Source organism: Takifugu rubripes, unplaced genomic scaffold, assembly GCF_901000725.2.
Source record: "Takifugu rubripes unplaced genomic scaffold, fTakRub1.2, whole genome shotgun sequence".
Lineage (NCBI taxonomy): Eukaryota > Metazoa > Chordata > Actinopteri > Tetraodontiformes > Tetraodontidae > Takifugu > Takifugu rubripes.
The window spans coordinates 1-61,109 of NW_021821577.1; the positions used below are offsets into that span (position 1 = coordinate 1).

At 42.6% G+C, this 61,109-nt stretch overlaps 4 protein-coding genes, 3 long non-coding RNA genes and 3 other non-coding genes across 11 annotated transcripts; 4 read left to right on the top strand and 6 right to left on the bottom strand.

Annotated features, from left to right (window-relative positions):
* Positions 1–5,510: 5,510 nt before the first annotated feature.
* On the top strand, positions 5,511–18,846 carry LOC115248115 (NACHT, LRR and PYD domains-containing protein 12-like; the record flags this gene model as incomplete). Its single annotated transcript, XM_029831755.1, has 8 exons — positions 5,511–5,529; positions 6,103–6,276; positions 6,401–6,498; positions 6,667–6,823; positions 6,914–7,087; positions 7,184–7,276; positions 17,590–17,670; positions 18,723–18,846. Coding segments are annotated over exons 3-8 (648 nt in total), but the record flags the coding sequence as incomplete, so codon positions are not given.
* Positions 9,862–10,993, bottom strand: LOC115248118 (uncharacterized). Its single transcript, XR_003887126.1, has 3 exons — positions 10,937–10,993; positions 10,301–10,461; positions 9,862–10,187 (listed from the first exon to the last, which is right to left on the bottom strand). It is a non-coding gene; the product is annotated as an uncharacterized lncRNA (long non-coding RNA).
* On the top strand, positions 12,236–14,004 carry LOC115248117 (uncharacterized). Its single transcript, XR_003887125.1, has 4 exons — positions 12,236–13,248; positions 13,340–13,415; positions 13,502–13,783; positions 13,949–14,004. It is a non-coding gene; the product is annotated as an uncharacterized lncRNA (long non-coding RNA).
* A 272-nt stretch (positions 18,847–19,118) lies between the features above and the next one.
* On the top strand, positions 19,119–23,589 carry LOC101067796 (ribonuclease inhibitor-like). The gene is made up of 9 exons (XM_029831756.1): positions 19,119–19,137; positions 19,247–19,370; positions 20,555–20,728; positions 21,237–21,410; positions 21,948–22,121; positions 22,246–22,343; positions 22,513–22,669; positions 22,761–22,934; positions 23,031–23,589. Exons 1-9 carry the CDS (start codon positions 19,119–19,121, stop codon positions 23,185–23,187), a joined length of 1,251 nt encoding a protein of 416 aa, XP_029687616.1. The 3' UTR covers positions 23,188–23,589.
* Positions 23,590–25,614: 2,025 nt separating this feature from the next.
* LOC115248116 (uncharacterized) lies at positions 25,615–27,882 on the bottom strand. The gene is made up of 5 exons (XR_003887124.1): positions 27,288–27,882; positions 26,968–27,036; positions 26,707–26,817; positions 26,071–26,231; positions 25,615–25,957 (listed from the first exon to the last, which is right to left on the bottom strand). It is a non-coding gene; the product is annotated as an uncharacterized lncRNA (long non-coding RNA).
* trnaa-agc (transfer RNA alanine (anticodon AGC)) lies at positions 27,862–27,934 on the bottom strand. Its single transcript has one exon. It is a non-coding gene; the product is annotated as a tRNA-Ala (tRNA).
* Positions 27,935–28,723: 789 nt separating this feature from the next.
* trnaa-agc (transfer RNA alanine (anticodon AGC)) lies at positions 28,724–28,796 on the bottom strand. The gene has a single exon. It is a non-coding gene; the product is annotated as a tRNA-Ala (tRNA).
* Positions 28,797–29,628: 832 nt separating this feature from the next.
* LOC101063299 (BRO1 domain-containing protein BROX) lies at positions 29,629–35,185 on the bottom strand. 2 transcript variants are annotated; one of them, XM_003971360.3, is made up of 13 exons: positions 35,054–35,185; positions 34,508–34,609; positions 34,250–34,356; positions 33,808–33,904; positions 33,604–33,699; positions 33,434–33,506; positions 33,144–33,249; positions 32,933–33,022; positions 32,197–32,282; positions 31,990–32,071; positions 31,550–31,700; positions 31,046–31,205; positions 29,629–30,955 (listed from the first exon to the last, which is right to left on the bottom strand). In XM_003971360.3, exons 2-13 carry the CDS (start codon positions 34,606–34,608, stop codon positions 30,872–30,874), a joined length of 1,233 nt encoding a protein of 410 aa, XP_003971409.1. In that variant the 5' UTR covers position 34,609; positions 35,054–35,185; the 3' UTR covers positions 29,629–30,871. The 2 variants fall into 2 exon arrangements, with proteins under 2 accessions (XP_003971409.1, XP_011610043.1); XM_011611741.2 differs by having other exon boundaries at positions 35,040–35,149.
* Positions 35,186–35,768: 583 nt separating this feature from the next.
* Positions 35,769–37,932, bottom strand: LOC115248114 (alpha-1,6-mannosyl-glycoprotein 2-beta-N-acetylglucosaminyltransferase-like). The gene has a single exon (XM_029831754.1). The coding sequence runs from the start codon at positions 37,913–37,915 to the stop codon at positions 36,668–36,670; it is 1,248 nt and encodes a 415-aa protein (XP_029687614.1). The 5' UTR covers positions 37,916–37,932; the 3' UTR covers positions 35,769–36,667.
* A 17,468-nt stretch (positions 37,933–55,400) lies between these two features.
* Positions 55,401–55,473, top strand: trnaa-agc (transfer RNA alanine (anticodon AGC)). Its single transcript has one exon. It is a non-coding gene; the product is annotated as a tRNA-Ala (tRNA).
* The last annotated feature ends 5,636 nt before the right edge of the window (positions 55,474–61,109 follow it).

Here is a 61,109-nt window from a genome sequence, read left to right on the forward strand (position 1 = left end):
ATACTCCTTATTTAATCACTATCCAAGCGCTTACAGCTCATGCTGAAGTTTAACGACATGAGTGCATTATGTAATGCCATATATGCATTGTGTGAAGAGTTAATAAACCCTTAAATAAACCCTTAAACCCTGAATCACAATTCTTTCAGCATTGCCAACTTGTTAACTAACACAGTATCTAGCACCTTTTCAATTCATTATGGACTTTGATTTTTTGTCAAAAGCAAATAGCAACAAATGTAGCCTTTTCTTATTTTAATTAATATAATGTATCTCTATCTTCTACTATTCTCTCCTCTACCTGTCCTCCCCCATCTCTCTCCAGCTCTCCACAGGTGCTGCCTCAAGCTCCTTGCGTTTTGACGATGCATAGCCGACCAAACTAAAGCAGCCCACCGCAGCTGTCCTGGTGTAGTCAGCAGAGACACAGGCACATGGGGAAAATCGCTGATGACCCCACCCTGTCAGAGTGAAAAAGATAAGATCACAAAACAAGATCAAATAAGTTTAAAGATCATACCAGCAATGATACTTTAGCATTCATCTTAAATCATCAAAGGATCGAAAAACCTTGATTCAAAGCAACATACTACAAGTCATCCACTGTTACATAAGGAGAAAGCCTGTATCGCAACTGCAGACTATAGAAAGTAATATGGAAGACAAGGTAAGATACTGTAAACAATAGACACTTGATTCTCTGGACCTCTGCAGTCACAATTTCTGATGTCAAGTTTAATTGTAATGGTAATTTTTTTTCCATCTGTCACTGACATTAAGCTTCAAAATGGAGTAAAAGGTTTAGAAAGAATCTTCATTCAAAGTTTTGATTGTCACACATGCCCCGTTGAGCAGATAATGGCTCTGAGGAAGGCTGAAGCTACAGTTGGAATGTGAAGGCATCTGTATTATACTTTACATGTCTGATAAAAAGAAACTCAAGCTATAAGTTGATTGATAACATTATTTAGTGAATTCTATAGACATTTTTGACAACCAATAGCAGCTTTCCTCATTGAGGAGTTGGCAACAATGTTCCGGGTCAATCATATGTCTGCAAAGCAGGCAGGTTGTGTTCTGACTCTCAAGGTAGTGTTGTGAAAACCAGCGGGCCCCCAGAACTCTGCATTGCTAGCAGCAGTTTACCAAAAATCAACCATACAAAGGCAGCCAACTGAGAGCTCCCTGCTGAGTTTTAACAGATGATGTCTGAGACAGATCTATGTATTTATTTACAGGCCTGTTTGCACAAATGTGAAATTGTACATAGACCTGCAAATGTGTACAGATGCACAGGTTTTTGAACATATTTGCAGGGTTGGCATCACATGCAAATCTGAATAGAGCTTTAAGGATTTTTTTAAATGCACACACAGATCAGATCACACACACACATACAATGGGATATGCTTTTGAAAAAAATTAAGCTGCAATCATATTTTCATAAATATATAAATATACATATATAATGTTCTGTTAGTAGGTGAGTTTGCCACCCTGTTCACCCTGGATACATTCTCACAGAGGGCCCTATAATCAGCTGGTGACTCATTCAGGGTGTATCCTGCCTTTGGCCCTTTGCAGCTGGGATAGAACCAGTACACTTCTCACCATTAAAAGAATATAGATGTTAAATGCAGTCTTATCATCTTTCTTTTTAGTCTCACCAACAGTTTATCCCCTGCCATCTGAGACAATTGGACATGAGTGAGAGGAATAATCAGGATTCAGGAGTGAAGGTGCTCTGGGATTTTCTAAAGGATCCACTCTGTAAACTGGAGAATATCAGGTCAGTTCAGTAATCTCTACAGTCGGTCTTTCATTCATTTACCCCAATAAGTTTCTGATTTTCATCTGAACTCAGACTCAGATCATTTCTTTTAGTTTTAAACAGAATAAATAAAAAAATGTCCATGAAAAGTTTTCATCAAGATCAAAGAAATGTTCTCATTAGCTTAAAATTGGTCAATTTTTTTTAAAATTTTCCATCCATCCAAACAGGCCTCAGTTCTAATGGTTTACTGAATACTTTTGTTAGCGCTTGTTGGTGGCCATTTGTATACTCAAAAGAGGTGCGAAACCCTTCGGGTCATCAGGTTCTGTGATTGTTGCCCACGTTGAAAGCTGTGAGGAACGCCCCTCGAAGTGCTGAATCGTTTCAGCCACTCTCATCTGCATAAATCCAAAGCTGAATGGGATAATTGGGCGACTGACGACGAACCATGGTGGAAAACTAAAAGCCTAGTCATTGCCTCGCCACCCTGAATTCTAAATAAAATCAAATACTTCATTCACAATCAATCAAATTCTAAAATATGGAAATACACAGCATCTGTGTTGCAGGTTTGTCAAAATGAGAGGTTATAGTTTTCTGAAACCCGTTTCTCTCATGAGTTGCTAGTGGCTTCAATAGACTGGCCAATCAGGGCATTGGTATCATAGAACAGGGCTGTGTTTTTTTGGAACCCTGAGGAGGCCTGTACCAAATAAGTAGCACCAGATGACAGGTACCAGGTACTTTTCCTCAATGGAAATGCACAAAAACGTTTGTAGAGTAACAGGATTGGCCACTGTTTTTTCACAATCCCACACCCAAGAATACCTGATGGTCAGGAGGGTCCACCATTGGTCAGGGTCAGGATGACCACCAATGACCACTTACAGCAGTATTCAGTAAAATCTGTACAGAATATAAATACATGTTACCAGTCAGAACTTCAGAGCTTCAAAGTTCACTTTTAAGATGAATTTCAGACATTTATAAAATTGATGCTTCAAGATGCCTTGTTTATATGTTACTGAGCAATGCTGAACACATTTACCATCATTTTTAGTTTGAATCGCTGCTGCTTATCAAAGGTCAGCTGGTGATTCTCTGGATTCAGTTCTGTCGTCCAACCCTTACCATCTGAGATTTCTGGACCTGAGTGAGAACATCCTGCAGGATTCAGGAGTGAAGCAGCTCAGTCATTTTCTTCAAAATCCACTCTGTAAACTGGAGACTCTCAGGTAAATTTGTGTCAATTTACAAGTAAAACAGATTTTTTTTTTAGTTTTAATAATCTGAGGGGGAAAAAAACAAAATCAGTCATTTTAATGATTTTATTTATTTATTTATTTTTAATTTTTCCAGATGTGAGGTATAATCAGATGTGTTCAGCTTTACATAGCTAAATAGAAACATGCTTTAAATCATACTGAATTGTTTGTTTTATAAATTTGTGGATGATTTCAAGCATGTTTCTATTTAACTACGGTAAGTAAAGCTGAACACAGCTGATTATCCCTCACATCTGGCATTTTGTTCTTATTCAGTTTGAGGCACTGCAGATTATCAAAGCTAAGCTGTGGTTCTCTGGCCAAAGCTCTGAATTCCAACCCCTCCAATCTAAGAGTTCTGGACCTGGGTCAGAATTTTCTGCAGAATTCAGGAGTGAAGAGGCTCCGTTCTTTCTCCTGAATCCACTCTGTAAACTGGAGACTCTCAGGTCAGTTCATGTCAATTACAACTATAACAGACTTCGTTGTTTTTATCTGAGCTCACATAAAATTGGTTATTTTCCTTTTTCAAACAAATAGAAAAAAATTGACTTCAAACAAAATTATTAAATGAACAATTCAGGGTGATTTCAAAGCATGTTTCTATGTAGCTGAGCAAAGAAAACACTGCAGACATGTGATACAAGCCTGCAGAACTAGTTCCTGAAGATGCCTCAAGGCTGTAAAATCCTGATCAGCTGATCAGTCACATGCTCTCCTCTGTAGATTGGGAGGGTATTTAAACCCCCCAGTATACCTGACCATTCCTGATTGCTGCCGCTGCTGCTCTGTGTCTTGTTGCTTGTGCTGATTTTTTGCATTGTTGTGTCTTGAAGTTCAATCCCACCACCTCCACAGCGTCCTCTGTTTTTATGAGCCCCAGCAGGGATCTTCTAAATATTCAATCTAACGTCTTAGTAGATTTTTAACAGGGAATGAATACATTGAGACAGAGCCTAGCACCAAAGCTGCTTCACTGATGATAAATAATTATTAGGATCCACCTGTTTTGCAAATAATTATGCTCCATAGAAAGGTAGATGTAGATACGGTATAATACGGTATACTACAGGTGTAAATCACAATGTGGAGGGTGATGAGCTACTAGTGAAGCTCTTGGACTGCTTTTTTGCTAGTTATTGTTATCATTGTTGTTGTTATTGTCACTAATATTGATAACACCATTTTAAATTTTAAAGATTTAGGAAAGGAGTATAATAAATGAAATTAATTTTAATCCAGACTTGTCTCACTGAACCTCTTAACATGATCAGGTTTCATTTATTCTTTCTTTAGTTTGAGTCGCTGCAGGATATCAGTGAACAGTTGTGACTTTCTGGCCTCGGCTCTGAAGTCCAACCCATCCTATCTGAAAGTTCTGGACCTGAGTCAGAACTTACTGCAGGATTCAGGAGTGAGGCTGCTCTCTGATTTTCTCCTGAATCCACTCTGTAAACTGGAGACTCTCAGGTCAGTAGATACACCTGTGTTACACCTGTTACACCTGTGCGCGTGTGACACTCATGTCGAGCTCTCCAGAAATTTTCCCCATTTCTCTTTCATGAGCTGGTTTTCCCTCCTTTCTTGTTAGTTCTTCAACAACTCTGATTATATGACCATTTGTCTCTTTAGACTGAATGACTGCCGTTTATCAGAGCTTAGCTGTCGTTCTCTGGCCTTGGTTCTGAAGTCCAACACCTCCCAACTCAGAGTTCTGGACCTGAGTTGGAATGAGCTGATAGACTTAGGAGTAAAGCTGCTCTGTTCTGGACTAGAGAGTCCAAACTGTAAATTGGAGACTCTTAGGTAAGTTCATAAATATCTGCAGTCTTTTATTCATTTAAAACGTTCCCAGGTCTTGTCTGATCTCAAACAGGAATAAGATCTTTTCATTGTTCTTTAAACAAATAGAAAAGAAACACCTGTAATCATGTGGCTCAGAAAACAGACTGAGAAACAGTCTGATGTCAGCAGAATGGTCTCATTTTAACATTGTAATTTACAGTTAAAAAAAATAATTTTCCAACTTGTATTTTATGTTCAGTGAAATTTGGGTTCAACATGTTGATCACGACTTAAAAAACAACAACTTGTGAATTCACACATTTGAGATTGTGCTGATAAGACGCCAAACAAGTTAGGTCAAGAGCTTTAAGATAAAGTTCATCTTATACTGGGGGGGGGGGATCACGGCATCAACATAAACCACATAACAGAAAATTTCCCCAAGGGGGGGTTGTACCTAGAACCTTTTGCTGTGCAGTGACGTCGCTAACCACCATGCATGCTAAACGTGTTTCATTTATCATTATTTAGATTGAAAAACTGCTATATATCAAAGATTAGCTGTGGTTCTCTGGCCCCAACTCTGAAGTCCAGCCGCTCCCTTCTGAGAGAACTGGACCTGAGTGGCAACAGCCTGATGGATTCAGGAGTGAAGCTGCTCTGTTCAGCACTAGAGAGTCCAAACTGTAACCTGGAGAGTCTTAGGTCAGTTCATGCGTCCGTACAGTCTGTCTTATATTCAGTTACAAAGACTTAACACATCAGATTTTAATTATTATGTTTTCTTTCTTTATTGATTGATATATTTTGTAGAAAAAGAAAAAATAGAAAAAACAATTTTGATTGTAACAAACACTATATAAATAAAGATTGATTGATTGAAGTTTAAGGGCTCGTTGGAGACCCTGTATGTTTCCACAGTCAGCACATCTGGTGATGGTCCAGTTGTTGGGATGGCCTGGTTAGCTTTTTCTCTGATAGCTAGAGCTTTATCAGTGAAGAAGCTCATGAAGTCTTCACCACTAAGGGAAGAAGGGATACGTGGATCTAAAACACTGTGACTCTTGGTTAATTTGGCCACAGTGCTGAAAAGAAACCTGGGGTTGTTCTTATTTTCCTCAATTAAAGAAGAAAAATAAGCTGTTCTAGCCTTGTGAAGGGCCTTTTTGTAAACTACCGGACAGTTTTTCCAGACAGCTTATGTTGGGATTTGTGATTAAAGAGAAAAGCTGAACTCACCTGATTATAATTAAAATGATTTATTTGTCTTTTATCTAGTTTGAGGTACTGCAGGTTAACGAGCGTCAGCTGTGAGTCGCTGGCATCAGTTTTGAAGTCTAACACCTCCCTTCTGAGAGAACTGAACCTCAGTGAGAACAGTCTTCACGATTCAGGAGTGAAGCTGCTCTGTTCTGGACTTGAGAGTCCAAACTGTCACCTGGAGATTCTCGGGTCAGTTCACGTGTCTTTCATTAATTTCAGAATGAGCTCAAACATGTTTCTATGTAAAAGAGAAAAAGCAAAAACAGAACGCATCCAGTTATAATTAACATGTTTCGTTTGTTCTTGATTTTAGATTGAATGAGTGCTTCTTATCAAATGTCAGCTGTGATTCTCTGGTCGAAGCTCTGAAGTGCAACATCCAGCGCAGGTGGATGGTGAAAACTATTCTAGGTAGGTATTAAATATGGTTTATGCTTTAATCCTGTATCAATGGTTGTTACTCTGTGTTTTTTTCCCATATGGGACACATGGTTGCGTATATCTAAATGCAGTTTGATTGAAATAAGTGGTTATTGTTCATTTCTTCCATTATTAATATGAAAAAATCCAAAACTCTAGGTGGGCAGCGTCATATCGCCCACTATTCCTCAGCTGCCTCTGCCTTCCCCTCCCATCTGAGAGAACTGGACCTGAGTCTGAACATTCTGCAGGATTTGGGAGTGAAGGTGCTCTGTGATTTTCTCCAAAATCCACTCTGTAAACTGGAGACTCTCGGGTTAGTTCAGCTGCACTTGGTCTTTCATTCATTTAAAAAGACTGAACTCATCTGATTTTAACTAACATGTTTTCTTTTTTCTTTTCTTAGTTTGGTTGACTGCAGGTTATCAGAGTTCAGCTGTGATTGGCTGGCCTCAGTCTTAAAGTCCAACCCCTCCAGTCTTAGAGAACTGGATCTGAGTTGGAACGAGCTGAGGGATTCAGGAGTAAAGCTGCTCAGTTCTGGACTGGCTAGTCCAAACTGTAAACTGGAGACTCTCAGGTCAGTTCCTAAATCTCTACAATCTGTCTTTCATTAATTAACAAGTACTGAACATATTTGATAATAACCAACACGTTATATTGATTCGTTTCTTAGTTTGACTGACTGCAGCTTATCACAGAGCAGCTGTGATGCTCTGGCTTCAGCTCTGAAGTCCAACCCCTACCATCTAAGAGAACTGGACCTGATGTGGAACAACCTGCATGAATCAGGAGCAAATTTGTCTCATCTTCTCCAAAGAGAAAGTATTTGATGACAAACGTTTAGTCCTGATTTCGATCAATTCAGGACCAAAACAGAAATTCCTGTTTGACTCTTTATCACTGAAGCTGTGACAGAAACATGTTGGCAAGTCAAGTCTGCTGACTACAAGACCATCGTCGGCAAACAGAGAGGAGGTCAGAAGCATCCTGGGGACATAACAATCTCAGCTACATCAAGCAGCTGATGGCTGACGAGAGCTGAAGGGTGGAGCTCCATCACTCTTTTAATTGATGTCTCTTGATGATACTATAAATCTGCTCAAAGTTGCATCTTGCTTGAAGGGAGTTTTTCTTTTGTCAGTGTTGCTTGTTGGGAGTCAGGCCATGAGTTTCTGTAAACTACCTACAGATCATTTTGAATGCTATAAATAAAGCTCAATTTGAATTGGGAAGGCAGAGGTTGGTGTAGTACCTAATAATTTTACTCAAGTAGGGTTTTTTGAAACTCTAAAATAATAATACAGTGGGACCTCTACTTACGAAATTAATTGGTTCCGGAAGTTGTTTCGTAACCTGAAAATTACGTATATAGAGACATGTTTTCCATGTAAATGCCCTAATCCGTTCCAAGCCCCCAAAAATTCGGACATAATTTTTTTTTATAAATCATAAAAATGCATCAAAACATGTAACAAATACAAGTTACAATTAGATTACTGCACAATAAATGTAGGAATTCAGTGCAAGGTTTCTCCAGGAACAAAATGAACTTTATTACAGGCTAATCTTACATTAGCCGTCATTACTAGCAATGAAGTTAACACTTGTGGTAACACAACCATCTAATGGACAAACATACGAACACCCACAATAAATAAAAGTTAAAGGAAGGCGACGCTGGGATACACACATACCTGTACATATTGACGTCCCTCCTAGCCAATGGGATGACAGGACGATGCTAGGCGATAGCCAATGGCAGAGCAGCTACAAGCATGTTTGCATTCGCTAAACTCCGCGAGCTGCGAGTAGCAGTGGTAGCGTATTTTTGCCTTTCATATCCTGAAATTTCTTTCGTAACAAGAGGAAATATTTTCCCGTTGAGACGTTTCGTAACCTGAAAATTCCGCATGAAGAGACGTTCGTAAGTAGAGTTCCCACTGTATAATAGTAAAAAGTAGTGATCCCATAAATTACTCAAGATTAAAAAGTTAGATTTGCTGAAAAGACTACTTAAAAACTGAGCGACTGGTTGAACCTAATGTCTAAACATACACGGGATCTCCATCGATCAACTGAGGTGGTGGAGGGGGCGGCATGGGGGGAAACATTGGACATACCTGAACAGGCTTGACAGTAGACACATGAAAGATAGGGTGAATGTACATGGATCTGGGGAGCTGGAGTCTTACCGCTGCCGGGCTGATGATCTTCATGATGGAGAAAGGGCCAATGAATCCGGAAGCCAATTTCCTAGATTCTACTCGTAGGGGCAGATCCCTAGTGGAGAGCCAGACCTTCTAAACAACCTGGTAGACCGGAGCTGGGGGTCGGTGTTGAATGGCGGCGACAGAATAATGGTCAGCAGCACAAAGAAGGGATAAACTCACTTGGTGCCATGTGCGACTACAGTGAAGCTAAAAGCAGAAGGACAAGTGATCTCCTTTTCAAGGGCAGGAAATAGCGGGGGTTGGTACTGATGACAGCACTGAAATGGTGAAAAACCAGTGGCAGAGCAGATGAAGGAGTTTTGGGCATTTTCAACCCACAGAAGCTGCTCCGACCAGGAGAAGGGACTGTCAGTCACCATGCAACGCAGGGCTGTCTCCATCTCCTGGTTCACACGCTCCATTTGCCCATTCGTTTGTGGGTGAAACCCAGAAGACAGACTGGCCAGAAATGGCTCGATGGACACAACTTTGTTCAAGATCTGTCAGTGTCTCAGCAACACACTCTCGTGAGATTTGACTTGATAACGGTTGGAAGAAACATTAAGCGACTAAAAGTAAATAATTCCTTTTTTGTTTGTTTGTTTTTTTTGTTTTGTGAATGAACGGACAACTAACACAAATGAGGTTGGGTTCTTTCAACTACTGTAACGTCACCGCGTGAGGAAAATATAGATGCCACATTTAAGGGCGCGACCGCCTAACTTAGCCATGATGCACACCTAACTAATACATGTATGTCTACTGAAGTGGAATATCTATTCTTTATTAAAGTATATCTATGATTACAAATCTCTCTGACTCTGACTACTTAACAGTGCAGTAGCCTAGTATTAATAAAACGACTCTATGTTATTTCTGATACCAGTCATTGCTATAATTGTTAAATGACCATGGTCTCCCTGTTTCCCCTGCTCCTTAGTAAACAGAAAAAGCATTTTCAGGTTGGAATATCAATTTTAACCAGTTAGGAGAGGGAATTAATTTAGGGTAAAGAATAAACAAGTGAATTTGGAAGTGATAATATAGAGAGAAATCAAAATGGTATAAAAAATGAACAGAGACAATTGGACATGTAACAATATAAATTTGGTGTTTGATAGAAAGTATATTTCTTTCTTTACTAAAGAGCTGATTAGATGGAAACTCCTATTACTGAACAACAACTCAATGTTTAATCAAAATATAGAGTTTTACTTTTACAAAAAGTAGAGGTCGATTCCAGCAACTTGTGTTGGAAAATGACCAGAGTAAGTAAGTTATGTAGTGTGTGTGTGTGTGTGTGTGTGTGTGTGTGTTTTGTGTTCAAAAACCATCTTCTCTGCTGTCTGGCCTACAAAAAAAAAGTAATTTAAGCACAATGTGACTCTTTCAATATTTTCAAGAGGGTTCTGATCTAAAAGGTTTGAGCCATTGATGTATGCCCTCTTCTCTGTGTCAGGATTTCCACTGTGGACACAAGACAAAGCAGTGTCCAGAATATTAATCAATCAGACATTTAAGGTGTTTCTCCATCTGAACGGATCAACAACTAAACAGACTGTCACACCAACAACACTCACCATTGATCTCAACAAAGCATTGGCAGCACTGCTGCTCTGAAGTCTGATGGCAGGACTCATGGTGGACCTGCGCTCCTTCATGAAGAGCATGAATGCATTCAGAGGCTTCTTGATGTAAACCTGCTTCTTCTCGGATCCTTTGGTCCATTTTTTGCTCTTTACTGAAAACATAGACAAATGTGTGTGATGATGATTCTCAAATATTCAAGCACATTTCAGACAACAGGCAGATAAGTGCGGTCAAAGACCTGCAGACTCAATGTGACCCAAGTAGGAGCATGGATTATTATGGTCTGTACAGCAGATCCTGAGATTGTAGTCAGTTCAAACAAGTTTACTCGTGACTTTGACACGTTTCCAGAAAGAGAAAAACAGGAAAACACTGGACGGCGCCCGCGGTTCGATCCCGGTTGGGAGGAGACCACGTAATCAAAAAGATTTGATTTGAGGTGAAGTAACCGCTGAGCTAAGCCAGTGCAGAGACCATTAGCAGAAACAGAACTTATGTCGCTGACACAAAGCAGCGCGTTGTGATTAGACATCAGCGTAACGTTTAGTCTGCTCTTGATTGTCAGGAGGAGCAGGAGCAGCGAGGACTGAAGGAGAGCATGATGAAATTTGAAATCCTCTTCAAACCTTTAAATGCATCCAAAGAGACACATGAGTTATTTTCGCTTCCAGCTGCGTTAGGAAACAGAGTCTCTGCTCCAGAACTCCAGGGAGCATCATGGCTGAAGCATCCTTGGACTGAAATTGATGAAACAGCAACACATCAGGTCACCTTTGAATGTTCATCTACAGTCTTTCACTCTTAGGACCAACATCACCACATAGTTATGATCAAACTCCAAAATTTTCTCAGACAAATGTTTCATTCCATCAGCGTTGGTGACTTTCTGTGTGTGCAGAAGCAGCAGGGCCGCCAAAAGGGGGTATGTAGGAAGGACTTCCAGGCTGATAAAGGGACTGTGGAGACACGGGGGATCTGCTGTTACTACTGAATTTGAAAATCACGTCAGAGTACCGGTACCATTGCCTTCTTTATTTTAATGGATACAAAACTACTTTAAAATTTAAACTTCAGCAGCACGTGTGTGTGTGTGAATGATGTCAGAAATCAGTGATGTTACAATAAACTGAGTGTGTCTGCAGCAGCACAGCCATCATTGATTAGTATGTTGATCAATGAGGGAACTGATGACAGCCCACCTGCCCCTGGTTCCAGCCATGTAGGGATAGAAGAAGCTGTCAACACATGGCGAGTTGCACACAGTCATGAAGGAAGCTGCTCCCTGGTGGGTAGAGTTGTCATTTCCCCGTTCTGAACCGTCTGGAGGTCAGTAAATGTGAGAGGAGAAGCAAGCCCGCTGCTGCTAATAATAATTAACTCGATCGGAACACAAATCTGGCTATGGCTGGCTCGGTGTACCAGTGAAATATTTCTTCATACGTATCATTTTTATCACGCAACCTCCTCAAAAAGCAGGAAGATGACGACAACGTCACATTGGTGCAGTTATCAGTATTAACGTTGAACGTTTATCCAACTCTCCGCCTTGGACCGATGTCATAACAAGTCAAGAAGATAGTGTCGCACTTTAATGGTTCGGGGAGACACAGACTTCCGCAATAAAGACTGGAGGATGCGGGCAGCGATCCTCTACCTCTCGCATGCTAAGAATCTTTTTAGTTCAGGCTCTTACATAAGCTTAAATTTATAATCAGTGCATAATGTCAATTTCTTTCTGTCCTCTTGCCGACAACCTACAAAACAAAAACTTCCTGGAGGATGCGGGCATCGATCCCGCTACCTCTCGCATGCTAAGCGAGCGCTCTACCGTTTGCTCATCAGAGCACTGGTAAGGCATCGTTTTACTTGATGTTTGGGCAGGAGCCCCTTCTTCCCATTGACTTTCTCCTATGTCGTGTGCCGGACCCGATTCCCGGTGAGGTGCAGGACTGGGTGGTAGAACACCGAGCCAGGCTTCATGTGGCATTCGAGGGTGCTCGCGAGAAACTAGTGATGGCAGCGAGCAAGCGCAAGGAGAGACACGATCTGTTCGTCCGAGATGCACCTCTGCCAGTGGGACAGTTGGTGTACCTGAGGGACCATGGTGTTAGAGGCCGCCATAAGATCCAAGACCTCTGGAGCTCTGTTGTCCACCAGGTTGTGAGGGCCCCTACTGGCGACGGTGTGGTCTATACTGTGGCGCCTGTGGGTGACCTGGGTGGAACTCGGAATGTCCATAGAGACATGCTAAAGGCGGTCGTTCAGCCCGAAGTTGTGGCCCTCTCCTCACCAACTTCTCCATCTTTGTCTCCACTGGTGGCCTCTGGGGACGACTCTTCCAACAGCGATCTCTGGCTTCTGGTTTCCAAGGCCCCGGTGCCATCCATTGCCATTTGGGACCCCTCAGGCGTCCTCTGCCCCGGCTGCAACAGCACCCCAGGGTGCGTGCAGTCTGACTGCACCCGTAAGTAGCAGCGATCCATCACCAACAGTGCCCCCAGCTGACCAGCCTTGCAGTAGTCAACAATCCCTGCGTCGGACTGCTCGTTCAACTGCTGGCAGTCACTCAAACAGGCATCACCTTCCGTGGTCAGTTAATTCTCAGGAGGAAGTTTCTAATCGGCCGCCAGACTCTGCATCCAATTCCCTAATGGCAGTGTTTAGACCTTGGTGCTAACTTGGCCCTGTCTCTCGTCGGGTCAACGATCCAAAAGGTAGGGGTGGATGTGGCAGGGCGTGGCCTGCCGTCTGCACAGGTGCCATATGGAGGTAATGCCTTAATTGGTGGGCGGGGAGAAAAGGTTTATATAAGGCACTGCCTCCAGCTGGCTTTAGTTGTTTTCCCCCTTCGACAGTACGGCGGGGTTGCAGCTTATCTGGGCAGTTCGACCAACTGAAACTGTTTCACAGAACGAGCATGCTGTCTGGCAGCGCCAAGGTAAAAGCACGGCATGCTAATGCATATTTCCTCTGGTGGTCACGACTTAAAGTGCAACAGTGCTTGAACGTGTCCTTGCTACTTGTTGCAGAAGGTCGGTGCTTCCTCCCGCCATCCTTCTGTCTAGGGCGCTTTGCCGTAAGGGCGCGTGCGCTAGTTTGTACTAGGTAGGTAAGGCGCAGCAATGCGCGTCACTGACTCCCCCACTTATGCAGTTGCTAGATAAATGGTAATGGGGCTGTTCTCGCTGCAGTTGGCTGCCGGCTGGTGTCAGTGGGTCGCGTTGCCCCAGCGGGAACCACTCACGGAGTGCTGGCGCCACCAAATACAGTCGGCACAGACGACCTCACTTACTGGACCCACTGCTGCTTTGGCCCAGTCCTTTAGTTCGGGAATCTCTCCTGTTCGCTCTCGCTCTCTCTCTCTCTCTCTCTCGCTCTCTCCCCTCGCTTCCCTTTGCTCGGAGAAACGGAGACGTTGTGGTGCCGCCGAGGCAACCACGGAGCTATTGCCTTCATTTTAGACTCTTAACAGTGTGTGTAAATTGTATCATCAACTGATATTTACTCTTTTTAGGTTTTGTTTCTTTTTGTTTCTTGTTTGATGTACTTTTTGCTCACAATTTATTTGCCTGTGTGAGGTGCGTGTGTGCTCGCCGCGTCTAATTGGAAATTAAATTGTTCCTTTTCTTTGTGGACAGGTGCTGCGGGCCACGGCGAGGACCCAACCCCTGGTGGAGGGCGTTTTCATCACCCCTCGTGTGTGGTTTTGCTTGCAGTAGCACGGGTGTTTTTAGTTTATCTCCTCTAATTGAGTTTTACCTGCCGGTGGGGCCCCAGCCCTGTCCAACCCTTTTGTTAATTTAATTTTTGTACAGCAGAGTTATTTTTTGTTGAGTATTGGATTGAATAAGATTGTAGCACATAACCCTCAATCCCGTCTCTGCCTCTGGAATAGAAACTTATCTGCGTGTGCCTGTTGACTGGTTAATTCCTGGGGTGAAATTCCCCAGGTGGTGTTGTCGTCAACCGTTACACCTCTCCCTCCGCCACATGTGCCTCTCCTCTCCTCTCTTTACCCAGCCCCCCCATCAGCAGGAGGGTCCCCCTACATGAGCCTGGTCCTGCTCAGGGTTTCTTCCTGTTAAAGGGGAGTTTTTCCTTGCCACTGTTGGGGGTTAGGCCCCGGGATTCTGGAAAGCGCCTTGAAACAATTTTGATTGTATAAGACGCTATATAAATAAAGATTGATTTGATCTCGGTCCATGTGAGTTATTGCTGGTCTCTAAATGGTTCCTCAATGAATCAATGCATTTTGTGTTATTCTTCATCCAATCTGAGTGATTCATCACAATACGTGTCAAAGTCACACAATGCCAAGACAGCTGTGGACCTATTCCAGCTGTTCATTGAGAACCATCAATAGAATATCTTTTCATAAACTGTTACTTTTAAAGATTAACATAATCACACCCAGGGGACCACAGGGGGAGCTGAGAGGTGCTTCTCGACATTGAAAAGGAAAAACAGAAATACCACGACCGAAGAAGGCTAAATGCACTGGCCATTGAAGAGATTCAAGAAGATTCAAGATTTACTTTATTCATCTCCGAAGGGAAATTGAATTGTAATAGCAGCATAGACATGAAGGATTATAACTATAGTATATAGACATATATAGCAGCAGGTGTATTTACAAAGTATAGAAATAGAATAAAAATAAAATACAAAGATTACAATATAGGCATAGAGATAGAAACAAGAATAAATTATAAGCATATTTACATGAATATAGAAATAAGATAAGAACATAAACATTAAGCAATTGTAATTGAATGGGTTTGGAGGGCACCTGAGCTGATGCATAAATCCAGTCCAGAGAGCACAGCTCTGACAGAAGGATGAATTAAACAGTCTAATGGCAGACGGCAGGAACGACTTCCTGTACCGTTCCTTAGAGCAGCAAGGCTGCAGGAGTCTGTTGCTGAAGCTGCTTCTCAGTTTGTCCACTGTGTTATGGAGGGGGTGGGAGGGATTGTCCATGATTGTCCGCACTTAACACCATCTTGTCCCTCACCACCTCGTCCAAGTTCGCAAGATTACAGCCAACAACAGACCCTGCCTTTTTAATGAGTTTGTTAAGTCTATTGGCATCCTTTGCTTTAATGCCTGCACCCCAGCAAACCACAGCAAAGAAGATGGTACTCGCCATGACAGACTGATAAAACATGTGGAGCATCCTGCTGCAAACACTGAAGGACCTGAGTCTCCTGAGGAAATAGAGTCTGCTCATGGCCTTCTTGTAAACAGCATCAGTGTTTGTGGACCACTCCAATTTATTGTCCAACTGGACACCCAGGAACTTTCCACATCTTTCCCACTAATGCCGACTGGGGAGGGTGGGGACTTACTTTTACTGAAATCCACCACCATCTCCATAAAAGTAACTCCCCACCCTCCCCAGTCTTTACAATTTAAAGTTGGCTAAGTCGTAGCCTTAACCGGGCAATAGCAATAGCCCTATGGGCATTAATGAAGTTAGCTGTAATCAACACCGCCCTGATCCATGTAAGCATGTACGGGTGCTTTTACTTAGTGTACTAGCTTGATATACTCCTTATTTAATCACTATCCAAGCGCTTACAGCTCATGCTGAAGTTTAACGACATGAGTGCATTATGTAATGCCATATATGCATTGTGTGAAGAGTTAATAAACCCTTAAATAAACCCTTAAACCCTGAATCACAATTCTTTCAGCATTGCCAACTTGTTAACTAACACAGTATCTAGCACCTTTTCAATTCATTATGGACTTTGATTTTTTGTCAAAAGCAAATAGCAACAAATGTAGCCTTTTCTTATTTTAATTAATATAATGTATCTCTATCTTCTACTATTCTCTCCTCTACCTGTCCTCCCCCATCTCTCTCCAGCTCTCCACAGGTGCTGCCTCAAGCTCCTTGCGTTTTGACGATGCATAGCCGACCAAACTAAAGCAGCCCACCGCAGCTGTCCTGGTGTAGTCAGCAGAGACACAGGCACATGGGGAAAATCGCTGATGACCCCACCCTTTCAGAGTGGAAAAGATAAGATCACAAAACAAGATCAAATAAGTTTAAAGATCATACCAGCAATGATACTTTAGCATTTATCTTAAATCATCAAAGGATCGAAAAACCTTGATTCAAAGCAACATACTACAAGCCATCCACTGTTACATAAGGAGAAAGCCTGTATCGCAACTGCAGACTATAGAAAGTAATATGGAAGACAAGGTAAGATACTGTAAACAATAGACACTTGATTCTCTGGACCTCTGCAGTCACAATTTCTGATGTCAAGTTTAATTGTAATGGTAATTTTTTTTCCATCTGTCACTGACATTAAGCTTCAAAATGGAGTAAAAGGTTTAGAAAGAATCTTCATTCAAAGTTTTGATTGTCAAACATGCCCCGTTGAGCAGATAATGGCTCTGAGGAAGGCTGAAGCTACAGTCGGAATGTGAAGGCATCTGTATTATACTTTACATGTCTGATAAAAAGAAACTCAAGCTATAAGTTGATTGATAACATTATTTAGTGAATTCTATAGACATTTTTGACAACCAATAGCAGCTTTCCTCATTGAGGAGTTGGCAACAATGTTCCGGGTCAATCATATGTCTGCAAAGCAGGCAGGTTGTGTTCTGACTCTCAAGGTAGTGCTGTTGTGAAAACCAGCGGGCCCCCAGAACTCTGCATTGCTAGTGCAGCAGGAATCACTCACAGCAGCAGTTCACCAAAAATCAACCATACAAAGGCAGCCAACTGAGAGCTCCCTGCTGAGTTTTAACAGATGATGACTGAGACAGATCTATGTATTTATTTACAGGCCTGTTTGCACAAATGTGAAATTGTACATAGACCTGCAAATGTGTACAGATGCACAGGTTTTTGAACATATTTGCAGGGTTGGCATCACGTGCAAATCTGAATAGAGCTTTAAGGATTTTTTTAAATGCACACACAGATCAGATCACACACACACATACAATGGGATATGCTTTTGAAAAAAATTAAGCTGCAATCATATTTTCATAAATATATAAATATACATATATAATGTTCTGTTAGTAGGTGAGTTTGCCACCCTGTTCACCCTGGATACATTCTCACAGAGGGCCCTATAATCAGCTGGTGACTCATTCAGGGTGTATCCTGCTTTTGGCCCTTTGCAGCTGGGATAGAACCAGTACACTTCTCACCATTAAAAGAATATAGATGTTAAATGCAGTCTTATCATCTTTCTTTTTAGTCTCACCAACAGTTTATCCCCTGCCATCTGAGACAATTGGACATGAGTGAGAGGAATAATCAGGATTCAGGAGTGAAGGTGCTCTGGGATTTTCTAAAGGATCCACTCTGTAAACTGGAGAATATCAGGTCAGTTCAGTAATCTCTACAGTCGGTCTTTCATTCATTTACCCCAATAAGTTTCTGATTTTCATCTGAACTCAGACTCAGATCATTTCTTTTAGTTTTAAACAGAATAAATAAAAAAATGTCCATGAAAAGTTTTCATCAAGATCAAAGAAATGTTCTCATTAGCTTAAAATTGGTCAATTTTTTTTAAAATTTTCCATCCATCCAACAGGCCTCAGTTCTAATGGTTTACTGAATACTTTTGTTAGCGCTTGTTGGTGGCCATTTGTATAATCAAAAGAGGTGCGAACCCTTCGGGTCATCAGGTTCTGTGATTGTTGCCCACGTTGAAAGCTGTGAGGAACGCCCCCCGAAGTGCTGAATCGTTTCAGCCACTCTCATCTGCATAAATCCAAAGCTGAATGGGATAATTGGCGACTGACGACGAACCATGGTGGAAACTAAAAAGCCTAGTCATTGCCTCGCCACCCTGAATTCTAAATAAAATCAAATACTTCATTTCACAATCAATCAAATTCTAAAATATGGAAATACACACCATCTGTGTTGCAGGTTTGTCAAAATGAGAGGTTATAGTTTTCTGAAACCCGTTTCTCTCATGAGTTGCTAGTGGCTTCAATAGACTGGCCAATCAGGGCATTGGTATCATAGAACAGGGCTGTGTTTTTTTGGAACCCTGAGGAGGCCTGTACCAAATAAGTAGCACCAGATGACAGGTACCAGGTACTTTTTCCACAATGGAAATGCACAAAAACGTTTGTAGAGTAACAGGATTGGCCACCTGTTTTTCACAATCCCACACCCAAGAATACCTGATGGTCAGGAGGGTCCACCAATGGTCAGGGTCAGGATGACCACCAATGACCACTTACAGCAGTATTCAGTAAATCTGTACAGAATATAAATACATGTTACCAGTCAGAACTTCAGAGCCTTCAAAGTTCACTTTTAAGATGAATTTCAGACATTTATGAAATTGATGCTTCAAGATGCCTTGTTTATATGTTACTGAGCAATGCTGAACACATCTTATAATTTACCATCATTTTTAGTTTGAATCGCTGCTGCTTATCAAAGGTCAGCTGTGATTCTCTGGATTCAGTTCTGTCGTCCAACCCTTACCATCTGAGATTTCTGGACCTGAGTGAGAACATCCTGCAGGATTCAGGAGTGAAGCAGCTCAGTCATTTTCTTCAAAATCCACTCTGTAAACTGGAGACTCTCAGGTAAATTCGTGTCAATTTACAAGTAAAACAGATTTTTTTCGTTTTAATAATCTGAGGGGGAAAAAAACAAAATCAGTCATTTTAATGATTTTATTTTATTTTTTTTAAATTTTTCCAGATGTGAGGTATAATCAGATGAGTTCAGCTTTACATAGCTAAATAGAAACATGCTTTAAATCATACTGAATTGTTTGTTTTATAAATTTGTGGATGATTTCAAGCATGTTTCTATTTAACTACGGTAAGTAAAGCTGAACACAGCTGATTATCCCTCACATCTGGCATTTTGTTCTTATTCAGTTTGAGGCACTGCAGATTATCAAAGCTAAGCTGTAGTTCTCTGGCCAAAGCTCTGAATTCCAACCCCTCCAATCTAAGAGTTCTGGACCTGGGTCAGAATTTTCTGCAGAATTCAGGAGTGAAGAGGCTCCGTTCTTTTCTCCTGAATCCACTCTGTAAACTGGAGACTCTCAGGTCAGTTCATGTCAATTTACAACTATAACAGACTTCGTTGTTTTTATCTGAGCTCACATAAAATCGGTTATTTTCCTTTTTGAAACAAATAGAAAAAAATTGACTTCAAACAAAATTATTAAATGAACAATTCAGGGTGATTTCAAGCATGTTTCTATGTAGCTGAGCAAAGAAGACACTGCAGACATGTGATACAAAGCCTGCAGAACTAGTTCCTGAAGATGCCTCAAGGCTGTAAAATCCTGATCAGCTGATCAGTCACATGCTCTCCTCTGTAGATTGGGAGGGTATTTAAACCCCCCAGTATACCTGACCATTCCTGATTGCTGCCGCTGCTGCTCTGTGTCTTGTTGCTTGTGCTGATTTTTTGCGTTGTTGTGTCTTGAAGTTCAATCCCACCACCTCCACAGCGTCCTCTGTTTTTATGAGCCCCAGCAGGGATCTTCTAAATATTCAATCTAACGTCTTAGTAGATTTTTAACAGGGAATGAATACATTGAGACAGAGCCTAGCACCAAAGCTGCTTCACTGATGATAAATAATTATTAGGATCCACCTGTTTTGCAAATAATTATGCTCCATAGAAAGGTAGATGTAGATACGGTATAATACGGTATACTACAGGTGTAAATCACAATGTGGAGGGTGATGAGCTACTAGTGAAGCTCTTGGACTGCTTTTTTGCTAGTTATTGTTATCATTGTTGTTGTTATTGTCACTAATATTGATAACACCATTTTAAATTTTAAAGATTTAGGAAAGGAGTATAATAAATGAAATTAATTTTAATCCAGACTTGTCTCACTGAACCTCTTAACATGATCAGGTTTCATTTATTCTTTCTTTAGTTTGAGTCGCTGCAGGATATCAGTGAACAGTTGTGACTTTCTGGCCTCGGCTCTGAAGTCCAACCCATCCTATCTGAAAGTTCTGGACCTGAGTCAGAACTTACTGCAGGATTCAGGAGTGAGGCTGCTCTCTGATTTTCTCCTGAATCCACTCTGTAAACTGGAGACTCTCAGGTCAGTAGATACACCTGTGTTACACCTGTTACACCTGTGCGCGTGTGACACTCATGTCGAGCTCTCCAGAAATTTCCCCCATTTCTCTTTTATGAGCTGGTTTTCCCTCCTTTCTTGTTAGTTCTTCAACAACTCTGATTATATGACCATTTGTCTCTTTAGACTGAATGACTGCCGTTTATCAGAGCTTAGCTGTCGTTCTCTGGCCTTGGTTCTGAAGTCCAACACCTCCCAACTCAGAGTTCTGGACCTGAGTTGGAATGAGCTGATAGACTTAGGAGTAAAGCTGCTCTGTTCTGGACTAGAGAGTCCAAACTGTAAATTGGAGACTCTTAGGTAAGTTCATAAATATCTGCAGTCTTTTATTCATTTAAAACGTTCCCAGGTCTTGTCTGATCTCAAACAGGAATAAGATCTTTTCATTTTTCTTTAAACAAATAGAAAAGAAACACCTGTAATCATGTGGCTCAGAAAACAGACTGAGAAACAGTCTGATGTCAGCAGAATGGTCTCATTTTAACATTGTAATTTACAGTTAAAGAAAATAATTTTCCAACTTGTATTTTATGTTCAGTGAAATTTGGGTTCAATATGTTGATCACGATTTAAAAAACAACAACTTGTGAATTCACACATTTGAGATTGTGCGGATAAGACGCCAAACAAGTTAGGTCAAGAGCTTTAAGATAAAGTTCATCTTATACTGGGGGGGGCATCACGGCATCAACATAAACCACATAACAGAAAATTCCCCCAAGGGGGGGTTGTACCTAGAACCTTTTGCTGTGCAGTGACGTCGCTAACCACCATGCATGCTAAACGTGTTTCATTTATCATTATTTAGATTGAAAAACTGCTATATATCAAAGATTAGCTGTGGTTCTCTGGCCCCAACTCTGAAGTCCAGCCGCTCCCTTCTGAGAGAACTGGACCTGAGTGGCAACAGCCTGATGGATTCAGGAGTGAAGCTGCTCTGTTCAGCACTGGAGAGTCCAAACTGTAACCTGGAGAGTCTTAGGTCAGTTCATGCGTCCGTACAGTCTGTCTTATATTCAGTTACAAAGACTTAACACATCAGATTTTAATTATTATGTTTTCTTTCTTTATTGATTGATATATTTTTATTTCATACATGTAGAAAAAGAAAAAATTGAAAAAACAATTTTGATTGTAACAAATGCTATATAAATAAAGATTGATTGATTGAAGTTTAAGGGCTCGTTGGAGACCCTGTATGTTCCCACAGTCGGCACATCTGGTGATGGTCCAGTTGTTGGGATGGCCATGAAGTCTTCACCACTAAGGGAAGAAGGGATACGTGGATCTAAACCACTGTGACTCTTGGTTAATTTGGCCACAGTGCTGAAAAGAAACCTGGGGTTGTTCTTATTTTCCTCAATTAAAGAAGAAAAATAAGCTGTTCTAGCCTTGTGAAGGGCCTTTTTGTAAACTACCGGACAGTTTTTCCAGACAGCTTATGTTGGGATTTGTGATTAAAGAGAAAAGCTGAACTCACCTGATTATAATTAACATGATTTATTTGTCCTTTATCTAGTTTGAGGTACTGCAGGTTAACGAGCGTCAGCTGTGAGTCGCTGGCATCAGTTTTGAAGTCTAACACCTCCCTTCTGAGAGAACTGAACCTCAGTGAGAACAGTCTTCACGATTTAGGAGTGAAGCTGCTCTGTTCTGGACTTGAGAGTCCAAACTGTCACCTGGAGATTCTCGGGTCAGTTCACGTGTCTTTCATTAATTTCAGAATGAGCTCAAACATGTTTCTATGTAAAAGAGAAAAAGCAAAAACAGAACGCATCCAGTTAAAATTAACATGTTTTGTTTGTTCTTGATTTTAGATTGAATGAGTGCTTCTTATCAAATGTCAGCTGTGATTCTCTGGTCGAAGCTCTGAAGTGCAACATCCAGCGCAGGTGGATGGTGAAAACTATTCTAGGTAGGTATTAATATGGTTTATGCTTTAATCCTGTATCAATGCTTGTTACTCTCAGTGTTTTTTCCCCATATGGGACACATGGTTGCGTATATCTAAATGCAGTTTGATTGAAATAAGTGGTTATTGTTCATTTCTTTCATTATTAATATGAAAAAATCCAAAACTCTAGGTGGGCAGCGTCATATCGCCCACTATTCCTCAGCTGCCTCTGCCTTCCCCTCCCATCTGAGAGAACTGGACCTGAGTCTGAACATTCTGCAGGATTTGGGAGTGAAGGTGCTCTGTGATTTTCTCCAAAATCCACTCTGTAAACTGGAGACTCTCGGGTTAGTTCAGCTGCACTTGGTCTTTCATTAATTTAAAAAGACTGAACGCATCTGATTTTTAACTAACATGTTTTATTTTTTCTTTTCTTAGTTTGGTTGACTGCAGGTTATCAGAGTTCAGCTGTGATTGGCTGGCCTCAGTCTTAAAGTCCAACCCCTCCAGTCTTAGAGAACTGGATCTGAGTTGGAACGAGCTGAGGGATTCAGGAGTAAAGCTGCTCAGTTCTGGACTGGCTAGTCCAAACTGTAAACTGGAGACTCTCAGGTCAGTTCCTAAATCTCTACAATCTGTCTTTCATTAATTAACAAGTACTGAACATATTTGATAATAACCAACACGTTATATTGATTTGTTTCTTAGTTTGACTGACTGCAGCTTATCACAGAGCAGCTGTGATGCTCTGGCTTCAGCTCTGAAGTCCAACCCCTACCATCTAAGAGAACTGGACCTTATGTGGAACAACCTGCATGAATCAGGAGCAAATTTGTCTCATCTTCTCCAAAGAGAAAGTATTTGATGACAAACGTTTAGTCCTGATTTCGATCAATTCAGGACCAAAACAGAAATTCCTGTTTGACTCTTTATCACTGAAGCTGTGACAGAAAAATGTTGGCAAGTCAAGTCTGCTGACTACAAGACCATCGTCGGCAAACAGAGAGGAGGTCAGAAGCATCCTGGGGACATAACAATCTCAGCTACATCAAGCAGCTGATGGCTGACGAGAGCTGAAGGGTGGAGCTCCATCACTCTTTTAATTGATGTCTCTTGATGATACTATAAATCTGCTCAAAGTTGCATCTTGCTTGAAGGGAGTTTTTCTTTTGTCAGTGTTGCTTGTTGGGAGTCAGGCCATGAGTTTCTGTAAACTACCTACAGATCATTTTGAATGCTATAAATAAAGCTCAATTTGAATTGGGAAGGCAGAGGTTGGTGTAGTACCTAATAATTTTACTCAAGTAGGGTTTTTGAAACTCTAAAATAATAATACAGTGGGACCTCTACTTACGAAATTAATTGGTTCCGGAAGTTGTTTCGTAACCTGAAAATTACGTATATAGAGACATGTTTTCCATGTAAATGCCCTAATCCGTTCCAAGCCCCCAAAAATTCGGACATAATTTTTTTTTATAAATCATAAAAATGCATCAAAACATGTAACAAATACAAGTTACAATTAGATTACTGCACAATAAATGTAGGAATTCAGTGCAAGGTTTCTCCAGGAACAAAATGAACTTTATTACAGGCTAATCTTTACAAATAAAAGTTAAAGGAAGGCAACGCTGGGATACACACATACCTGTACATATTGACGTCCCTCCTAGCCAATGGGATGACAGGACGATGCTAGGCGATAGCCAATGGCAGAGCAGCTACAAGCATGTTTGCATTCGCTAAACTCCGCAAGCTGCGAGTAGCAGTGGTAGCGTATTTTTGCCTTTCATATCCTGAAATTTCAAGAGGAAATATTTTCCCGTTGAGACGTTTCGTAACCTGAAAATTCCGCGTGTAGAGACGTTCGTAAGTAGAGGTCCCACTCTATAATAGTAAAAAGTAGTGATCCCATAAATTACTCAAGATTAAAAAGTTAGATTTGCTGAAAAGACTACTTAAAAACTGAGCGACTGGTTGAACCTAATGTCTAAACATACACGGGATCTCCATCGATCAACTGAGGTGGGGGAGGGGGCGGCATGGGGGGAAACATTGGACATACCTGAACAGGCTTGACAGTAGACACATGAAGGATAGGGTGAATGTACATGGATCTGGGGAGGTGGAGTCTTACCGCTGCCGGGCTGATGATCTTCATGATGGAGAAAGGGCCAATGAATCCGGGAGCCAATTTCCTAGATTCCACTCGTAGGGGCAGATCCCTAGTGGAGAGCCAGACCTTCCAAACAACCTGGTAGACCGGAGCTGGGGGTCGGTGTTGAATGGCGGCGACAGAATAATGGTCAGCAGCACAAAGAAGGGATAAACTCGCTTGGTGCCATGTGCGACTACAGTGAAGGTAAAAGCAGAAGGACAAGTGATCTCCTTTTCAAGGGCAGGAAATAGCGGGGGTCGGTACTGATGACAGCACCGAAATGGTGAAAAACCAGTGGCCGAGCAAATGAAGGAGTTTTGGGCATTTTCAACCCACAGAAGCTGCTCCGACCAGGAGAAGGGATTGTCAGTCACCATGCAACGCAGGGCTGTCTCCATCTCCTGGTTCACATGCTCCATTTGCCCATTCGTTTGTGGGTGAAACCCAGAAGACAGACTGGCCAGAAATGGCTCGATGGACACAACTTTGTTCAAGATCTGTCAGTGTCTCAGCAACACACTCTCGTGAGATTTGACTTGATAACGGTTGGAAGAAACATTAAGCGACTAAAAGTAAATAATTCCTTTTTTGTTTGTTTGTTTTTTTTGTTTTGTGAATGAACGGACAACTAACACAAATGAGGTTGGGTTCTTTCAACTATTGTAACGTCACCGCGTGAGGAAAATATAGATGCCACATTTAAGGGCGCGACCGCCTAACTTAGCCATGATGCACACCTAACTAATACATGTATGTCTACTGAAGTGGAATATCTATTCTTTATTAAAGTATATCTATGATTACAAATCTCTCTGACTCTGACTACTTAACAGTGCAGAAGCCTAGTATTAATAAAACGACTCTATGTTATTTCTGATACCAGTCATTGCTATAATTGTTAAATGACCATGGTCTCCCTGTTTCCCCTGCTCCTTAGTAAACAGAAAAAGCATTTTCAGGTTGGAATATCAATTTTAACCAGTTAGGAGAGGGAATTAATTTAGGGTAAAGAATAAACAAGTGAATTTGGAAGTGATAATATAGAGAGAAATCAAAATGGTATAAAAAACAGAGACAATTGGACATGTAACAATATAAATTTGGTGTTTGATAGAAAGTATATTTCTTTCTTTACTAAAGAGCTGATTAGATGGAAACTCCTATTACTGAACAACAACTCAATGTTTAATCAAAATATAGAGTTTTACTTTTACAAAAAGTAGAGGTCGATTCCAGCAACTTGTGTTGGAAAATGACCAGAGTAAGTAAGTTATGTAGTGTGTGTGTGTGTGTGTGTGTGTGTGTGTGTGTGTGTGTGTGTGTGTTTTGTGTTCAAAAACCATCTTCTCTGCTGTCTGGCCTACAAAAAAAAAAGTAATTTAAGCACAATGTGACTCTTTCAATATTTTCAAGAGGGTTCTGATCTAAAAGGTTTGAGCCATTGATGTATGCCCTCTTCTCTGTGTCAGGATTTCCACTGTGGACACAAGACAAAGCAGTGTCCAGAATATTAATCAATCAGACATTTAAGGTGTTTCTCCATCTGAACGGATCAACAACTAAACAGACTGTCACACCAACAACACTCACCATTGATCTCAACAAAGCATTGGCAGCACTGCTGCTCTGAAGTCTGATGGCAGGACTCATGGTGGACCTGCGCTCCTTCATGAAGAGCATGAATGCATTCAGAGGCTTCTTGATGTAAACCTGCTTCTTCTCGGATCCTTTGGTCCATTTTTTGCTCTTTACTGAAAACATAGACAAATGTGTGTGATGATGATTCTCAAATATTCAAGCACATTTCAGACACCAGGCAGATAAGTGCGGTCAAAGACCTGCAGACTCAATGTGACCCAAGTAGGAGCATGGATTATTATGGTCTGTACAGCAGATCCTGAGATTATAGTCAGTTCAAACAAGTTTACTCGTGACTTTGACACGTTTCCAGAAAGAGAAAAACAGGAAAACACTGGACGGCGCCCACGGTTCGATCCCGGTTGGGAGGAGACCACGTAATCAAACAGATTTGATTTGAGGTGAAGTAACCGTTGAGCCAAGCCAGTGCAGAGACCATTAGCAGAAACAGAATTTATGTCGCTGACTCGAAGCAGCGCGTTGTGATTAGACATCAGCGTAAAGTTTAGTCTGCTCTTGATTGTCAGGAGGAGCAGGAGCAGCGAGGACTGAAGGAGAGCATGATGAAATTTGAAATCCTCTTCAAACCTTTAAATGCATCCAAAGAGACACATGAGTTATTTTCGCTTCCAGCTGCGTTAGGAAACTGAGTCTCTGCTCCAGAACTCCAGGGAGCATCATGGCTGAAGCATCCTTGGACTGAAATTGATGAAACAGCAACAGATCAGGTCACCTTTGAATGTTCATCTACAGTCTTTCACTCTTAGGACCAACATCACCACATAGTTACGATCAAACTCCAACATTTTCTCAGACAAATGTTTCATTCCATCAGCGTTGGTGACTTACTGTGTGTGCAGAAGCAGCAGGGCTGCCAAAAGGGGGTATGTAGGAAGGACTTCCAGGCTGATAAAGGGACTGTGGAGACACGGGGGATCTGCTGTTACTACTGAATTTGAAAATCACGTCAGAGTACCGGTACCTTTGCCTTCTTTATTTTAATGGATACAAAACTACTTTAAAATTTAAACTTCAGCAGCACGTGTGTGTGTATGTGTGTGTGAATGATGTCAGAAATCAGTTATGTTATAATAAACTGAGTGTGTCTGCAGCAGCACAGCCATCATTGATTAGTATGTTGATCAATGAGGGAACTGATGACAGCCCACCTGCCCCTGGTTCCAGCCATGTAGGGATAGAAGAAGCTGTCAACACATGGCGAGTTGCACACAGTCATGAAGGAAGCTGCTCCCTGGTGGGTAGAGTTGTCATTTCCCCGTTCTGAACCGTCTGGAGGTCAGTAAATGTGAGAGGAGAAGCAAGCCCGCTGCTGCTAATAATAATTAACTCGATCGGAACACAAATCTGGCTATGGCTGGCTCGGTGTACCAGTGAAATATTTCTTCATACGTATCATTTTTTTCACGCAACCTCCTCAAAAAGCAGGAAGATGACGACAACGTCACATTGGTGCAGTTATCAGTATTAACGTTGAACGTTTATCCAACTCTCCGCCTTGGACCGATGTCATAACAAGTCAAGAAGATAGTGTCGCACTTTAATGGTTCGGGGAGACACAGACTTCCGCAATAAAGACTGGAGGATGCGGGCAGCGATCCTCTACCTCTCGCATGCTAAGAATCTTTTTAGTTCAGGCTCTTACATAAGCTTAAATTTGTAATCAGTGCATAATGTCAATTTCTTTCTGTCCTCTTGCCGACAACCTACAAAACAAAAACTTCCTGGAGGATGCGGGCATCGATCCCGCTACCTCTCGCATGCTAAGCGAGCGCTCTACCATTTGAGCTAATCCCCCTTGTACGTAGACACGTGCAGGCGTTCACCATTTGCGCTGATGACCAATCACAACGCGCTGCTTCGTGTCAGCAACATAAATTCTGTTTCTGCTGTTGGTCTTTGCACTGGTTTAGCTCAGCGGTTACTTCACCTCAAATCGAATCTGTTTGATTACGTGGTCACCTCCCAACCGGGATCGAACCGCGGGCGCCATCCAGTGTTTTCCCTGCTTTTCCCTTTTTGGAAACGTGTCAAAGACAACAAACCATTTAATCCGACTTTATCTGCATGTTCACCGTAATAAAGTGCAGGTTCGAATCACCTCGCTGTTGTTGCAATTATCTTCTCCCTCCCGTGTACCCGGAGGGAACCCAGGCAGACAGAGGAAATCCACTCTAAAAAGACACCGAGGTGATTCGAAGCTACACTTTATTACGGTGAACAGGCAGATAAAGTCGGATTAAACGGTTTGTTGAATTTGACACGTTTCCAGAAAGAGAAAAGCAGGGAAAACACTGGACGGCGCCCGCGGTTCGATCCCGGTTGGGAGGAGACCACGTAATCAAACAGATTTGATTTGAGGTGAAGTAACCGCTGAGCCAAGCCAGTGCGGGGGCAGTTAGCAGAAACAGAACTTATGTCGACCTCGCTGACACGAAGCGTTGTAATTGAATATCAGTGCCTGGTATGGTAAGATAGAAAGATAGATGTAGATAAGACAGGTCAGGTGTGTACAAGGGGGATCAGCTCAAATGGTAAAACACGTGACCTGTTTTTATCTACATCTATCCTACAAAACACAACTTGCTGGAGGATGCGGGCATCGATCCCGCTACCTCTCGCATGCTAAGCGAGCGCTCTACCATTTGAGCTAATCCCCCTTGTATACACGTGACCTGTTTTGTCTACATGTATGAATGTAGAATATACGTAGACACGTACAGGCGTTCACCGTTTGCGCTGATGACCAATCACAATGCGCTGCTTCGTGTCAGCGACATAAGTTCTGTTTCTGCTACTGGTCTCTGCACTGGCTTAGCTCAGCGGTTACTTCTGTTCTACTCGAATCTGTTGATTACGTGGTCCTCTCCCAACCGGGATCGAACCGCGGGCGCCATCCAGTGTTTTCCCTACTTTTCCCTTTTTGGAAACGTGTCAAAGACAACAAACCATTTAATCCGACTTTATCTGCACGCTCACCGTAATAAAATGCTCAAATGGTAGAGCGCTCGCTTAGCATGCGAGAGGTAGCGGGATCGATACCCGCATCCTTCAGAAAGTTTGTTTTGTAGATTGTCGGCAAGAGGACAGAAAGAAGTGTTAATAAATTGACATTATGAACTGATTGTCAATTTAATCTAATGTAAGATCCTGAATTAAAAAAATTCTGAAAATTGAATATTGCTTGTAGAGTATTTCAACATCAAAAAGTTTCCATCTCGTCTTTTTTTTATTTTAGTTTTGTCTTTCAAATGATGAATCATTTTGGCCCTCTATGAACAGCGTAAACTCTCTACATAAAGCCATTCATGTCATGTCCTGTTGGACCTCTATGCCTCCTCTATGCATCCTCAACCCATCACTTGTACTAATTAAAGTGGACTTTTCTTTTTTAAGTGGCCAAAACTGCACAGCTAAAAAGCCAATGAAATCCTCTATCCTCAGGGCCTTACTCTACCTTGTCAGGTAAAATAACAGGAAGTGCAGCACAAATGAGTGATACAAATGATTTAATAGCATTTAGAATACATAGTGCATGAAAGACACATTTGAAGGAATAGAAAAGCTGTAATGGTGATTAGTTGCATTGAAACGCATGAAGAATAAAGACGAGAGCTTTCTTTAACTTGCCTGTTTCCATATCTAATGACTGCTTCATTCCACTCGCTGGACATAAAGTGCTATGTTGCTGAGCTACAGTGAAGTTTGGCGAGGACGATAGCTAGTCTCTTGCTCATAAAGTGTATAAATATATGCATACGAGTGGTTTACACTTTGGATTGAGTGTTAAAACTATTTTCAAAGTGGGGCAAAATGATAACATTTAAAGTAGCTAGAGCAGCTTATGATTCACTCTTCTGTAGCTGATGACCCTCAAGATTCTGACCACTGGTCCAGGAGAACACTCAGATGTCAGCTATATATACACACACTGTCTCAGGAAACGAGCAGTCAATGTTGTATCCACTGGTCATCAAAAGATTACCACAAACGTGATTGTATATAAATGTAGAACTTGTTAAGTGTCTTTAAACTCTAAAAATCCAAGAGGCATATATGAACTACAATTAGGGAGGAAAGCAACAGACTTACACATTAACAATGATTTAGACTCATTAATGATGAAGGTTTTAGAACAGCAGAAAATAACCCAGCTGTTATTTACAAAAGAGTAGAACATCCATTTGATCTCAATGAAATACTGATTGTAAACAGCCACAAATTACAATGAAACGTACACAGTAACCTGTGTAATCTGAGTCATTTTGTCTTGATCTACATGCCGATTGTGTGCTTTATGATGACACTCACATGTTTCAAATAATTCCTATATTAGAGACGATTGTGAATATATGTCCTTTTTAGACTGTTTGATTGGAAAGTTTTACGCTTTTAAAAGATCTATAATTGGGCCACATTAACAGGTTTTACATTGCAGCCAAAGGCACCATTAAAATAATTAGTTTATCTCTAAGACCAATTTGTAAATGTCTGACAAAAATGGCCTCAAAGGCTTTAAAGGAATCTTTTCCACCAATAAGTTTAAAGAATTTTACATATTCAGATTTACTGAATGAGAAGCTGTGACATGACCAAATACGTGCTTCAGCAGGAATGTACAATGCATTAATATTAGAAATATGACACATTGTTCAGATGGAAACGTACTGCAAAAATATGAAAGCAATCATGACAACAGTTGCTAGAGAATAATAACAGTAAAGGAGGATTCTGTTTAGGAGATGATGCAGCCTGTGTCTTTCTGCGGTTTCAAATCCGGTTCCTTCACTGGTTTCACCTCCTCTTCCTTGGGTTTTGCCTACATAAAACGCAACGAAAGCAGCAATGAAACACAATGCTCTGCGACAAAATCTAAACCTGAGTAACAACGGAGAATGAGCTTCAGGACCTTGTCATTTTTGGCACCCTTGGTCAGGTCAAAGGTGCCATACACTTGTGGCGTGCACTGCTCACTGAGCGGCGGCAACTCGAAAGCAACTGGCTCCACCAAGCCATAACTGGCCTTCAGTTCCAGCAGAGGCGGCTCCACTGGGACTTTGTGGAAATATCTGAGGAAATATATGCAGAGTCAGTTACACCGTGACATTTCAGCGATTTAAGCAGCAGCTAAGGAACCAATAGTTCTCTGTAAAATATGGCATTTATATTAGCGGACACCAGGGGGAGACAAAGAATTGTTTAGCTTTAAGTCAGTGAGCTCTCAAGTCCTCCTCAAATATGCGAGTACAACTGAATATCCACGACTGCTCAACAGTTACTGACATCACCACAAAGAAAAAAAAAAGGAAAAGAGTGTTTGGCTTCGCTCTAAGCGGTTGATCGTTTGCATAAAGAGTTTCCGGAGTATGTGCATGTGAATGTGAATACACTGTACTGTACTGTAGTGACTCACATGAAGCCGTTTTCTCTCTGACACTTGTCCAGGGTGTTTTTAATGAGGCCGCCCAGTTTGAGAAAGAACTGCTGCTCCGATGGTTTCGCTGTTGTGCCCGGGCCTTTAGTCTGACGGTACTCTTTGCACAGCTCTTCTGCCCGGGAGTAACCTAAACAGAGAGTTCCGCACGTTAATGCAGCACAAATTAAAGCAGTAAAAATGAGATTTCTCATTTCCCGGTTATGAGAAACCATCCAGAAATAGCACTGCTGCCGAGGCACTCAGGAAACACCTGTGTCGTGACCTATGTGCTCGCAGCTCACGACACACGTCTCAAGACACCCTGGGTTTTCTACTAGCTCCTGAAAACCCTTTTAGACTCAATAGAGTTCCATCTGGTTTTAGATACTGAAATTGCTGGAGCACAGAATTAAAGCTGTGTAAAATCCAGTACGTACACTTTTCTGCCTCCTGGAGAGATCTTATTGCCTCCCCACACTTGTCGCCTGCCAGCAGGGTTTGCCCATGGTAGCAGTACGCCTGCAAATAGCAGAATTGGGAGAACAAATAACCATGAAATACATGTTTTTAAAAAGATAATCAGTTTCTGCAAGGCATGTTGAGGCAGGTGGGATCATTAGTAAGTGGAACTTCCTTTTACTTACATAAGCCATGTAAAAGTGCTGCTTCAGCTGCAGATATTTCCTCCACTTGCTGCTATACTCAGGGTCCAGTGTGTTCAGTGTGTGATCTGTGGATAGAAATGCCGTTCTGGTCAAAACGAGCTGTGCTATTTGAACACGAGTTCATGGAGATGTGACAACTTCACTCTTAGAAAAAGCTTTCAACAGTAATTCTGACTTTAAAGCATCTTTTTTGGACATAGGGTCAGTCTCATATGGATATATGCTTTTTCAGGCAGGAGCACTAATATTGTTAGGTTTAACGACCTAGTTCCTATTGTGCTATGGTGGCTTGTGTTCTGATTAACTGGTGTGCTTTCAGTTCCTGTAACTTTCTATAAAAATAATGAACACTCAGAAGGCTTGGCCACCTAACGAGAGCGCACTGTGGCCGTGCAGCACCACTGGAGTCAGTGCACTAAAGTCCAAACTTTACATAAGGATGATCAGAAATCCTGTTTGATGTGTTCAGACTGGTTTCCCTCCTTCTAATCTGACCTATCAACATGTTTATAGTTATTTCTGCTGCTATATTCCTTTTCATATTATGGCTTTCTCACCTCAAAACTGCTGCTTTATTGTATCACTATGTAATCTATTTAAAGATCTCAACTGTAGCATGCAGCCACGGCGATGCTTCCCAATTCCTCAAAACACACTTTCACAGTTCTTGCAGATATTTTAACTCAAAACGACGCTAAGAAGCAGCAACACCGACCAGCTTTCTGATAGAAGTTTGCTGTCTCAAATGCCAGAGAAGCGATGAGGTTGGCGTTGTGCTTGAGTTCAATAGCTCGGGCGATTGTCACTGTAAAAGGAGAAAATGATGTGAAGAGCAAAATAGTTCCTAAAATGGGTTTTATCCAAAGTGTGTTACTAAGACTACTGAGAATTTAGAGCAACCACAATGGAGCTGGACCCTACTTCACCTTCTTGGGCTTCTGCCTGTGACTGGATGATGTACGCATCAATCACCCGGGGTTCCAGGTCTCTGCCCTTTTCAGCTGGAGTGATGAGACGAGGGATGTGGACGTCCTGCAAGACCCAAGGAAAAACAATGAAGCTAAAGGAGAAAGGAAGGGGGTGAAGTTTGGAAAAGATTATGCTGCCTTGATCAATAATGTGCAATTTTGAAGTTATCTGGGTTGTTTCTTTAGTCAAGCCTCACGTCTGACTTTCTTCTCAGGAAAAGTCGACTGACCTGTGGACATGATCTCACCTTAAGTGCTTTGAATATCCCAGCAGCAACTTTCAAACTCCGGTGGACATCCTTTGCTTCGACCTCTGTGATGCTGTTGAGCAAGCACAATAAATATAAGTACTAAGTATCTTTTAAATGAGTATATGTATGATTCATTATTATGTGAACAGGGACAAAAACCCTCCTACTTTTCTTTGCCTGCAAGCCTTGAGGCAAACTTGGTGTACCAGAGGCCAACATTGAAGGCCATGGAGACCAATTCAAATACTGCATCCTGCTGAGCACTTGGAGAAGAGATGGGCTTGTACAAATCAGTGTTTAGGTCCAAATATCCAATTAGATATAAAAGAGATCAGCTTTCAGTAGCTAAAACATTCATTCTTTGCTTGTACCTGGGAGTGTTTCCTTGTAAGGTGTCAGTCCACTTAAAATTCTGGATAAACCTCATCTTGTTCTCTTGTGTAGTTCCATCCAAGGATGCAATAAAGCCTGTTGCAACGTCAACCCATATATTGAAAAACAACAAGCTATAGGTTAAGAGAAAAGCCGAAAAGACAATGCATTGTTAGAAGACAAACGAAAAGAAAACAGTTAGCGATTGCTATTTTCGGCTCCTCACAAGCCACACCTTTGGGTCAACATCAATATTGCATTTATATGGTTTATATTTGCATGCATTTCCAACATTTTCATGAGAAAATCTGATAATTTTATATCTGAAATGCCCTCATTGTATTAGTAAGACTTTGCAAGAAATTGCAGTTTATTAAGTTACAATGACAATAAGATAAAAGATTTAACAGATGGGCGCACTTAGGCCTAGTGTGATTATACCTTGTAGGAGGGAAAAGTATGCATCGGTGGCATTTTTCATGATCTCCGGGTTGCAAGTGATGTCGGTGAACATCTCCAAAAGCCTGGCCCGGGTTGTCCTCAGGTCACTGCATGTGTTAAGCAAAGAGCACTTAAACTACCGGTCATTGTAGGAGCAGAGAAAGTGACATATTAGCTCAAGTTACGGTGATGACGGCTGCATTAATTGTAATATGTCACCAAGAGGATGCTGGTAAATGAAGCAAAGATGGGACCTACTTGCATATCTTATTGGCAGCCGGACTTCCTGCCACTCCGTAGAAATTAAAGGACACTGGTGCCGTTGCCTTGAGAGGGTTTCTATGAAACCAATGTGCCATCCTGCGTAAACACACACGACTTTAGAATGAAGCATTTACGAGACATGTCCAGTTGTAGACAGGGAACCGTCCAAACAAATGAATACATAACATATTCCTGCCTTTTTGTGGAATGTAGCGTTAGCCAGCTAGCTTCGTCTCGGCCAGCGTCATTTACTACTAATCATGGTTGTCGTTTTACCATACCCACGAGACGAAATTCAGTACATTTAAGAAGTCAAACCAACATGTACCACTAAATATGGATAAAATTGTATGTTTTAAATGCATGATTAGCTTGTCTATGTGGTACTTTTGACATTAGTCTAACACGTAGCTGTAAACCTGTAGCAGCTAACACTAGCAACACCTAAAATTAATTAAACTCAGTCACTTATGTCACCCGATTGAGTACTTATCAACAGCCATTTAATATAAAGGCGTATACATACTTCAGTATACCTACTTATCAGTTTTGTTGAGGCGTTATACGTGTAGTCCTTAAAATCCGACACCATGTAGCTACTTCCGGAAATAAAACCTACGGAGAAGCTGACCAGTAACATTAAAGGAAGCAGTCACGTGACACCTACCCGGAAACCTTTTTACAAGGCGGATGTAGTAACAGGTATTACAAAGACTAATGAAATAAACTGGATTGGAATATCGATAACCGATTGCATAAGTGCATTAAATGTTGAAATGTCACCAATTTTTCTTATTCTTAACAATTATTAAGGTTAATTGGACTAAATACAAATAAAGAGCCTACATTTTTTGGGTTGACATCAATTGAAATACCCTCAAAAATAAATTCTATTTTTGCAACAAACATAAGACGCCTTGCAAATGAAAGCTTTTTATTTTTCTCCATTTGGCAAACATTGGGTAAACATTAAACAGCTTTTTTTCCAAGTGATTCAGAAAGAAAAAAAAAACTGTAGAACAGAAATCATCACATAGCCAACAGTCACATCATGCAGAAGTTGAGCAAATGTCAGAACATAAACCTTAAATTTCATATTTTTTAAGGAAAATAAGTTTTAATGAGTTGCATGCAACCACTTTCAACCCCAGTTAAACAGTCAAAACAATTTTGTCATTTGGTTTCAAGAAAAAATTCTGTGTCATTCTTTTCAGACCTTTCCTGTTAAAAAAAAACCCCAACAAGAATTCAAAAAGTCATTTAAGTGCACTTTTAATATCTTAATTACAATTACAGGCACAAATTTGTAGCAATTTTACACAACTGAGTAGTGAACATTCTTGACTCTTCACATGTCTGCATAACTTATCAAAGTCAGTTCAGGATAAGCCCCGTTGAGGCTCTGCTCAGTTTCAGACAGAAGTGCAATGCTGCTTTGAAAATGTAGTTATTTTGTGAACTCCAATTTCACTGAATAACAACATTCTTTTTCCTGAAAGCTGATAGTTACATTTTATTTATTATTCAGCCTCTTAAAAAGGCACTTTGGCTGTTGCTCTTAAGTCACAGGGCAACATTTGATCCCGTCTTGTTTGAATGAAGGTGCATATACAGAAGGTTTTATGTTTGCAGAAAGAGGAACCTTAAACTCGATTCCATAAGGTTGCGTTCGGCTTATCACATGGCATCGTACCAGCTTTGGTTGTTGGAATCAAGGGTCAATAATGTTGAAACAGAAGACCGAAAAATAAAATGAAGCTGGAAACCCCCCCTTTTCTTGCTGAAATTATAAAAGTAACCTTTAAAACCATGTGTATGACAACATTGCAAATGGTTGCATGAGTCAGAGCTAACATTCGCTCTTGCACACTCTTATCACTATTTTGGTCGGTCCTAGCTGTTGCTTACATTTTACAAAATACCTTGAATGACATAATTATACATCAAGACTTTGGCAACTGTGCAACTTTGGTCATTAAATATATTTATAAAAGGATTTTGCATGTTTGTACACAGGATGCAGCCATGATTTGGTCCCTTGTGAGGAAGTCAAGTTAAATTACAACCCCTGTCAGTCGTAAAGCCTGGGAAGTTGTGAATAAATGGCACATTTAGATTTAGACACGTTCGACTCTACAATAGAAATGCTACACTTTAAAGAACTTGGGCGTATTTATTGCACAGCATATGGTCTCGAACATCTCCCCATCCTCCGTTCTTCATGTGCTCTTTGTGCTCCACTGCTTCTGCGCCAGTAAGAGTCAAAGGCGGGGGGAAAAGGCTGTGCTTGATCATCTGAAGACCCTCCTCGACCTTCTGGGAAGCCAGTTCTGGCCTGCAGGTTTCCTTCTGGTGAAGGCCACAGTCTCCAGTGTGGACGACTCTGGAGGCCTGTGCAAAAAGCACCTTAAGAGGGTTTGATATGCAGGTTCCTGAGAGGTGTTGCAGAGTCCAGTCCCAGTTATAGTCATCATAAGTGCAGAATTCATCACTGCAGCCCATCAGTTTGTAGTACACCTCCCTGGACATGGCCATGCCCAAGTTGTGTTTGGTGGACATCCACCCAGTGGTCAAGACCTTATTGGAAAGTGAGGTAAATGTTTTGGTGAGACCATTGTGGTTACCCAACGCTAACACGTCACAGTTTGGACAACTCTTCTTCCTGAACTCTATCATTGCTTTATAGAAGTGGTAAAAGTCAGGTAAGACATAGTTGTCCTCCTCCAAGAAGACAACAAATCCACTGTAGCCCTGGGTCACATGCACTCGTTCCCACACGAAGTGCAACTTCCACCACCAGTGGTGTTTGGTCTGTGTGATAAAGGCTTCCCTGTAGTGTCCATAAGAGTCCGGGTGTTCTGCGTTGAGGCAGCCTTTTTTCACAGCATTATCCTTGGAGATGTCGCGGGGGCAGTCTCGGGGATCCTGTCCGGGAAACTCTTTTGGATACAGCTGAGTGCTGAAAGGGAAATAAATCTGCAGCACTTTGCAAAACGTTATCCTTTGCACCATGGCGTTGATTTCCTCTGAAATATAGTCATGGCTAAAGATGAGAAGGAAGCTGTGGACCTCGGCAGCTCTCTCCAGGGATTTGATGAGCAGTTCGAGGTACTCGGGTCTGTTATGGACTTGCACGACCAGCACCAGCTGGGGGTCCCCTGGAAATTTATCCGCATTCCGAACATGTTGCTTGAAGTTGGCGGCGTACACAGAGCGCAGGAGCTGCGGGGGCGAGTCCAGGTTAAACGTCACCGTGTCAGAACGCACGGTAACTTTTACCTGAGCGTCTCGCGTGTCGGTGTCCCGCACCAATAACACGCGCGTGGTCAACAGGAAGGTCGCAGCCGTGAACGAGACTCCCAGCAGCACCAGCAGATTCCGTTTGTTCAGCCGAAATCGCATCTTTTGACAGCAGAAAGCGACGTGGGACACAAACTGCGACGGAGTTCAGTCACCCTCGTCGCGCGGGGCTTCATTGCAACGCGTACGTGTCCTCGTGCGCCGAGAGACGGCGTCAGCCGGGCGTCGCGTGACGTCCTAATCAAACCGCTTCAGCGTCTTTCAACTTACAAACGTCGTCATAAATCCGTTTTCTGTCCACTACCTGTACGAAAGGAAAGCAGAACCGACATAACGAGCGTCTTACGCGCACTTTACATTAACTTGTGAGGTTTAACAAACTTACAGGGCGCCTGGCTCGGCTCGGCTCACCTCGATGTCAACACGCGCGCCACCAGGAAGAGGCTGCCGGGGCACAGATACATCTGCACTTATTGACTGCTGACGTGTACAGCCCAGCCAACGAGGGAGGAGAGACCCAAGTGCCGCTCAGCGAATCATTGTCCCTCCGAAAGGTGTGTAACGCGAGACGGACGGGAAAATCCGGATGGTCGGGTCACCAGTTACCTCCCCGTAAGGAACCAGTGCTGCAATTTAAGGAACAACACACCAACCTGACAACCAGCAGATAAGGCGACTGGTGGACTGTGGACAGGTTGCCTTTGTGACTATGGTGCGATCGAGTTACTTTTTCAGGTTTGACGGGTCGAATATTGATTTTACCTGCAGAAAGAGAGCGAACCTTTGTACTTGCAAACAGATAGTTGTTGTGACCTACTGGGAGAGCCAGTAGATCCTGTTCGGAAGAAGATACGGATACCTGCAAAGCTTTCCCCACATTTTGGATCGTTTTGCAGTCACTGCAGGGCTGAAGCAAATTCTCCTGAAATGTGTGATCCTAAAACATTCGTCAAAATCTGCATACTTGTGTTTAATTTAGGAATGTCTTGAAGGAAATGTCCAGAATGAATGGAATGGAGGACCTTATCCAGCTCTGTCCAGAACATGTAATAAATTTTTATATCTACAGTCATGTTTGTCACATGACTGTCAGGCAGTTTGGAGTGGCGAGAAGCTGGAGAGCAGCACCATTGTTGGTTGTTCTCCTTTTAATGGGTCAGAACTGGGGAAAATCATTTATCCAAGACGACAACTGGCAGGCTGTTGGGTAATGCAGACATAACCATGGCGTTTCATGCTCAGGAAGCATCTCTACAGGCCTTTTGTTGCAGAGGCCCACACCACTTCCTCCAGAGAGAAAAAACAGCCTATCAGCAAAAGTCAAACTTCTGCTGGAAGCGAATGACACAGGAACACGTCAAGATTATCAGCAACGCTGTCAGGGTGCTTGTAAATGAAGTGCGGCTGTATTTATCACCTCTCAACCCAGATAGGAAAATGGTTTGCTTGGCCTCAGATATTTTATATTCACAATAAAATGTATTTCTCAGTTGCAGCCAAACTACTCTAAATAATAAATAAATAGAAAGGTAAAGCGTGCTTCTTGAAACCTGCCATTCTAAATGTTGTAGAACGTTACCCTTCAAGCGTGACGCCTGCACCTATGAGCGGTGAGCTGGGGACCCCTTGAGGTGGCTCAGTTCCAAACCCTGATCCTTCAGGTGTGAGCTCGGTCTAAACCAGCACGGACCTGGTTCTTTCCTCTGGCTCTGGTAGACTGCAGGTTCCTTTTGTAGAAGGCGAGCCTTGGAACGTCCAGGGCTCATACGTGTTCAAAGTTGTATAGCTTAGAGAGTGAAGATGCTTCAGTAGTACGGTTATTTATGAGTATTTATGCTCCAGTGCTGTTTATTAGAACATGGAGGGAAGCTCGTTGTGCTCAAAGCCCACATACTTTACGCATGAGTACATCTTTTTTAGGTCCAAGTCTTACAGCTGCATGCAACACACTCAATATTAAAGCATGTTTTTCATGTGTCCACAATCTTTTTATGCCTTGTTTCATCTGTTGGTCTTTGTCATACATTTAGAGCCTTCGAGCACCATGTTCAGTGACATTTGCTGTACTAAAGCCCAGTGCTCATGAATACCACAGGGATCCTGTACCAGCCTGAACGTTGTAATCAAACCTGTAAATGTTAAAATACAAAGTCTTTTCGTTTTAAAGTTCTAAAAGTTAAACAAGTACGGCACCAGCGGCGATCACACAATTTTTGCAGCGTGATATTGTTTTAAAACCTGGAACGGGCCCGTAATGTGAGTTTATAATCAATGATCCTGCCTTCTCCATGCTGGAGCCAGAGCCCAGCTGCCCAGGAGGGGGGGGGTCTCATGTCCTGCAGCCAGGCCCCTTGTGTAACATCAACAGTCTCCGAGGCGCAGCCAGGAAAACTTCCCACACTTCTGTGCCTCCTATTAGGTTCAGAGCTGACAGAGATGACTGTAACCGTCTGCACTCCAAACAGTTGGTTTATAAAGTTGTTTAAAATGACAAGGAGACTGAGAGAGCGAGTTTGTGTTTGTGTCCTGGGGCGTTGAGACGTGCACAGGGCCACCTTTCCCACACCATCGGAGGGCACTTCCTCTTTCTTTTTTTAGAGTATGAATCTTTACAATATGAAAAAAAGGGACTCATTTTCTTCTCAGACTTCCTTTGCAGAAACAAACCACCACTCATCGTGTTACTTTGCCTTTCTTTGGTGAAACTTCCTGTTTTCTTTCTTTGTCGCGATTCCTGTCACTCCGTGCACCTCCGGGAGGGCATGCAAGACGCAGTTTCCAGCGGATGTCTGTGCTCATGCAGCAACGCTCCACCCGTAGTAAATAACAGACAGATAGAAGACTCAGCCCTCACAATATCAATAGGTATTGCTTTAGCAAGCGTCGGCTATATCGCCAGGCAAGCGATGTTTTTGTGTGAGTTATAATCAATGATTTCCTAACTTTTCCAATAAATCATTCTTGAAGCCTGTAAAGTGAATCCAAAATGTCAGAGGTCAGTCAAACCCAAGCGGAGGTGGGAAACAGGAAAAAGAAGAAGCTTCCATTTAGAGGTAAAATGGAAGTCATGTAACGCAGCATCACCTCCACCCAGGCACTTCTGTGACAGCCGGCCAAGGAAGAGCTGATTAAATGTTGATGGTGTTCCGGATTCCAGGGGGAATTTGACCTTTGATCTTCTAAATCCCCTTGGCTTTGATCCTAAAGCACCCCATGTTACGTAACCTTTTCTTACTGCTGTCTGTCCTGCGGCGCTCAGTCCCAACATGTCGGGGAATGAGCTGCCTGGCAGAAGGTGGCGCTCTCAGAGCACTTCTAGGTCTAATCAGCGCTGTTTGTAGGGAAAGTTTACCATTACTGAATCGAGTGAAACTTGTCATGACTTCTGAGTCTGGTGTGACGCTGACGCCTCTGCTCCGTTAGGCAAGAGAAGGTCAGTGTTCCAGACCATCCTGTCGTCATACAGTCTGTCTAAGGTCCTTTTTTATTCATTCTGGTGCACATAAACTTGATTGTGTGCTAATTAGTATGAGTCAAATGTGCCAAATGTCAAGCCAGGCTGCAAATCATGTAATTTTGTGTTTCTGCCACTAGAGGCCAGGACTATCACAGCGTATGACAGGCTCCATCTAGAGTCCATCAGGTGGGATTTGAAAGAATTATTGTATTTCGTGTGTGTCGCTGAAATACAATAATTAAAGAGGATTTTCTTCCCAATGTAAAAGGTGGATACTTGTAGTTTGTCTCTGCTGCTTGGTATAATTTATAATTTGAAGCCCTTTTTTAATGTATTGGAAGGTTTGACTGCTTTTCTGATCCCCAGAGGTTCCAGTTTTCTCTGAAATTGTTCCCACAGTGCAGCTTAATTCAATTACTGCAAATACTGTTTTGAGAAGACGTTGGCTGATGTTAATGGACACAAGTACTGCAATGGTGCCCACCAGCCCACCAGAGGCATCAAATGGTTAGAAGTAGTTCACCTGTATTCATCCCTGACAGAGAGAGAACATAGACTGGAGCTGAGAACTCTTCACTATGAACAAAACCCCAAAATGGCTAAAAGGAGAAATCATGTCAAGTAAAAAGGTACAAAGACAAGCAGTGACTGTGCAGTGAAACATAAAATGGCATTCATTTAAATGCTTGGTGTGGCCACACAATTGTAACAGGATCCAAAAAACAAGCAAGACAGCGAAACGCCGAAATACAAATGATGAAGCCAAGTGTGAAATACATAAGTTTAAAACTCCCTCAAGGCTAAACGACCCCAAAGACACCAAACTTAAAAACAATGAGATTTGAATTGAAAAATAACTCCTAAATAACTAAATATCCCACAAGCTGCCACGAAATGCAAATAAACTGTCGCCTTTTTTGCTGTTATGTAAATGGACACCTTCGAGTCAAACTCACCCTCACTACCATGACGGTCCACATGCTCAGGAGAACATCTGCTCGGAGTTAGCCAAAGCACGACGTGCTTGTATGAGCAGAGGTGGAGCTCTGGATCCTCGGAGTATATTCCTGTTACTGTTCCTACAAATCTTTGGATGCTGTAAACAGCATTCTTCTGCTGGGAGCTGCCCACAACCGGAGAACCTAAAGAGCTCTTCATGTTGGGACTTTGGTCCAGCTGCAGGACACATCTGGCGTCTATAAGGGTTTCTCTCTGCGGCTTGAGGCAGGTAGGAGGCCTGCAGACATGATCAAGCTGCTAGCTTGCAGTTTGCAGGGGCAACCAAAAACTCCTCCACCTGAAGGCCAGCAGAACCAACAGGATCCCAGTGTGGATACTGGATTATATCATGGGTTTGTCTCCACGTGGATGAGACACGAGCAGCGTGCACGCTTGCCTCGCACCGTTGTGACAGGGCTGGTTTAGATTGTGACCCCACATGTGAACGACAATGAGGGATCGGGGTCACCGAGCACTCGTGAGTCAGTTTTCATGGTCGCTTTGCATCCAAAATGAAATACTTTGGGGTTTTCTGACATTTAAAACTCCCCGATTCTGACAGAATAATCCGTCTTTTTTTATTGTCTTCTATTTTTCTAAACATTCTTTTACCAGTCATTTTTTCTTTAGTTTTCCTAAGTACAAGTTGCCACGTTACCTCAACCGCAGCTTAAAATCAGTATAATGTGGACAGAAATCTGCAGTCGTGCTCGTTGTGACTAGTGGAAGAGAAGCCTGGAAAAGGACCGAAAAAGAGGTTCATGCAATGCTGTTAAAAAGGAGGTTGATGATTCTGTGTGGCGATCCGTGAGGAGGCCAGCGCAGCCTGGAAGAAGAAGACTGTGTTGTTTGAGGGTTGAACCCAGAGTCAGGTTCTGATTGTTGCTCAAACACGAACGTGCTGATATGCCAGAGCAGCTAATCCGGTGCTCTCACTGTGTGAAACAAAGTTTTCCATAAGTGCAGCTGCGCTCCAGATGCAACCACATCTGCTGAAGCTTTGTGGAAAAAAATTTCAATGAAATGAATAAATTATTGTGATGTAAAAATGTCTCCTGTGGTCTTAAGTCACGCCTGGCTCCACGCCTTCATACGCTCGTTAACAGAAATCCCAGACCACCTTAATATCCCTAATTATATTTGGTCTTGGACTCTGTTTAAAGAGAGTTAAAACAGAAATGGACATCAAACCACTGACAACTGCCTGTGAGATAAAGCAGCACAAAGGAGTTTAAAAGGAGCGGAGAGAGACGTCAAGACCGTCGTTGGGAATTAAAACATTGAAAAAACTCTGGGACCTTGATCAGGACATCAAGGCCGATGAGCTAACTGTGTTAGCATCTGACCACTGGCTGATGGGGGACATCTGTAAGCACTTTATGTTCCTCACCTTCATGACATTATGAAATATACATATTAAGTTGTATTAGTGTTTCTAAGGCTGTTTAAAGAGGGATGACACTCAGAAGTGGATATGGAGGGAACACGAGGAGGGAGTGGTGGAAACATTGCAGAAGATTTCATCACTGGTTAGAAAAGTTCGGGGGACCAGTTGGATTTATGGTTTCCATGTGAAGAATCAATAACAGTTGGGGGGGGGTGGGGGGGGGGGTGTCCTATTTAACTGCACTAACTACTGTTAGCCAATAAAAACAGCTTTGCTTCCTGCTGACAGGGTCATGGGAGGGGAAAAGTCTTAATCCTTTTTTACATGACCCTTTGATATCCTTACTTAGCCAAAGGTTCGGCAAATACATTGATTTCAAATATTTATTTGTCTTATCACATAAATTGCTGCTGTAAAAATTAATTTAAAAAAAATTAATAAATTGCTTCATTTTAGCCACTTCTGAGGTGTGCACATTTTCATTTGCAACAGTGCTTCTGTTTTCTCCAGATTTCTGTAAAGGTGCATTAAGAAGGTGCAGCCAGGGGAACGTCAAGCTGTGATGGAGCCATGGCAGGAATAAGAGCCGCTCCGCTCTGCTCGTGCGATGGCCTGATGATAAAATACATGAGCTCATGGCGGTCGGTGCCAGCGAAGCTCAGAACGGCCTTGAAAACAGCTGGTTCGGCTCAGATGGCCGCTAGCATCAGGAGAATCGGTGGAATCACACAGCCAAAGGAAGAGAGGAACATTCACCCTTTCAGAAACTACGCAGGGTTTTTCTTCTATCGGGTCTTCTGGGAAGAAGAGGTGTCATGTTCGTTGCGTTCACAAACAATGACGCCATTGTTATCTTTCCATCCACTATCCTTGGCTGTGTTCCTTAGCGGCTAACAAGGGCGAGCTACACCCTGGACAAATCACCAGCTCATCCCAGGGATAATACATAGAGACAAACAACCACACACACGTTCACCAATTTCAGCAAGTGTGTGTGGGACTGGAGGAGCCCCCCTCCTCCACAGAAGCCCCTGGTCCCCAGAAGAGTATGTTCGGGGGTCTTTACTGAGCGGCTGAGGGACGAGGGTGAATCTCAGCATGGAAACCAGCTCATAAGTGCACAAGTCTGACATCAACAGCATCTCTTAGTCATGTTGACAGGGAGAAAACAGTTGCTGTCAGGAGCAACACAAGCGATCCAGAAGCCTCCATTTATATCCAGCAGGTGCGAGAGCTTGGCCAAAGTTTGTCCGTGTTGCATTTGATGTCGACTCTGATCGTGTTTGTAGGGAAACAGAAGCTGCCCGTGATCCACTCAGCGGAAACCCTCCAGCCTCTGTAATCAGTTATTCAGACTCAACTGTTTGTGCGACTCTTCAACGAGCAAACATTAGCCTGGCGTAGTTTGTGTGACGGTGCGCTCATCCACAACTGTGTCCTGGAAGATACGGGAGGATAAAAGGAGGAAAAATGATGAAATGAGCGAATGATGAAACCAGGGAAGGAGGAGCAGCACTCACACAGGGAGTTCTGAGCCAGATGAGAGGAGCACACACACACCCGACACCTCCGCTTCTTTTTGCCAGCAAACAAGAGGATGAGTAAGAGGATGAGGTGTGTGTGTGTGTGTGTTGTGGTATGTGTGTCTGTGTGTCTGTGTCTGTGTGTGTGTGTGAGTCTAATCCCATCACACATAAATAGACGTCTGCAGCTTCCCGGCTAGGTTTGTTAGCTATAGCTTTAGTCTCTCTTCATTTCATTAAACATCTTTTAGATGTCAGGACAGAAGAAACAATCCTCTCGGTCCAGCAACAACACAGAGGTCTCGCTGATCCTCCGCTGGGGCCTTGTGAAATCCAACACTTGTGGGTTTGGGTTTACTGCCAAGCCCGCCTGTGTTTTATTCAACTTAAGGATGTGCACAAAAGCCAAGAACATTTCAAGTCATTGCAAAATCTCAGCAGGGAGGAAAAAGACTACAAAGAGTCTAGATAAGAATCCCCCTTTCTTGAATAAATAAATAAATAAATAGATATATATATATATATATATATAGAATAAGTGTAATAAAAATTGATGTTCTTCTGAAGTTTTCATGCACCAAAGTGTCACCTGTGTAGCAAAGCGAGGAGCAGCTTTTCATCCCATTCCCTCACTCTTAACTCTTCTTTCCTTTCTGTTGAGAGGCAAATTGAGCCAAGCTCAGACTGTTTAAAAGGCGCCCCCACATTTGAGCCACACGTTTCCTCTCTCTCATCAGGAATACATCCAGATTCACTTTTTGGAAGTCTTGCGTGCAGCCAAAGTTTGTCCAGCCAGGACTTCGTGCCACAGAGGCTCCATATTTAATTTGTCAGGAATTTTGGATCACATGAAGGGCGCGCGCTGAGCTGCCGGACAAACAACCGACTCCTGAGTTGCCCAGAGAACAAATCATGAGAGGGAGAGACGGCTGGGGACAGGAAACCAGGGCGGGGTTGGGAGCGGCGGCCTGCAACACCACTGTCAACAACCATTACAGGCACTTGAAATTGGAACGTGTGCTTGTTTGTTTTAGTTACAGTTACCATAGTGTCCTCTGCAAACTTTCAACGTGAAACTGCTGTTAATGTGCAATTTTGTTGTTTTGAAACTTAAGCTCTTCAGCCTTACTGGTTCTGTTCTTGTAAGTAGGCAATTTATATAATTATATATTTAAGATTTATATATTTGAGCAAACGTCAATGAGAACACACTAAAACATCAGCTCAATCTGCCTCAACTAAGCAAACACAGAGAAAACACTTTAAACTAAACACTTTAAACTAATATAATAAGAAATCCCATCTTTTCTTGTCATTTAGAAGTGTGGTGGGAAACTGTCTCCCCCTTCTGGCAGTAAAGTAAAGTACGGTAATTTGGAGGAGAAAGGGTAATTAATCGAGTTTCTTCTAAAATCAGTGTCTGAATATGAAAGCAAAGTTATCAATACTTTGACGTTTAAGCTTTTTTTTGTCTTGAGTCACAATCCCCTGTAAATTTGAGCAATTTTGAGATTAACTGATATGTGTCTTTAATCTCAAAATTAGACACCTAAAAACACGCAAACCCCAAAAGAAAACAATATTACCCCTTTAACACATAACTCGGGTCAGAATTTAGTCAAATTACCACAGTCAAGACGGACCCTGGGACAGAAAACAGGAAATGCACTACACAGGAGGTGTGTGTGTGTGTGTGTGTGTGTGTGTGTGTGTGTGTGTGTGTGTGTGTGTGTGTACAGGCATACACTCTGATGTACCATGTGCATACTTTATGTGTACTCATCTATAACAAGTACACACTTGTTGATTTCTCTGACTGTTGAGGCACCAGATTTGTACATTTGTACATCTAACAGTTTGTTTGTTAGTATTAAAAAACGTTCACTCAACATTTCATCAGGAATTTTACACATCAGCCTCTCAAGTACGTAGCACAATGTCAGCATGATGATTCCTGTAGTCCAGGTTGGGATGGAATAATACCAGCACTCTGCTCGTTTGTGGTTAAAAAGGTTTCCGTTGGAAACAACTCTCATGTGATGTGTGCAGTATTTTTTGTTCTTCTGTGTATCTCGGCATATCTAAAAACACATCTTCACTCTCCCCTGTGGAAGTGAAATTAACCTTTAATGAACTTTATTTAGCAGAACCGTTCTCACGGAGGCGTCCATTTGCCGTGATCAGTTCAGCAGAGCTTCTCAGAAGGCTGAGCTGAAGATGTGCTTCATCATTCTGCTTCATTAGGCCTCCAGCCAGCAGGAGCCTCTGTCGAACCCTTTGGGATTGTGGCTCAGGAGCTGAGGAAAAAGAATGCTAGCAGGTATTATGAGCTTCAATGGAGGATCAATTATCTCTCCATGAATAAACCCCATGAATTTGCCGTCTACAGGCCAAGAAGCTGGTTTCTGCTCGTTACTCAGTAATTCCAGCTGTTTAGCAACGTTACTTATTTTTCTTTGGGTGTGACATCCTCTCCTGATGTTGGGTTGTCTTACAGCTGATGTTTCATATCTGAGCACATTATTCTCTGCAAACTATGCAAACAATGTGCTCAAGACAACATTAAATGTTAGGTCCGTTCCTGAGCCCCAAGGCTCCGACCAAAGGAATGCGGCTGAATCCACTCGGGGCTGAACAGCAGTAATGTAAACAGGGCAGTGTTGTTTCAGAAGGTGAGGACCTGGACAAAGAAACTGAAGGTCAAAACACTGAACAGGCTGCCTGTTATATAAGTGGGAGCTATAGGTCAGTGGGACGCAGAGCCACGCCACACACCCAAGAGAAAGAACTCATGGGCCCAGGACCAACTCCTGACGTGTAGGATCAGCACATAGAACACCAACTGGGATATGGAGTAGGCTGAGTTACCCTTTTGAGTTCCTTTCTGTCATCTTAAGGATAAATGTATGTATGTATAAACATCTGTAGGTACCAGAGAGGCCAAACCGTCTAAAAGTGCAAACAAATGTGACTTTTCCTCTCGTGTGATGGAACGTGTCTCTCCAGTGTGTGAACAGCTGATGATGGGAAAAGCTACAAAATGAGAGGCAGTAAAGCGCCTTTGGTTCAAAAGTTGTTATAGCCCAACTGGTTTTAATCCAAAACGCCAGAAATACTCACGTGCACAGAGCAAACAGCCTGCTGGCTGGGTCAAGGTCTCAGTCGGGTTGTTACGTGGACTTTTTTAAAACCTTGCTATTGTGAAATGTGAGTTCAGCGTGTGGTCGCACAGATACGCCTCTGGACATTTGAGGCTCGTTGAGCCCTTCAGCCAGACCTTTTCAAGGATCCAGAGCAAGTTGTCTGGACCCGGGCTCAGTGTGTGTCCTGTAGTATCAGGCAGCCAGACACTTGATCCTTGGGACCTAATAAAGACATGGTCCTCTCTTCTATTCAGGTTCCAAGAAGGAATCAGTTTATAAGGACCAGGACAGCAGAGGCCAGGTCCGGGTCCAGGGGTCACTCACACAGATCAGCTTTCTCTCAGATGCTGGATCACTTTATAGTCGGTCAGTTTTTAAAAATAGCAACGTCAGATTACAACAGTAGAATAACAGGAACCAACTCTTTAACTGATTACTATAGATGTGCAATATAATAAGAACAACCCCAGGTTTCTTTTCAGCACTGTGGCCAAATTAACCAAGAGTCACAGTGTTTTAGATCCACGTATCCCCGTCTCCCCTTAGTGGTGAAGACTTCATGAGCTTCTTCACTGATAAAGTTCTAGCTATCAGAGAAAAAGCTAACCAGGGGCCATCCCAACAACTGGACCATCACCAGATGTGCTGACTGTGGGAACATACAGGTTCTCCAACGAGCCCTTAAACTCCTTCAGCCCTATATATTTTAGCGTCATCGCTAATTCAGAAATCCAAGTCCACCACGTGTCTTTTAGATCCCATCCCAACACATCTGTTGAAGGATGTTTTACCATTGATAGGCAGTTCTATCCTGGACCAGATCAATGGTTCTTTAGTGACAGGTTATGCACCCCGGTCCTACAAGGTGGCAGTGATTAAGCCGTTGCTTAAAAAACCATCACTGGATCCTGATGTATTAGCAAATTATAGGCCGATATCCAACCTCTAAAATTCTTGAGAAAGGTGGTGTGACTCAGTTACTGGAGCACCTGCAGAGGAACAGCCTGTTTGAGATGTTTCAGTCAGGCTTTAGAGCTCATCACAGCACAGAAACAGCACTTATTAAAGTTATTAATGATCTTCTTATAGCTTCAGATCATGGACTGGTCTCTATGCTGGTTCTGCTGGACCTCAGTGCTGCTTTTGGATACAGTTGATCACAGCATCCTGTTACAGAGACTGGAACATGTGATTGGGGTTAAAGGGACAGCACTAGACTGGTTTAGATCATACTTATCTGATAGATACCAGTTTGCTCGTGTCCTTGGTGTTCCCTCATACAGTAGGGTTAGCCACAGAGTTCCTCAAGGTTCTGTACTTGGACCAATTCCTCTTCACATTGTACATGGATAAATTTTCATTGTTATGCTGATGACACTCAGCTTTATTCATCCACGAAACCAGAGGAGACAGAGAAGTTAGTGAAGCTTCAGACCTGTCTTAAAGACATAAAGTCCTGGATGTCTTCAAATTACCTCCTTCTTAACTCAGGAAAAACTGAGGACATGGTGTTTGGTCCTGAACCTCTCAGGGATAGATTAGATCACATGATCACTCTAGATGGTATCTCATTCTTCATCTACTCTGTCTGTGAGGAATCTAGGAGTAACTTTTGACCAAAATCTCTCCTTCAACTCACACATTAAAACAGTCTCTAGAAGTGCCTTTTTCACTTGAGAAACATCACAAAGATCAGGAAGCTACTGACGCTGCATGATGCTGAAAAGGTTAGTCCATGCATTTCTTCCAGGCTGGACTATTGCAATTCTTTATTATCAGGGTGTCCAAAACAACTCTTTAAAGAGGCCTCCAGCTGATCCAAAATGCTGCAGCCAAAGTTCTGACAGGTATTGACAAAAGAGATCACATAACTCCTTACTGGCGTCTCTTCATTGGCTTGCCCGTTCAATTTAGAATAATTTTTAAAAACCCTTCTTTTGACCTACAAGGTCCTCAGAGGCCTAGCTCCATCCTAACCTGGAGGAGCTAGTGATACCTTACCAGCCAATAGACCGCTCCGCTCCATCGCTACTTTTAAGATCTATCATAGATAGATACTATCATAGATAGACAAATTATCATACTTAGGGGGTCGTCTAATCATTAGGTCACATCTTAGCTATGCTGCTATAGGCCAAGGCTGCCAGGGTCCAGAAACATGATCACCTGACAGGCATCTGTCACCCCACTGGGTCATGGTTTCCTCTCCTCTCCTCTCCCTCTCCTCCTCCTCTCCTCTCCTCTCCTCTCCTCCCTCTCTCTCTACCCAGCCCCCCATCAGCAGGAGGGTCCCCCTACATGAGCCTGGTCCTGCTCAAGGTTTCTTCCTGTTAAAGGGGAGTTTTTCCTTGCCACTGTTGCGTGGTCTGGGGTTAGGCCCAGGGATTCTGGAAAGCGCCTTGAAACAATTTGATTGTAAAAGATGCTATAAAATAAAGATTGATTTGATTTGATTTGAAAATGCCAGCATTCATCTCTCTGTCACATGAAAACCTCACAGAGTCCAAAGGTCCGGTGGGGTGTGAGAACCAGCTGCTCCTCTGACACTGACGCGTGGTGCTGCATTTAAGGACCAAAGTCAGTGTTGGGCAAAGATGATATTTTTAAAACATTATACCTCCATTGTCTCCCACCCTTAGCTTTGAGGAATCAAGCGCAGGCTGACGTGCAGTGAGCTTTAGCAACAATGGCTGCAGTTGGTGGGGAGGACAACATCCAGGCGGCAGGACTGGACCACATCAACACTTGGAACACATAACATACTCTGGCAGATGTCACAACGGATTTACGAGTTGGCATATTAGTGATGTATTTCTTTATAGCCTCACTGTTAAATGACCCCATAGTGGCACCAACACACAAGACCCCTGCCAAAGGGGATGTGTGAACAAAGGCACACTTTCCTCTCAAATCATCAGCTAGTAAAAAGCACAAGAAATAAAACAAAAACACATTCAAGCGTTGTTTGTCTCCAAAGCCAAAGTGCAGGTAGTCCAGGAGGAATGGGAGGGGGGTGTTCAGGGGCCTTGGAGGTGCTGATTAACAAGCGCTGGCACAAACATTCATCCTCTTAGCAAAGAGAAAAGCCGAACGAGCGTAGAGTCACTGAAATACTGGGGGGTTCCTCCCCCGGGCCTTTCCCGAGGCTCAGGTTCATCTGGCAGGCCCGTGGAATACAGAGACTAGTTAGACGGATGACACTCTTTACTGGGAAAAAGCTCTTGACCAGAATATGGTCCAAGAATTCTGGGGAAAGGAAATGCAAATTCCTTTAGTTGGGGAAAAACTGGGAAAATTGCGGTGATCCTGAAGGTCAAGGTCAAAAGGGCCTGAAGGTCAAAACAGGGTAACGTTTTACACGGTAAAATGTGAGTGGATGCCTTTGAAGTGTATGTATTTCTTTAAAATATCTTTTATTTTGTTTTGTGAGACTGATATTCATAAACTGCTAAATTGTGAATGATGAGTTCTACACAATGTCATTTAGCTGATCTGTAATTTTTGGAGTCACTCAATAAGTTGATGCTTCTCCTGCTCCTGTTGAGCACACGGGAGAGTCTTGTTAGTGTTGTGTTGTTGAATTTAGTTGGTTTCTGTGTCATTTGGGAGGGAAGCCTTTAATGGGAAAACCAAATCATCTGAATTGACAATAAAACACTGTCTCTCCGTTAAACACCTAGAGACCCAAGGTAGTTTTCTCTGTCAACTGGAACTGGGTTTCTTCTCTTGAAGACGTTTCGCCTTTATCCAGAAGGTAGAAAACTACCTTGGATACAATGACCTGGATGATTGAGAATCTACAGAACACTGAGAGACGATTTATTATTGTTTTATTTAGAGGGTGAATGATGCAAAACTGATGTTAAAATCCACATTTCCAATGAACCACAGCTGTTATTTCTAACGCTAGACAAGAAAAAGATAATTGGACGTAGATCACAGATGACTCAATCTCAGCTGCAGTCACTTGAAAGGCGGGTGACACACGGTTGATCTGGAGCAGCCTGAAGAATCTGGTCAGAGATGACGCTGATGCTCTGACGATTTTGCCCTTTTTCTCCCTTTTCCCCTCCTGCGCTGGAGCGAAAGTGGGAATCTGCGCTGCCAACTCAAATACTGCTCATTGTCTGGGAGCAGGACACGCCGTCCATGGAAAAATCCCCTGACGCACATCCAAAAAAACAGATTTTTTTCCCATCATGAGTTGATCACAGTTTACGGCAGGTTTAGACCCTGGTGCCATAACTGTCACACAATTCACAGTTTTTCACAACACAATTGAGGACTACACTCTCCTAATCTACAGCTGAGTCCATAGTTGCTGCAGTGCCTGAATGAATTAAAGTTCTTCATGATCTCCTCCACAGAGATCTGGGATCTAGACTGGGATTCCATCACACGGGCCGTTCAGCCCCGCTGGATCCTTTAATAGAATACCACCATAGAACGCCTTGTGGTGTTGGCAGCTCAGTTTCACATTCAGGGCAACCGCCAAGGTACCCTTGAGCAGGTATCAAGCTCACATAGGGCCCTGCAATGAGATGCTGACCAAAGGCGCTGGAAGGATCCAGCATTCCTTCCCGTGATCCCTAAGGGGATTGAGTGGTGAGATTTGCATAGCTGGAAGCCCTCTGAGGGCTCTCGGCTGTCAGGAGAGGACCACCGACTGTCTTTGCACCCTCAGCCGACTCAAAACGCAGCTTCCTTTGATTTTTGTTTGGATTCCTTTGATCACAATTTGCTGTGTTTTACACTTTTTCACTCATCTGCACCTGCATAAATGTCCAGATTGTCCTTGTTTTAGTTTGACAAGGGGCCGCTCTCGAGATTACATACCAGAATTACTGGTACGAACGTTACATAAATGGCTGCAGCAAGTGATTAATGGCACCAGGGAGTAGCGAGGAGAGCCAGTTCCGAGAGCACTGCCAGAACCAGAGCAACACCGCAGGAATTTCTGCACTGACACTTGGAATCGTGAGCTATACATGACTCCTGATGTCAGTTTTGCAAGAATAAAATGTCACAGTGATGCACGGATTAGTGGTTGTAACCTTGTGTGGGACTCCGGGTTTAGCAGAGACATGAGGGAATTTCCAGCCGCAACTGAAAAGGTGATGCAAACTGAGTGGTGACAAATCTAAGGAACCACAAAATGATATCATTAATAAGGAAGACCTGCGCTGATCCAAGCATATACCCCTGTGGAATTCCCTTCTCTAATGACTATGATTAATGAGTCTGTATCTCTGCGAGGAGAGTTGAACCACTAACTTAAGGCTTCAGGGAACATCTGGACCTGCTATTGTGGAGCACCTGTCCAAGGGTGCAGTGATCCACCTGATGCCTTTATACTAGGAAATAAACTCCGTTAACGGAATTAAAACCCACCACGGCAGAGCAGAAAGGCTAACTTTGTCTCCTGACGGACTCTTCCGTGGTACCTCACAGCTGCAACAAAGCAACTCTTTGTATTACCAAGGATTTCCATCATAACCTTGAAAACAACCATGTGGCAGTTATATAACCCACATCCAGCCTTTGTGGGGTTGGCGCCTATGTTCAGAGTTTAACCTGATAATCAATAAACGCTCTAACGACCTGGACATGACCTGGGGGCTGGGTCAGAAATGTCATGTTCTATGGTATTGTTATGAATGTGAGATGTTATTATTTTAAGTCAGTGCAGAAAATTCAAAGGTGTTTGGTGATTTGTTACTTGGGAGTTCCTGGGTTTGTTACCTTGTTTTACACGTTGCGCTCAGCTCGTTCCTGGAGACTGGACCAACAAGCAGAGCGCACATTCAAATAAAGCCTCAGAAATTAGATTTGGTTTATGCTGTCGTCATGTCACTGAAGCCAGCTTTTAACTGAGCGAAGAACAATTGTTCTATTACTGCATGTTCTCCTGTCATTCTCAGCAACAATTTAGCAATAACTACATAAAGCAGTAAAGCAGGCTAAATACAGACATAGTTAAGCCATATCCTTCAACGTTCCACCATTTATTTGGAACTGGTTCCTAACTTACTGTTTTTGACACTCACTGTTTTTGAATTTGTGTGCAGCATGAACTCTAAAATAAATAGTTCTACTGTATCGTTAACTATAACAATGACCCAGTGACTCAGAACTGTTTCAGGTTTCAAACTATATAAACATCTTACCACAGGTTTAAAAACCGCGGGTGAAGATTGAACTGACCCTCATCACGGCATCAGTCGTGTATATGGGATGTTCACGTGTTTCTGATCTACACATGAGTTGTATGAAAAACAGGCAACCTTCTAAGGTCAGAAAGATTCCGTTTTAAAGTTTCCTGTTCATGCCTTCAGAGTGTCCCTCACGGAGAGTCACATGACCAGTACCAAAGTTTCAGAAATGTCCATTATATTGGTTGATGTCCATGTGGGAATACAGGACACGCCAGAGAAACCGACACTTCATCAAACTGTCTAAAAAAGACCTTTAATTTATTGACTTTAGGGTTCAACTGTGTGGAATAGAGGCTCTCCATACTCACGTTTCACGAGTTTATAAAGGAATCTTAAGGGCAGGCTGCTGCCTCTCTGCAGATGTGTCGTAATTAGTGGAAAAACAAGAACCAAGAGTGAGACAGCAGGAACATTCCACCTCTCTCATAAAGCTGACGGAGAGGCAGTGCAGTCCTTTTCCTCAGGCCACAATAGCCATATCTCAGGAGGTCTCCTCATTCTTGACCTCACCATTTTCCTCTCCTGATATCAGTGCCCCAAAAGAGTTTGAACACAGATTTGATTGTACTTTCCATCACCAGGCAGCGCCAGAAACAGGCCTGTTGCGTAATTGTTCCGATCCATGACAACCCAGACGCTGCCATCGCGTTTAGCTGTTTGGCAGAATTACGTGGGATAATTTTATAAGCAGTGCAAATTGTGCCAGAAAAGAAACAGCTTTTTTCCTCTGACTGTTCACAAAAACAATCCGAGCAGAACTAATTTGTGCTCGGGCAGTCAAGGGAAAAAAGCTAGATACAAAGTTGCAAGGGGGAAAAAATTGCTAAATTGTAACAATCTTTCCTTCGACGATCTGGGGCACCAGGGGATTAGCTCAAATGGTAGAGCGCTCGCTTAGCATGCGAGAGGTAGCGGGATCGATGCCCGCATCCTCCAAAACTTTTTTGTATTTAATTTAATCTGGTCATGAAATATCTTCATACTGCGCACTTGACGTCCTTGAATCTTGTAAAAATAAGATTTTAAAAGCTAATCGTTTTATATAAAGTATTTCCTTATTTTCTATGACAATACCATTCAAATCATGCCAGTCATCTGACCCCATGCCCGGATCCTCCATTTAGCACAACACACATGCTTGTAATTAGTGCTAACACAACTTTCTATATACACTTAACATTCTGTCATTGTAGTAGGCGCAAAACAACACAAGCGATGAATCTTTCTGTACATGCTCTTGATAGAACAGATCAACATTTTAAAATAAAACCATTCCATCTTCTCAACACCAGGAAGTGGCTAAGCATTACACAAAGTCATGTATGGCAATGAGTTTAATTAAAATCAAATCAATCTTTATTTATATAGCGTCTTATACAATCAAAATTGTTTAAAGGCGCTTTCCAGAATCCCAGGGCCTGACCCCAGACAAGCAACATGTGGCAAGGAAAAACTCCCCTTTAACAGGAAGAAACCTTGAGCAGGACCAGGTAGGGGGGCCCTCCTGCTAAAGGCCAGCTGGGTAAAGAGAGAGGAGAGGAGAGAGAGGAGAGGAGAGGAGAGGAGGAGAGGAGAGGAGAGGAGAGGAGAGGAGAGGAGGAGAGGAGAGAGGAGAGGAAGAGAAGAGAGAAGAGAAGAGAAGAGAGAGAAGAGAAGAGAAGAGAAGAGAAGGAGGGGGAGAGAGGAGAGGAGAGGAGAGGAGAGAGGAGAGGAGAGGAGAGGAGAGGAGAGGAGAGAGGAGAGGAGAGGAGAGGAGAGGAGGGAGAGGAGAGGAGAGGCAAAGAGCACAGAAACACACAAAAATACACTATACAATGGGTCAGTGGGGCCGGAGGTCATCATGCAGCTCCGAAGGCGGCGATACCTGTAAATAAATAGGGGGTGGGGAGAAGCAGAAAAACTACACAGGAATCAGCATAACTAGTCTGCTTCAGGAGGAGGAGGAAAGGAGAGGAGAGGAGAGGAGAGGAGAGGAGAGGAGAGGAGAGTAGAGAGGAGAGGATAGGGAGGAGGAAGGGAGGAGAGGAGAGGAGAGGAGAGGAGAGGAACCCATGACCCGTGGGGTGACAGAGGCCTGTCAGGTGATCATTTCCTGGACCCCGGCAGCCTTGGCCTATAACAGCACAGATTGTGACCTAATGATTAGACAACCCCCGAAGTATGATCATTTGTCTATCTATGATAGTAACTGGAACTACAGAATTTAGTAACAATAAGCTTTTTCAAAGAGGTAGGTTTTAAGCCTAATCTTAAAAGTAGCGATGGAGCCAGCCTCCGTACCTGGACAGGGAGCTGGGTTCCATAGCAGGGGGGGGCCTGGTAGCTAAATGCTCGGCCCCCCATTCTACTCCTAGAGACTCTGGGAACCACAAGTAGTCCAGCATTCTGAGAGCGGAGCGGTCTATTGGCTGGTAAGGTATCACTACTCTCCAGGTAGGATGGAGCGAGCCTCTGAGGACCTTGTAGGTCAAAAGAAGGGGTTTTAAAAATTATTCTAAATTTAACGGGCAGCCAATGAAGCGACGCCAGTACAGGAGTTATGTGATCTCTTTGTCAGTACCCATGTCAGAACTCTGGCTGCAGCATTTTGGATCAGCTGGAGGCTTCTTAAAAGAGTTGTTTGGACACCCTGATAATAAAGAATTACAATAGTCCAGCCTAGAAGTAACAAAGCATGGACTAACTTTTCAGCATCATGGTGGGTCAGTAGCTTCCTGATCTTTGTGATGTTCCTCAAGTGAAAAAAGGCACTTCTAGGAGACTAATTAATGTGTAGTTGAAGGAGAGATTTTGATCAAAAGTTACTCCTAGATTCCTCACAGAGACTAGATGTTAATGAGATACCATCTAGAGTGATCATGTGATCTAATCTATCCCTGAGAGGTTCAGGACCAAACACCATGACCTCAGTTTTTCCTGGGTTAAGGAGGAGGAAATTTGAAGACATCCAGGACTTTATGTCTTTAAGACAGGTCTGAAGCTTCACTAACTTCTCTGTCCTCCTCTGGTTTCATGGATAAATAAAGCTGGGTGTCATCAGCATAACAATGAAATTCACACAGTTGATCATGTATGATAAGACAAAGCATTGATCCAACAAACAGTGGATCAATGCTTTAAGACATGCTTGCATTTTAAGTGGACATGAGCAACATCTGTTTGAAAGTTTGTTCTCACTTTGAAGGTGCCCACACCAATTGGGCCAAGTTTGACGCTACTCTTCTCACTGTCTTTTCAGCCTTAACGTGTCCAAAGACAGTGGAAGAATCCTGAATACAGATTTAAGCAGGGAAGGAGGGGTTCTGTTCTGCCTCTGGTCCCTCAACAGAAAAAGCAAAGCACAATTCGGAGAACAAACAGCACCGTTGTTCTGTTAGAAAACGTTCATCGACAGACAGAATCATGGTTGACACAAATGAAATTCAACTTTTTGTCAACTGAGGAAAAGGACATTTTGAGATGAACCTTCTGCATTCCCAGTGTCCCCTGTAACCTCATTCAAGTCAGAAGACGTTATTTTCCTCAGGAGGTTCAAAGGGAAGCCTTTTTTGTGTGGGAAAACCAGATGGGACTTGCAGGCTCATCCATTTACAACCTAGATTTGGAAAAACAATATGGACCAAAAACCGAGCGCCCTGGATATTATGGCTGGGCTCCAGATCACGTGACTTTGGGACATTGTTGCGATGTTATCCTAAGACAATGGGCCTTTTGGAACTCCTGTGTCTAGTATGAATAAGTAAATGTGAGAGGGTGAGGAAGTATGGAAGCAGCCGTCTGCAGGTTAGCTCAAGCCCCTTAACCCCCCCAGCAGCAGCTGACACACGTCAAAACAAACACTGCGCTTCTGTTGGGGAGCTGCTCATTCTCTCGACAGTCCCCCTCCGCTGACCTGTCATGTCCACATGCACTCATATATGCACGTATCTAGCCTGAGAGGAAACACTAAGGGGCTGTGGGTTACAAAAATAGCTGTGCTCTATAGGAAGAATCAGTTTATTTATAAAAGGAGGCTGGGGTGCACGGGAAATGCTGGCTGACTGTCAGTGACAGTGGAGAGCCTCCAGAAAACACATTATTCCAAATGCAGCTGGTTTGATTAAAGTTAAGCCCCTCATGAAGCACATTTATCAGGTTTACTCAATTACTTATTGGGGGCATTTTGAGTGTGGTTGTGTTGTTTAAATTCAGAGTTGTATTTGAAGTAACACAATACTCATTTTGGCCTCATGGATTTCACTGTAGAAAAAGTGAGTAAGAGTTTGGGCACACTTCTACTCCTGCGCCTTTCAGCGTGTTTAACATCACAAGAGTGACTTCCTCAGTGTTGCCATGTGTCTGGGTTTCACTTGTGCAGAGGTTTGTAAAGGTTTGTAAAGTGTGTGCAGCAGCTGAAGAGAATTGTGTCTGCTTTTTTGTATATTTCTGTTTTATGTCAGAATTAGTTTAGATGTTAGGGATAATATAAGCATTAGCATGTGTAATAAAGATAAGTAGTCAGTTGACACATGGCTGTTGTTTAGATAATTGTAGGGAAGATAGTCAGGCTGAAAGTGTTAAACACCCATCTAAAACTGGACAGCATAATTTAGTGTTAATAAGTTCATCTGCAAGAAGAATGTGAACTTTGACCGGGCTATCTGGGAAACAATGGAGAACAAGGACTGTGCCAGCATCCAATGGAACTGGAAGGAGAAGACAAGGTCATCCAATCAGAAGACATCGGACTGAATTAGCATCAATAATTTGCCTATGTGTTTCTACAAAAGACTGGGTCAAGGGCTAGTTAGGTTGTCAGACTTCATGCCTTGCCAATTGACTCTGTTATTGTAGGGTTTGAACTGTCCCGGAGCTCTGTAATATTTGTATCTTGAATTGGTTCTATTTGCTAAATACATTTTGAAATTGGCATTTTTCTCCTTAAAGTCTTCATTCAGAGAACACGTGGACACGCAGCGATACACTCGAGAATATTGCGATCCAACACAGCACATGTTAAAGGGTGTTTGTTCTTGTTTGTAGGGGGTCACGGAGAGTTCGGAATATTTCTGTCAGTGTGCCAAGGTTTCTCCTCTGTGGTCTTTTCATGGAAGAAGTGGTGAAAAGAGCTGAGCGGAGTTCCTGCCATTCTGCGGTGACTTTACAAGGCAAGTGTGCAGGTAGCAGCGGTGAAGAGTGAGGAAGCACGAACATAAACACTTTTCGAACTGCCTTTTACTAAGAGGCACAGGGGACGAGGAGTTTGTGCTGTTGCAAACACAATGACTTGGATTTTCCTTGCAATCAATCTGTCAGGAACTGTTGGGTTCATGCTCCTAAGATGATTCTTTCCTCTTCGTGCAATTTTTTGAAAGAAACAAATATTTCACATGCTGAAATGTGTCTTTTTGAAGCAGCATTGGTTTGTTTTTTAATGCATCGTAGCTGCCCAACACGTGTCTGAAGAGGCGCTCCCAGGTGACACTATTGCCAAACGGCTAATCATACAAGACCTGATCCTATCTGTCCATTAGCATCATTTTTCCAATAAAAGCATTTCAAATTTAGCCATATATCAGAAAAGAACAGCTGCTAGGCCAGCAGCAGCAGTGGATTATAAGACAACGTTGTTATTGCTACTGTTGCCAGATGTGCTATGTAACTGTTAAAGAATTAGCATCATAGCAACCGATAGCTCTGGCAGTGAAAACATATAAACTGAACTTTTTTTAACTTTTTGAGAAGAATTTTTTCTTTCTTCCTTTCGACAGAAACACAATAGCAGGAAAGGCAACAGCGAAACCTGCCCATAAATCCACATTGGCTCTGAAGACGCCCCTTCCACTGTTTCCCAGGCAGTAAATGAAAACATACCTCCAAGTGCGACGTCTCGCTGTAATTTCTTCCTGCATGGCTGTGAAGGGCTGCAGGGGCGCCTGGGTCAGGGTAGATTCAGAAAAGCCCTGGCAGAACACAGCCATCCTTTTAGCTTGTCTCCCATTTCCCTTGGAACGCCGGAATGATGTGGTTTATGTGACATGAGGCCCAGATCCAGTTCAGATTCCATCAATTAAGTGTGGCATGACGAGCCTGCAGAGACGCTGAGCTGCAGTTTTAAGGGATTTAAACAACAGCAAACTCGTGTCGTATTTGCACATTACGCTTTCAAGACTATTACATTTGATACAAAATTCACTGTGTTAGCTACAATTATGTCACTTCTTTCAAAAATAGACAACATAAATGTGATAAACATTAGCGTTTCCTGCACAAAGCCGTCCACATGAACGTGTGTGATGGTTTACCCATCACCGCCAGCTGTGCTTTCATGGAACATGACACTCTCAAATGGCTCACTAATCTTAATCGAGGAAAACCCGAAGCAGATATTTTCATGGAATCGCTTCCTGTGACAAACTCTGCCACATCCTCTGGAAAAGCTCTGTTTCAAAACAAATCCCATTTTCTCCTGATACAAGGCCCGCTGCCCCTTTATTTCTCAGCCAATATTTGTCACTCTAACCATTCTTCTCTATCCTTTTCCCTTCTTTCCCGTGAAAGTAGAGCAGCTGCTTATTTAACCTGAAAGTCCT

Excerpts from the sequence above, each read along its gene's own strand:
- LOC101067796 (XM_029831756.1), top strand. Across the intron at positions 20,729-21,236 it reads TGTAAATTGGAGACTCTTAG|ATTGAAAAACTGCTATATAT; the intron begins GTAAGTTCATAA and ends ATCATTATTTAG. Across the intron at positions 22,670-22,760 it reads TGTAAACTGGAGACTCTCGG|TTTGGTTGACTGCAGGTTAT; the intron begins GTTAGTTCAGCT and ends TTCTTTTCTTAG.
- LOC101063299 (XM_003971360.3), bottom strand. The coding sequence starts at position 34,608 with ATGGCACATTGGTTTCATAGAAACCCTCTCAAGGCAACGGCACCAGTG. Across the intron at positions 32,072-32,196 it reads AGCACTTTTACATGGCTTAT|GCGTACTGCTACCATGGGCA; the intron begins GTAAGTAAAAGG and ends TGCTATTTGCAG. Across the intron at positions 31,206-31,549 it reads CAGAGAGAAAACGGCTTCAT|ATATTTCCACAAAGTCCCAG; the intron begins GTGAGTCACTAC and ends ATATTTCCTCAG.
- LOC115248114 (XM_029831754.1), bottom strand. The coding sequence starts at position 37,915 with ATGCGATTTCGGCTGAACAAACGGAATCTGCTGGTGCTGCTGGGAGTC.